This window comes from Cricetulus griseus, chromosome 7 (assembly GCF_003668045.3).
Source record: "Cricetulus griseus strain 17A/GY chromosome 7, alternate assembly CriGri-PICRH-1.0, whole genome shotgun sequence".
In the NCBI taxonomy this organism is placed as follows: domain Eukaryota; kingdom Metazoa; phylum Chordata; class Mammalia; order Rodentia; family Cricetidae; genus Cricetulus; species Cricetulus griseus.
In genome coordinates this window covers 113,081,118-113,153,206 of record NC_048600.1, presented here as the reverse complement: position 1 = coordinate 113,153,206, position 72,089 = coordinate 113,081,118, and the positions used below count along the sequence as shown (strand labels likewise).

Here is a 72,089-nt window from a genome sequence, read left to right as displayed (position 1 = left end):
TGCTGACCAAGTGGGACTGGGGTTCAGGAATCTGTTTCACCTTCAGGTCTACATTTTGATCTCCTTCTTTTTCATCTCCGTTAGCATCAACACCCTGTCCTTCTAAGCTGCGGTGCTATTAGTGTGGACACGCCCTACAGACTGGGGCTAGGGAGCCCCCCTACTGCTCAGCAGTTTGGAGGGAATGTGTCTAAGAAGGTGAACAGAATTAGAAGGGTATTAATCATAGGTTGGATCCAGGTCTTTGGGTGGCTGGATGAGATGGTAAAACACTAGCCCACTGGGAGGGACATGAGTCATCCATGGAATCTGGCTGTGATGTGGGAATCACATGTCTCCACGGGGTGATTCTGTGGAGGATTACCCAGTGGAGACATGTGACTCTCACATCACAGAGAGACATGTGTGCGGAAATGGAGTTCTGGGTTGCTTTGTTATTATACAGAATGATAGAATTAAGTTTAGTGGGTAAAGAGGCAGAAGCCAGGTTACCAAGAAAGAATATTTTAGTAACCAGAGCTGACTGAACAGAACAATAGGAATTACTGGGAGGTGTTTGGAAATAATAGTAGGTAAACAAATTTTAGCATCCTGGGAGTGATGTCTGTCCCCAAGTGCTAGGCAGGATTACATAGCTTTTAACAGCCTTTAAGCTCCAAGATTCTGATATATTGTATTGGAAGTTTCTTAGCTCCCAATAATATGAACATCCAAGTGTGATGAAAGGCTACTAAATGGAATTGGTTTTCAGGACCAGTGAGACGGTTCAGTAGGCAAAGGCACTTACTGTCCACCTGACATCTGGAATTTGATCCAGATGTGATTGAAAGAGAGACCTCCACGTGTGTACTGTGGCTTCCCCATTTCTCTGTCCCCCCTACCCCTTTCCTGCTCTCCCCGCGTCTCACATACACATATACATGCTAAATAAATGAGAATAAAACTACTAAAAAGATTTAGTTTTCAGAAAAATTTACCATGGTCCTGGGTGTGGTGGCAAACATCTGTAATTCTGAAAAAGGAGGATGCTGACTTTGGGGCCAGCTTGGACTACATAGCAAGACCCTTTCTCAAAAACAAAAAACAAGACAACCAACCAACCAACCAACCAACCAAAACACACACACATACACACACGCACGCACGCACGCACGCACGCACGCACGCACGCACGCACGCACACAACACACATACGCGCACACGCACACACACACACACACGCACACACACACACACACCACACACACACACGCACACACACACGCACACACACACATGCACGCACACACACACAGCACGCACGCACGCACGCACGCACGCACGCACGCACGCACGCACGCACGCACACACGCACACACACATACGCACACACACACACACACACACGCACGCACACTTGCACACACACACACCTATAGTCACTGTGATGTAGGGAACCTACTTCAATCTGAAGTCCTCTGCAGCCAGTTTAGCATTGTCAATTTGCAGGACGCACCGAGCATTTTGAATTTGAGCATCCTTAATCTGGAAAGCATAAGAGAGAGAAAGAATGACATTTTCATCAGGGCTGGAGATAAAAAAGATCTCATTTGTCCTCAGAGACAACTGTAATTACATCAAAAGCGATGTCCGTTTCAAAAGTGTGAGAGTAATTAGGTGCAATAGTGACACAGGTATTGAGGTAATAGTTAAAAACAGGACTCTTGGTCTGACCCACTTTCTTGTTTTTGTACAAAACAGAAGTTGGACTTCATCCATATCCCTGAACCTTATTGAGTGTCTTGTCTGTGGTGATGTTCATGCCTGGAATATTGCCGTTAGCCCTCCTCACCTGGGGAGCTCCTATGCCTTCAGCTCTCAGCTCAGACACCGTGGCTTCAAGGGGGCCTTCAATGATATCCCCCAGTTCTAGCAGGGCCGTGTCCCTGCTTCTGTGGCTCTGTACAGCCTTCCTGCGTTTACCTGAGTGACAGTTGCTTTGGTCCAGGCCTGTCTCCACCTTACACTTTATTTACCCACACATTCTTCTATGTGTGATGCTCAGTACCCAGCTAGTGTCTATGAAACAGTGAGTGAATGACAACTTGCCATCTGGTAGGCATTAGGCATTAGGATGGAAGGATGGACACACCCTGGTTTTCTCTCTCTCTCTCTCTCTCTCTCTCTCTCTCTCTCTCTCTCTGTGTTCATATGTACAGGTATATACATGTGTAGGTCAGAGGACAATCTTCCATGCTATTCCTTAGGTACTGTCCACATTTTTTGGGGGAGGGGCAGGGTCTCTCATTGTCCTGGAACTCATCAAGTAGGTCAGGCTGGCTGACCAGCAAACCCCAGGGATCTTGGGATTACAAGAACACACCATCATTCTCCAATTTTTTTTTTAACCTGGGTTCTGGGGATCGAACTCAGGTTCTTGTACTTGAAAGACAAGCACTGTATTCTTTAAGATGCATGTAGACGGGAAGTCTACTTCTAGAAGACATGAAAATGACACATCTCTTTCAGTAGCTATTCCTGGAGAGAGGTCCCTTGAGAGGCTTCCAGCTAGAAGGTACTAATGGCTGCTCTGAGGTATCATGGGTAATCCCCGAGTCAATTCAGAAGCATCAACCTTGAGAGCAGTGCTGGAGAACAATCATTTTGAATGTGTTTCAGCGAAAGCCTGAAGGAACTCCCTGTTGAGGGTGATGTAACCACCTTAGCTTCCTGAGCTGATTGTTTCTGTGAATCTGAATCAGGCTGCACTGGTACCTATAATACAGCTCCAGCAAAGAGGCCTTCGGGCCAAGTCAATGGCCTTTGCTCTAAAGGGGTAATCATTTTAAATATACGCAAACCAGAAAGGGACACTTTCCTTGATTAGATAAGAATGCTGAAGCAAAGCAAATGGTGTGCTGTGCTTGACCTTGTCAGCCCGGAGCAAAGTCTCCCACTTCTAGTCCACTGGGTTTATAAAGAGAGAGAGAGAGAGAGAGAGAGAGAACCCCACCTATCTTGGATGACACAGGAACAGATTGTGATATGATTGTAATAAATTTGAATTGGGGGCAATAGAACATTTTATTATTGCTGAAGTGCTTTATAAAATGCTTGATGATGGTCAGCAGAAACTTAAACAGGACATTAAAAAATCCACTTAGCGAAACTGAGCATGGTGGCTAATCCCAGTGCTGAGGAGGTAGAGGCAGGAGAGCGGTGAGGTGCAGACTAGCCTGGGATATACAGGGAGATCTTGTATTCAAAAGCTGTTCCTTCCATCCACCCTACCACCCATCATCTACCCATCTGTCAGTCAATACAGACACTATAATATCTGTAGTCTGTCTGCACTCTGAACCCTTGTAATATTTATACCCATAGCAGGATGACACTTGAATTGTAACATTTATATGGATGAAAAGAGAAAAATCTCTTTAAATTGATCTGAGTCTTCAAAGTTGGTGAAGACTAGTGGGAAACTCACATAGAAACCCTTGGAGTTCTTTTAAAAATAAGATTATTCTCCATGAAGACCTGACATTGGAAGCCACGACAAAGACACAGGCTGTAATTTTGGATGATAAGATCATCACATTTTATATGTAATTAGGTGGGTTAAACGCATCCTGTTTACACTAATGCCACATGATAAAATAGATTTTTCAGCTATAAAGTTCAACCTAATTTGCTTCACGTGTTTGAATTCGCCTAGCATACACTCACAACCCCCCCCCCCTTAATCTAGTATACTACTAAACAGTAATGTCGAAAACACAGGTCCATGACTTACCTGATTTTGCAGCTCTTTGATTTGTGCATAGTAGGGACTGTAGTCCCGGATGGTGCTAGGCGCATTGGTTTCATACCACTGCTTGATCTGGACTTCAAGTCTGGAGTTGGATTGCTCCAGGGACCGCACTTTTTCTAGGTAGCTTGCCAAGCGGTCATTGAGGTTCTGCATTGTTAGTTTCTCATTGCCAGCAAACAGGTCCCCTCCACTGGAGAGATCACTCGCATAGCTCACTACAGATTTGGAGACAGAGATGCGAGTGCCGTGGCCTCCAGCCCCACCATAGACACTGGGTGCAGCCACCAGGCGCTGGGCGCTCCCCTTCCTGTACATGGAGCTACTCATGCTAAGTGCTGGGCCTTGTGAGGAGGAACTCAGACTTCTGTGAAAACTTCGACGACTGAAATCCATCTGGGATCCTGGGAGGCAGCACCTGTAGCCTGGAGTTGGAGCACAGCCTGTCTGTCTCTGGTGCTGGAGAGCTGACCTTTTATAGAGTTCAGGAGAGACACTCCTCCTCTGCTGCCTTGTCACCTCAGGAATGACACAGTCCACTTTGCTACCTCCCCCTCTTTTGTACAGCAATATGTTTCATCCTATTCCAGAAATGACCACTAGAGACACTTTATTAAGGCTTTTCTAGTGTGTGTGTGTGTGTGTGTGTGTGTGTGTGTGTGTGTGTGCGCGCGCGCGCTGGGCGGGGGGAGGAGGGAGTGGTGATTTCTTTTTAATGAACACAAGTATCAAAAAGAATGAGGAAGGGGTGTTCTTTCAGATCTTGCACCTGCCCTGGCAGGTTTTTTTTTCATCCCCGTGTACAAATAAAGAATATTTACAATCTATATGAATAATTCAGGCTTTGAACAAGACAGCTGTGGGAACACAATGGTAAGTCATACTGGTGAGAACAGACAAAGGCTTGTTCCAATGACGAGCTGCTTTTCAGAACCTCTGTTTTATGCTCTTTTTTTTTTTAAATTTGCTTTTGAGTTTATCCTTGTTTAGAACTTATATTTTTAGTCTGTTGAAATATCTTGTATGAGGCTGGGTGTCCTGGTGCACACCTGTAATTCTAGCAATTGGGAAGCAGAGACAGGAGGATTACTGCAAGTTTGACACCAGCCTGCTACATGGGCACGTGAGTACACACACACACACACACACACACACACACACACACACACACACACACACACACACACGGAGTTTGAGAACTGAATGTGGTGAATAAGTAAATGAGTATAGGTGTTGATTTTGGAGTTGAAAATACTTTCAATAGTAGTTTTAGGAAATTTCATATATGTATATAATGTATCTTGATAACATCTACCCTGACTTCGCTCTCCAACTGCCCCAGAAGCCCCCAACACATTTCCCATCCAACTTATGCTCTCCCCTCTTTTTAAAAATAACTCATGAATCTAATTAGTGCTGCCTGTGTACTTATGGGTGTACTGGGGTGTGGGAGGTGGCCACACCTCCAAAGAAAATCCAACTCTCTTCTTGACTTCCAGCAACTCTCAGCTTCCAGGAACTCCTAGACTAGGGCAGGAGCCTTGAGAGCCCCTCAGTGTATTCTTTTTCCTTTCTTAAAACAAAAACAAACTCAGCCGGGCGTTGGTGGCTCACACCTTTAATCCCAGCACTCGGGAGGCAGAGGCAGGTGGATCTCTGTGAGTTCAAGACCAGCCTGGTCTACAAGAGCTTGTTCCAGGACAGCCTCCAAAGCCACAGAGAAACCTGTCTCAAAAAAACAAAACAAAACAAACAACAAAAAACCAAAAAACAAAACCAAAAAACAAAAACAAACTCTATTATGGAAACCTTGCAAATATCTTTTAAATACGTGTGTCTAATGGTTGAAAAAATGTTTTTAAAAATTTAAATCACCAAGAAACCAGTTTTTATACCTGCCTCCTGTTTGAGGCCAACTAGATACCACCTTGAGATGCTCTCTGCTTCTACCATCCTGACCCTGTCAGAGCTGCCTCCAGGATTCCTGATGGATTCCAACAGCAGAAGCTTGTTCCTCTTTGTGGATTCCTACATTCAGTGGTTCCCTGAGAAGGAAGGTTGCAGGTGGCCACAGGGACTCACACCTAACTTCCCAGAGGCTACTGATAAAAGAGGGAAATTGTTATGAACCTTGGCCACTCGATCTATTGATTTGTTTGAATAGAAACATTCCTTCCAGAGCCCAAACCTGTTTCTGTGCAGGAGGATTTGCAGCTTCCTCCATGCACACATGTGGGCACCGCCACATCAGCAGAGAACTGATGGTGAGCACCCGCTGGGTGATGAGGAATGAGTTCTCTCATAGAAGCCTTTTCATTCAGACTCCTGACTAAAAATATCTCCTCCTTGGAAACATTTATGTCACTTCTTTAACTCAAATTAATTAGAAGGAATTGGGAAAGTCACAGAAAACACACCCATTCCCATCTTAAAGCTTACTTGATTGGAGATTCTAGTATGATTAAAGCAAACACACACACACACACACACACACACACACACACACACACACACACACACACACACACACGGGGAAACACATTTGCAAACTGCTTATGTTACTTTCCCTAATAATATTCTTCTAAATTACAGTAAGATTGTATTGTTTCTGTCTTTTAGATAACATACCTTCAAGTTACAAATTGCTTATAGATTATCTCGGTTATGTGTTTTATAAAGTAAAAGCTATATAAAATTAAAAACTGACCAAGTTAGGCATGCTTTAGGGACTGTATGACATATGTACAGCATATGACATATGTACAGCATATGGTATATGGTAGCTGGTGTATTGTTCTCTTTTCATATGTCCGTCAGCTAGTCTTCACCAAGTATTCACTATTAATGGCTGAATATGCAGCAAGCAGCTCTTGGTGTTTGTTAGGGTCATAAATCAATTTATTAATAGATGTCATGCTGAAATTTGTAGTTATTAAACTTTTAGAGACAGAGACCGTGTGTGTGTGTGTGTGTGTGTGTGTGTGTGTGTGTGTGTGTGTAAATAAATGTAGTGCTTGGTGTTGATTGTTGATTAATGGGGTAGGAGAGAAAGTTGTTTGATTAAAGCCATTGGAATATTACATCATTAAAATTGTACAGAATTAGAGGTGAGTCTTCATTGAGTTTCATGCACTAGAACATACACGGAAGATGTTAAAAGCACGGCTTAACTCCATAGTTAGTGCTAAGTGTGAGTCTGAGGTGTCCTCCAAGGGCCCCTGAATTGAAGGCTTGGTCCCTGGTCTGAGGTGCTACTGGGAGGTGGTGGAGCCGTTAGAAGAGGAAGGAAGGCGTATCACCAGGGGTATGCTTTTGGAAGGGGTGTTTGGCTCCTGTCTCTCTTTACTTCCTGGCTGCCATGCTGAGAATGGTGACTCTACCAGGCACCTGCCATGATGCACCATGTTACAGCAAGTCCACACTACTGGTGCCAGCTGACTTTGGACGAAAACCTCTGAAATCATGAACTGAGATAAACATCTTCTCTCCATCATTTACCTCAGGCCTTTGTCACAGCAACAGAAGAGGCTGATGAACACAGCTTTGTAACAGGAAGGAATATAAATAGTTGTCAAACATTATAACTTGTATCCTCTTCTTCAGCATAATTATTACTTGTGGCTGGACTGAGTTATATTTAAGTCAGAGTTAAGAAGCTCATTTTTTTAGTTGTCTGAAGAAATAATTTCATGTATTATCCTACCCATTATTGCAAAAATATTTATAGATTTTTGATGTTTTAGATTTGAAGTAAAATCTGCTACTAGAAGGCAATGATGGTGACTTTCCACCATCTGATCCACAGAAACATTCCTATGGGAGCCTCTATCTGTTTCTAGCACTTTGTATAGAACAGGACCTTGATGTATCATTGAAATGTACCCTTTGGGGTCCAAACCACGCTGGTGAAAGCCACAGAAACAGTTGACCTGAACAAGAGGGAGCTCTTGGCCCCCAGACTGATCACTGGGAAACCAGCATGGAACTGATCCAGACCCATAAATGTGGGTGTCAATGAGGAGGCCTCGGAAATATATGGGGCCTCTTGCTTATCCCTAGTGTAGGAATGGACTTTGGGATCCCATTTCACACAGAGGGATACTTCCTCAGCCTAGACACATAGGGGAGGGCATAGGCCCTGTTCCAAAGGATGTGACAGACTCTGAAGACCCCATGGAAGGCCTCACTCTTCCTGGGGAGCAGAAATGGTATTGGATAGGTAGGGTGTTAGTGGCTGGGGGAGGGGGGGAGCAGGGGAGGAGGGGATGGAGAGAGAATGGGGATTGACATGTAAAACAATCTTGTTTCTAATTTAAATAAAAAATTAAAAAATAATAAAAACAAAAGAAAAGTCATAATGAAAAAAAAAGAAATGTACCCTTTGGCAGGTTATTCTAGCTTTTAAAGTGACTACGGAAAATCAAGCTACTGTTTTATAGGGATTCATTTTTTCAACAATATCAGAGACTGAATAAGACCGTATTGCCCCTTATTTATAAACATAGGCACAAATTTAAAGTTCTTGCTATTCCAGACTGTTTGGTGACTGCCTCTGCACATAGATACTGGATTACAACTTCCTGCATGTAATCGAGATGCATTTTGACCTTGAAGACAACTGGACTGAGTGTTAATGATTAACATAGAGTTTGGACAGTGCTTTGGATCACTATTACAGCTGCTCCCAGAGGACTTTCTACTTTCGTTTTCCCACAGCAAGGACAAGATATTGCTCAGAAATGTAGACATAGATTATGCAGGTTCTAAAGAGGTTGCCTTCTGGAGACCAGGACTTGGGGAGGGAGAAGAGATGAAGAGACTTTGATTGCAGATTCTTCCTTGAAGCTGGGAAATGAGTGGGGGTTTCAGTGGAGTGAAATAAACTTCTAGTGTTGTCTTTTACAGAGTTGATCCAGCACCTGCAGCCGTGGCTTCCCCTTATTTGGTGCTTCTGCTCAGTCATGACTTGAGGACTTGGTGGATCTGTTATCTCAGTGGCTATGGGATTATCAGAGTGAGAATATAATATACAGCCATGAGTCACCTAACAACAAGGGCTATGTTATGAGAAATATGCTGTTGGGTGATTTCCTTGTTGTTTGAATATTGGGGAGTGTAATTGTATAAACCTGGATGCTCTAGCCTGCTATGCACCAAGGCTTTAGGGCACATGGTGTAAATGGTACACACACACACACACACACACACACACACACACACACACACACACACACAGAGAGAGAGAGAGAGAGAGAGAGAGAGAGAGAGAGAGAGACTTTCTATGCTATTGTCTGAGTTTACTTTTTATTGCTGTGATAAATACCATGACTACAAGCAACTTGGGGGAGGTCGTTATCTGATGTATCAGTCCTGAGCACAGCCGACGAGGGAAGTCAGGGCAGGGACTCAAGCAGGAGCAGAGGCAGGGCACATGAAGGAGTGCTGTTTACTGGCTTGCTCCTTATGGCTAGCTCAGCTTGCTTTTTTTATACAATACACTTCCACCTATCTAGGGATAGCACTATCTCCAATAGACTGGGCCCTCCTACGTCAATCTTTATTCAAGAAATCGCCCCATAGACTTCCTTACAGGAAATCTGATGGAGGCATTTTCTCAGTTGAGGGTGTCTCTTCTCAGATGACTCTAGCTTGTGTTAAGTTGAAAAAAATTAACCAACACACACACACACACACACACACACACACACACACACACACACACAGAGAGAGAGAGAGAGAGAGAGAGAGAGAGAACCTACTGCTGTCTTAGAGCCATGATAAACAAAACATCACAAGATTAAAGCAAGCACAAGAGAAGATGCAATACTGAGATACAGTAGGGGCCGGGGAGATGCCTTAGTCTGGTAAAGTGCCTCCCTGGCAAAGATGAAGGTCTTAGTTTAGATTCCTAACCCTCATGCTCAAAAGCTGGCATTGTATCTATAACCCCAAAATGGTGGGTAGTGGGGAAAGGAAGATCGTTAGCATTCATTGGCAAGCTAGCCTAGCCAAACTGATGAGATCCAGTTTCAATGAGAGGCCCCGTTTCAAAAAATAAGGTGGAAACTGATTGAAGAAGACACTTGGCGTAACCTCTGGCCTACACTCACAATGATAACAAATAAAGTACAAACAACTAAAAATAAAATCCCCCTTTTTTTCACAGACTCACTTAGTATAGTTAGAAAACATTAAATGGAGAGTTTCCAGAAATAAGCAAATTGAAGTTTTACTGTGGGCCATGCTGAATAGAATGATAAAAATCTCACACTGTTTCCTTCCTAGCTCTTCCTTCTGGGAATCGGTTCTGTTCAGGGTGCCCGGGATGTGCGCTACTTCCTCCTAAACTACTCAGTAACTGCAGTATTAGTGCAGGCAATTCTAAGTTACTTAGTAACGGACCCAAAGTACAGAAGAAGTAAGGGTATAAGCAATGACCAAATACGGAAGGACAGGTGAACTCTGCTGCTGTGTGGCTTCCCCCTCAACTACAGGAAATAGTCCATATTCAGTATCTACAGTAGAGATACCATGGTGCCTGTATTTCCAGGCATCCATTGGAGACTATGGACAAAGGGGACTACTGCAATATAATAATAACGATAATAACAATAAACAAATTAAAAAACCCCAAGACAGTATTAAAGCAGATGAGAGCTGAAGAGGTAAAGGAAGTCAATTTTGTCCAAAGTCTTTGAATGTTCAGGAAAAGGATAAACAGAGTCTCTTTAGACAAGGTAAGAGTAGAAGTGTGATTTCATTGAGTTTGTAATTTTGTCCACATCTTCATGTCTTCTCAAGTGTCTTGCAAATAAACTACGAGATGAGCCCACAGAGCTCAGAAAGTCCTGAGTGTGGGAACTCCATATTTAAAAATTAACATTGTAGATTCAGTGAGTTATTAAAGAAGAAGAAGAAGAAGAAGAAGAAGAAGAAGAAGAAGAAGAAGAAGAAGAAGAAGAAGAAGAAGAAGAAGGAGGAGAAGAAGATACACCACAAATTGGGAGGTGAAACACACACAATCTGGAAACAGCTGAGAGGACCCCACTATTTTAGTTATTTTTGCTGTGGCCATTACGTCTGACAGACGTCACTTTAGGGAAGGAAGATTGTTTTGGGATCTTGATTTCAGAGAATCTCAGTCCACCATGTTCTTAAAGGCATGGAGGATCATCTCAGCTCTTGCTGGTAGGATGTGGTGAAGGTTGCCTTCATGGCAAACCAGGAAACGGGGTGAGGCAAATGAATCAAGCTTCAGAGGCCTACCCCTAGGGACCCACTTCTGTCAGTTCGGTTCGGCTTCCCGGAACCTTCCAAGTACCACCAGCTGCAGGTGTGTGCGTGTGCGTGCGTGCGTGCGTGTGTGTGTGTGTGTGTGTGTGTGTGTGTGTGTGTGTGTGCGCGCGTGTGTGCGTGCGTGCGTGCGTGTGTCTTAGGAGTGGGGGTGAAGGGTAAAGTATTCAAAGTCAAGAATACATGGGGAGCATTTCAGATGCAAACAATCGACTTCTACTCCCAGCCCCAAAGGCTCATGACTGACTATCTCATCGTGTGAAACACGGCTTGTCCAACTTCAGGAATCCCTGTGGCTATAACAATTTCAGCATCGTTCAGAGTTGAAGCCCAATATTTACAGTGAAGCTCAAGACCATCTCTTGTCCATGAGCCTCTGCAAAAAAAAAAAAAAAAGATAGTTATACTTCTAGTATACCATGACACAGATGAAACATTCCCATTCCAAAAGAGGGAAGGATGGTGGCACAGAAAGAGGGATGGGACCAGAGCAAGATCAGAATGCAACAAGGCAAACATTTAACACTGTAGCCCATGTCAAACATCTGCGATTCATGTTGCTTTGATGTGAGCTCCAATGGGCTCAGGTGGCCCTGTACACCTCTGGTGTGAGCCACAATGGGCTCAGGTAGCTCTGCATACCTATGGTGTGAGCTCCAGTGGGCTCAGGTAGCCCTGAACACCTATTGCTTGAGCTCCAGTGGGCTTGGGTAACCCTGCACACCTATGCTGTGAGCTCCAATGGGCTTGGGTAACCCTGCATCCCTATGGCTTTAGTTTGCCACCCATCAGCTTTTCTCCTGAGCTTGTTTTACTCGATGCTTTCAGCTTTCTTCCACGGATGCCCCACATTGCTGGCTTATCCAACATGCCCGGAGTCACCATTGCCACTTAGATTTCATCCTCCCAGCTTCACAAATAGCCAAGGCTCTCTTCAGGTAATCCAACACTGTAACACATTGCCTGGTATTGTGTGCTTCTCTCAAAATTCTTGCTGGATCAGGGATGGGGCTGGGGGAGGATTGGGGAGGAGCTGTGACAAAAGGGGACATGTTGTCTTTATTTCTAGGGTTAGAAAGTGTCAAGATCCTGTGCTGGCTCTACAATGGACATGTTCTATATGACGGCTGTGGTTGCATGCTCACCTCTGAAGACAAAGCTGGATATGCACAATAAGTCCCATGTAACATGTTTCCTCTAGCCTGATTGAATCTCATATTTCTCCTTCATATATTAATTACTGCCACAATTCTAGCCCATTCCATCTTCCCAAGCTCCTGCCAGATCTTTGCATAGACAGGCCACGAGTTACCTGGAGACATTGCCATTGGTGTCCACCTCACCATTGGCTTCAGTGTTTCTGTTCCTCTGCATTAAGCCAAAGCTGAGTATTTTGCTAATTATGGTACTCTAAATGTAATCGATGTGTTTCTTGAGTGCAACTTGTGAAGGCTGTCTAGGTATGGGTTTGAATACAGTTAGCCAAACATTATTTATTATTAAATAGTAATAATTAATCAGCATTAACCTTTATATCTATTGATCGTCTATCCACCATATCTTTATTGTGGCTATTGTAGGCACAGATGCAGGAAGGAGCTGCACTGAAGATTTTACACAAACAAGATGCTTTAAGAGGCAGCTGATGTCCGCCTTTCCGCCTGCTCACCCAACACGCAGTAACTTAGGGACTGGTCCTGTTGAAAACCTCCATGTACTGTCCTTCACTCAGCACACCACTCAGGACCACGCTCACACAGCCAGGCTACCTGTGGGGCCCTAGGGAATATTCACTTTCTTCCCACCATGAGCAGGAGCGGAGGAAAGGGTACCCTCACGTTTTAGGTGTGCCTGGCCAATCCTAAGACCCTTGATGGCATCAGCCCAAATCCAGGGCTTGGTTCTTGCCTGTGGCTGTAATTTGGAGTCAGCTTTACACAAACTGTCCAGATAGTTGAGACTTCCTAGGGTTAGAAGACAGCATGGGGTTTGTGTGGATGAGGGAAGAGCGTACTGGTGTGTCCATGCCCTGTATAGGTCTGAGGAGTGAGCACTGAACTGACTCTCTCACACTCATAGAGCAGGGATGCTATGCCAACCCGGTGATACATGAAGGGAGGATGGGCAGCAATTCAGTTTTAGAATGTACTTCTGTGATTGCTCAATAGTGCACAGTTACTGTTTTTTCTTTAAAGCAAGTAATCAAATGGAAGCTATTCATCACATCTTTTTGTCTTTCATGGTATTTCTTCTTAAGTGCAGTGAACTACCCTGGCTCTCACATCTGGAAGCAATCAGTCTCACAGCCCATCCTCCTCGTCTTACAAATGAGATGGCAGAGGCGTCTATGGGCTAATGACTTCCCCATAGCAACAATGCAAACATGGAAAGTGGAGATTAAGTAACACAATATTTGCTCTTGAAATTGATTTTTGCTTTTTATGTGAATTAGGGAAACTCTTTTGCAAACAACACCCTGCTGAGAAAAAACATTCTCAATTAAATAATTGCTTACCAGCCACCATAAAAGTTCAATATAAGCCCAGTGTCTTCTATTTTCCATACTGATGCTGGAGACCTAGTCTTTCCATGTGCATGATGGCACAAAATTGATTAGGATGCTCTAAGTCATCACTGGCCCCAGAATAGTCCCAAGGCAAAGCATAATGTATATGAAAACATTACATGAGATGAATAGATGTATTATGCATTAGCTTTTCACAATACAGTGGCAGATGTGTTTGTGTAACAGTGTAGAGGGGTGTTTGGCTGTTACTTTTTAATTCATTCTGTTGACAAAGAGAGCTCCTTCCACACTGCATGAAGTTGAGAGGGATGTAGAAGATGTATTGGCAAGGGGCCGGGGGAACATGAGGAAGGGAGTGGGTTATATATAGGACCAGTATACATTATGTGCATGAATGAAATTTTCAAATGAAGAGATACTCTACTGTTGTTAATAGCAACAATGATTTCATTCATCATGTTTCAAGTACAAGGAGAATCTGCGAGAGCAAGAATTGCAGCTGAGTTGTTAGTGTTCTGGGATGTTTAATGTGTCCATCCGCTATCCTAGCCCTTGTAGACATTGCTTTTTTTTTTTTTTTCAGTAGAGCAATGGCTTTGAAAAAGATGATCTTGTGTTAACCACCCGCAATCCTGTATCATATTTTGAGTATTCTGTTTAATAAAGAAAGGCATAAACTACATTTTACAAGATTTTTAATAGCATGACTAAGATAAAGTCCAAAGAAGTGAAGGGGAAATATGGTAATATTAGTTACCATTATTGCTTGATATTAGGAGGTAAACGTGGAATTACTTTGTACATTATAAATACTTAGCATTGTGAATGTCCGTACATTCAGAAAGATGAGCAGGAAAACCATTCACATTAGAACACCTTAGTTTCTGAAAAACAAAGTAAGTCGAAAGTGCTTTGTGGGTGGTCCACCTTTGGAAGAGATGGTGGTCAGTAGAGGAAATACTGCCATGGGCGTGCATCAGTGGAGGAAGCAAAGGGCTGAAGAAAGTGCCCTGGAAACTCAGAGAGGGAGCGAAGCCTTTAGGCTGAAGAGGTGGCATTGGGGCAAGGCATGAATATGTGTAAGGTTTGGAGACAGAGTGAAGGAGAAAAGGATCCTTGTTTACCCAGACCCTCAATGACCTGCGCCTTGTGCCTGGCAGGGAAGAAGGGCTAGTAGGAGCTTAAGGACTCTTCAGTGGGAAAGTGAGCAGAGGTGGGCTGGAAAGGAAACAGTCAAGGGAAGGCATACAACACGGCTAAAAAGTCACCTTTATTGGATCTCTTAACAACACTGGAGAGACAGGGTGTTCCAAATGGAGACCACTATCTTTTTGACGTGACCAGGAAGTGTCGGGTGTAGGAACAGAACAGCTGTCCTGATAATGAACCGAGGGAGGCAGGTGGATCTACAAGCCCCAGGGAGTCCAGGTAATAAGCTAATTTCACCCTCTACACTCCACTAAATGAGCAATTCTCAGATGATCCAGTTTGGGCATCAGAGGGCTGAAAGGAAGAACTCCACTAGGAGGGACCTCATTTGGTCTGATTTAGAAGAGAGAAGGTTAGGACCCTACAGGGAAGCAAGATTCATTGGCAACAATAACCCTTTGTGTGGTTTGTCTATTCCCGTGCCATGTTTCCTAGTTTTGAACCAGTGACTTTATACTTCCTGGGGACTCACTATATGCCAATGGAGGCTTGTTTTATTAGTATTTTTTCAACAATGAGTTGCTTCTGTTCAACTCCCACAATGTAACTAATATTTCTGATGCCTTGGACTCCACAAAAATTGCTTGTTGCTTTCTATGATTTTGAGCAATGAAAAGGCAGGAAAGCACATAACAATTTCTTTTTGTGTTTGACACAGATGTTGAGGGGTATCAAATAATTACTGCCTGGGGAGAAATATAAGAGGATTTTATGGCTGAGTCTTAGGTTGATGGAGCCACAGGCTGCCAGCTGGGTATACTTTTTCAAAGTAAATACATCTCTGTGAAATGAACTGTCTGGAAAACTCCAGGCTTGGGAAGGCTGCAGTAATTAAAGAGTGATATTGGTTTTGAGGTGTTGACATTAATGGTGACACACAATATTTCTGGGCAATTTGATCCAAACCCATCACTTATTTTGTTTCTTGCTGCGGAGTTCTTTTTGTTTCTAAATCATTTGAGGTTTTATTAAAGATTTGCCCAAATCTTTCAAAGTGCAGTAGCGACCGCAGTGTGTGTTTGTGACTTTGGAACAGAGTAAACATTACATCCTACCAGAATTCAGGCTTTAGACCTCTAATTCCTATCCTCATACTCCATTGAGTAGGCTGATATAGTGTTTAAAAAATATCAGGATTGAAAACTATACAGCGAATTTGACTCAAGAAGCAGTGATATTGAAAAGTAACTCTAAAAAACCAGTTGTTCTGGCCTGCCACATTCTTTTTTTTCTATTATTATTTATATTATTATTATTATTATTATTATTATTATTATTATTAATTCAAGTTAGGGAACAGGCTTGTTTCACATGTAATTCCCCTCTCCCTCTCCCTCCCCTCACCCCCATTCCTTCTCCCCCACCTCCAACCTACCCCCCACCCCATCCACCCACCACTCCCCAGGCAGGGTAGGGCCCCCAACCGGGGCTCCACCAAGTCCACCAAATCTTCCTGTGCTGGGCCAAGGCCCCTCCCCATGTGTTCAGAGACAGAGCGAATCCCTTCAAGTGGGATGGGCTCTCGAAGTCCCCCCCACACACCAGGGCAAAACGCCAGTCCACCTCCGGAGGCTCCCAGGAGTGCAGGGGCCTCCCCATTGGCATCCATGATCAGGGGGCTGGATCAGTCCCGTACTGGCCTCCCAAAGAGCGTCTGGGGTCGATATGCTTTCCCTTTTTCTGGCCTGCCACATTCTTATGTTAAAGATAGTTCTATGCCTGCTGTCCACTTCCAGGCTGGTTCTTCTCCCATCAGTGAGACAACCAAGACCTGCTCACAGGCCAGCACCATCCAGGCAGTTCCTCGCTGAGACTCATCCCAAACAATTCTAGGTGTGTCGGTTGACAATTAAAATGAATATCAAAACCTTTCAGTGTCACCTCTGCCAGCTTGCTAACAGACGATTCCGATCACTCTGTGGGATGCTAAGGACCCAGACACAGAGGCAGAGATCGGTTTGGGAGGCTGCCTCTACCGTTGCTTGCCATGTGAACCTGGCTGAGGTACTTTCTTTAGTCATGGAGTGGAGGGTGGTGTAAATGTCCAGTAGAGTGTTGGTGTGGGGATTTAGTGAGAGTTTATCTTTGAGTTGTACTGCATGTTGCCTGGTACTAGGAAGTACTCAATGGACTGTATATCAGATGTCAGAATAGGAGAAGGATAGGAAGTATAAACTTGATGATGGCTACAACCTGGTGAGGGTCAACAGCAATCACCATTAAATGTGCACTGGGCTAAATGGGTAAAGACAATGTGGGCACACACACAAAGGGTTCTACGTAGCTGTAAAGAAAAATGAAGCTGTGACAGTCACTGGAAAATAGATAGAGCTGGAAATCACCATGTTAAGTGAAATAAGCAAGATTCAGAAAGACAAATACTGAATGCTGTTTTTGCATACGCAGAGTCCAGAAATACTTTAAAAGGCATATATAAAAATCTATGCAGTCATATATATGTGTATATCATGAAACTAGAAAGAGGGTAGGAAGAAATATCAGGAGAGAGAAAGGAGGGACATGAAAGAAGAGAGAGAAGGCTGTCTGTGGTTGGGAGGAAGGCACCAGCCGGGGTGCGGGTGGAGATGGGACAGAGAGGCAGTGGGGAAGGGGGGAATGAAACCATAGCATAAAGACATGTATGAATGATAATGCCATAGCAAAACCCAGTACATTTTACCTAAATGACCTAAAAATGGAAAGAAAAAGTATTGTTAAAGTAGATAAATATTAGCAGGACATAGTGGCGCAGATCTTTAACCTCAACCCATGGGAGGCAGAGGCAGGCAGATCTCTTTGAGTTTAAGGCCAGCCTGGTTTACAGAGCGAGTTTCAGGACAGCCAGAAATGTCAAAAAATTGTATTGTCACTGATGTTGACTGGGCTCATAAAGGTAATTTTAGGTAAGTTGGAGACAGACTTCTGAAGGAGAATGTGAGAACATATATGATCACTTTGAAACTCATACACATAGTAACCAGGAAGTATAGCAAATGGGAGGGTCTAGGAGTGATTGGCATAGAACACCAGCTCTTCAGATATTCACGGATTACTTAGGTGATGGAACATGCTGTGTCTTGAAGATAAAGTTGCACATGACAACTATATCATAGTTATTTAGTTGTCCTAAAGTCTACTCAATTGAGGAGAGAGAGAGAGAGAGAGAGAGAGAGAGAGAGTGAGAGAGAGAGAGAGAGAGAGACTGAAAAATGAGTTGAAGTAGGGAGAACAGCTTGGCATAATAATTCCTTGCCAGATGAACTCAGTCATCGTGTGCCACTCCCTGGGTTCTGGGCTCCTGCCCTAGAGAGAGTAGAATCTACCGGAGAGGACGAACACATGAAGCTTTGCCAAACTTGTCAAACATGTCATCACCAATAATCTTCACAAGACAAAACCGATGGACTTTTAATAACATATTTTATTTTACCCAATAAACACACTGTTCTTATTGGGATATTTTCTCTTATTTTGGAGCATTTGAAATCTGGTATTTATTCTACTCCCACAGCCCACCTGTACCCAGAGAAGCCCCATCTCAGGTGGTTAGTCTGCCTCTGTTGTTACTGTGTTCCTCAAGGGACAGGGCAGACTGTCCTGGCTTTCCTCCTCAAAGAGTGGTTCTCACAGGTGGGTATGTCCTGGGCCTCATCTGGACCTCCAAGTGTTAAGGATGGAACCGGATCCATGGAGAGTCGCTGCCATTTAGGAAGCACTGTCAGACGACCCGAGAAGCTTGTAAATCCAGGAGACCACGCACTCTCCCCTCTAATAATGTTTGCATAGTACATATCCTTATCGTAGATTAGGTAAACCATCCTTATCACAGTCAGACCAAAGGTAGACTGCGTTTAGCCTTCTGCGGAATCAGTGGCCTCTAGTAAGACTTTTCTTGATCAGAAGGTCAAGCTGTTTAGAAAAAAAAAAGAAGAAGAAAGGTAGGGCAGAGACACACGGAAACAAGTTTTTATTCAACCATGTAATGGATGACACTGCCATTCTAGTCATAAAAGTAGGGAATGGAGGAGAGAGGGGGAGAAAGGGAGTGAGTTTCTAAACCCATGGACTGACTTCCTCTCTAGGGTTGGCTTTGTGGGTATATTTGACTTCAGACGGCTCTGACACCTGATTGACAGCTCTGCTGTAACACTGTTGAAATTTCTAACTATATTTGGACACAGGCTTTGCCTTCCTATTTTTGGCCCTGCAAAATAATGTAGGTGGCTGGCACTGACTTAATGCTTGCTTACTATTACCTGTTGGTACAAGGGAGCAATTGGTTAGGAGGTATTTAAGGGACTTACGATCTTTTCCACTTTCCCATCTCCATAGCATCTTTATAGCCAAGGTATGACAACATGAAAATGAGTCTGTGGGAGACTCAGAGTCAATAATGCATTAGAAGCCGGATGTCAATGGGAGGCAGAATGCAGCAACCGTGGAACAACACCATTCATCACAGGAACAGAAAGTCCTCAATCAATGTAGAGCAGCCCCACCCTCCCAGCCTCCCCTCCTGCTTCATTACTCCATGACCATGAGCCTGGGTACTTCTGGGCTATGCTGATGAGTCAGCTGGCCCATTCATAATGGAGTTTCATGTGGATGAAAGTTTACATGCCAATTGCTTTCTCTTTTTGTCAGAAGTCTAAACACACTAGAAGTAGATTAGCTATACAGTTCAGATTAGAAATAAAATATCTGGAATCTACTCAAAGGTGGACCCAAGAAATCATTTCATTCTAGAATGAATCTACTTGGTAAATTGTGCAGTGTCTTCAACTTTGAGTTTGGTCTGCAGATCAGCAAACTTGGTCTCACCAGGAAGCTCCATGCTGACTTTGGGGTTTTCCATCTGCTGAGAAAGCATCCGCCCTTAACCTGATTGCCAGTTGATCTGAGCCCATGTTGAGTTTAAGAAGGGCTGCAATCCTGTTTAATAGCCGGGTTATGCTGGTGGAGGGGAGGGCATCTAAAAGTTTATGGCCGAATCAACTTAGTTCTTGGAAGTGTTGTGGGAAAGCAAGGGATCTCTGAGTGTGGTCCACAGCCTGGCAGCACCAGCCTCCCATGGAAACTTATTGGAAGTGTAGATTCTTAGACCCCTCCTCTGACCCTCTGGATGGGAAAACTGGGAACAATGGACCAGCCACCCAAATGTGCCTCAATAAGCCCTCCTGCATTATTTAGATGTTAGACAGAGTCTGGGAATCATTGCTGTGGAGTGCCAGTTACAGGGAACTTTGTAACTGGTTGTATGTTTTCCATTTTGAATGCATTGTTGTTGTTGTTGCTGCTGTCAACTGAGGCCACTAGAGATCAGATTTCATAAAGCCTTTAGCCTAACTTGGAAGAAGCCACGTTGCTCTGACTGCAGGTATATCTGTGTGCCACAGGTGTGCCTGGTGCCTGAGGAAGCTAGAATAGGGCATTGGATCCCCTGAAATTTGAGTTAGCAGATGCTTGCGAGACACCACGTAGGTGCTGGGAACTGAACCCAGGTCCTCTGGAAGAGCAACAGCCAGTGCTCTTAACTGCTGAATCATCTCTCCAACCACACACACTATTTATTTGAGAGAGGGTTAAATGTGGAAGGGGACAGAAAAAGTATTGAAAAAAAAGTACATGAAATGACTTGCGATTGCTGAAGCCGAGGAAGAGCATAGTGAAGGGAGAGACAATGGAATCACACTTTGTCACTGTGATGGTGGCTGGCCATGGGGCTTGCCTGCTATAGGAAGGGCATCTCTCTCACAGCAGTAGGAAGGGCTCTGTGCTCTTTACTCAAAGATGTCGGGGAACCTATTGTAACCAGTCTGATGTTGTGAGAGACATTGGTGTCCCCAAATCTCTCAGATAGTTTGTGTTATAAGGAGGCTGCTGACTCATGGGAGAAATTAGCTAATAAAGAAATCAATAACTAGAAATCAATATGTGCTGATGAAAAGATGTGACAACCCAGAGGAGAGATGCCCAAATGAAGCTGGATGGGTCAATATTCCCATTCAGTGTTCAATAGAGAGTGAGTAGCCAGGTGGTCAGGTGGACATGGGAAAGAGGAGCGGGCAATGTAGCCTTGGGGATAAATATCACACCACAGATCTCATTCATTTCTTATTATTTACATGCACACACACACACACACACACACACACACACACACACACACACACACATTCATGCATATATAACATATACAGGTACATGGGTGAACTCACACATGCTACATACTGTATGGAGAGATCTTACTAGGTACCTGGAGCGCCGACCACACCCATTTGGGCATGGTCACAGGTGTATATGGGGAGTGCGGGATATAGGACTGGGGAGGCGAGAGCACCCCAAACTCTCTCTTGGGGTTCTGGTTGGGCCTTGGAGAGCTGCTGAGACTGGATGCTCAGAGCGCTGACTTGGGTTATCGGTTTCTCATGTAAGTGATTTCCCCTCAATAAAAGTAACCAATGACATTCCTATCCCTTGTATGCCTATCTTCTTCTTACATCATGCACTACTACACACATACATACACAAATTCATGAACCTATACCCAGGCATACATTCACACACACAGGAACTCTCACACATTCTGCTGTGATCATACCTTAGGTAGAGAAGTGGCGGCTGGAGGTGTTGGGTGGTTTAAGAATCCTATATTGTCATCTTCCAGGATAGGAATTTAGGTCTTTCATGTCAAGAAATAGCAGTGCAAACATCTGTTTGCTTAAATACAGTGTTAAATCTTATCCTTTGACAAATTTTACACATGTATTCAATGTATTTTGACCATATCTATACCCTGCTTATTTTCACTCCTCCAACACACTCTACTCCCCTTCCTAACTTTATCTCCCCCCACTTTGGTGATCTGCCGAGTCCCATCCGGGTACCCATATGTGTGTGGTTGTGCATTGGAGCAAGGGTGATTTACAAGTGGCCACACCCCTAAGGAAGACTGACTTTTCTTTCCCCAGTAGCCATCAACTGCCAATAGCGTCTCAGCTAGAAATGGGGACTTGTGAACCCCTCCTACAATTGTAGTGGTTTGAATGAGACTGGCCCCATTAAGGTTATATACTCGAATGCTTGTTTTCCAGTTGGTGGAACTCTTTGGGCAGGATTAGGAGGTATGCCCTTGTTGGAGGAGGTGTGTCATTTGGGTGGGATTTAAGGTTTCAAAAGTCCGGATTATCCCCAGTTATCCCTTTCTTTGCCTCATTATTGTGGATTAGATGTAAGCTTTCATCTACCATGCTCCCCACCATATCAGTCAATGACTCTCCCTCTGAAATTGTAAGCTCCAATAAACTCTTCCTTTTATTAGTTGTCTTGGATATGGTACTTGGTCACAGCTACAGAAAAGTAACTAAGACATCCATCCATAATGGAATTTTGACTGGTTTGATCTTGTACCAGGAACCCTAGCAGCTGTGAATTCCTGAGTGTAACATTTGCATCATGTCCAGAATACAGAAATTCCCTCCACCCCATCCTCCAGCTCATACATTCTTTCCTCCCCCTCAGCTGCAATGTTCCCTGAGCCTTGGGGGTAGTGGTGGTTGAGTGTCAATATAGATGTTCCATTTAGGGTGAACACTCAAGGGCTTATGACCTTCCCAGCCATGAGATTTTGAGAAGTTTTATAGTAACAGGCACAAATTCCTTCCCGTGGAGCAGGCCTCAAATCCAATCCAAAAGCAGTTGGTTACCTACATAGCAGTCATGAAACTGTTTCACTTGTGAGGTTGATATTCTAACATGGGGGGGCGGGTTTCCAGCACTGTGTAAGACTGCTAATTTCTTTTCTCTTCCAGTGTCCTGCATGGCACCCTCTCCCAATGAAACCTAGGGTTCAGGGAGGAAATTTTCTTGACCAGTTGAGGTTGATTTCTCTATGGCCTGCAGCTGACATATATGGTGTCTTCAGCAGTAGGGTCTTACCATGTAACTAGCATGCATTTTATTTAGAAATATGTAGGTTACCCCATGGAGGGCCTTTCCCTCCCTGGGGAGCAGAGGGGGGTGAGGTGGAGGGGTTGGGGGGTTGGGAGGAGGGGAGAGTGAGGGAGAAGGGATTGACTTGTGAAGCAAGCTTGTTTCTAATTTGAACTAATAAAAAATAAAAAAAAGAAATATGTGGGTTAGCACCAGAATAGACAAAAGACTTTGGAGAAGATGATTCAGGAGTAAGAGACAAGGACTACTGCTTTTTTAGGAGCAACCTGCGGGAAATTTGATGTTCATTCACTCACAATTGGCAAATAAGAATAAATAAATAAATAAATAAATAAATAAATAAATGTAAATGTGCATCTTGCTTTGCTGTAGACACTGGGAATACAGTAGTGAAAAAACAGGTGTGTGCCCCATGGAGCCTAGCTTGGGGGCAGGAGGCTAGAAGGGAAGAGAGTGACTCAGAGGACACACATGAAAGGGCTGGTGAGGACACCCTTTTACGAGCAATGAGGCCAGGGCTAACTCAGACAGTAAAGGGCATTTGGATGAAAGCTGCCAAGGAAGAGCCATGAAGTCTGGGGTCAGAGAAGTTCCTGGTGCAAAGTCTGGAGTATGAGTGTGTGGGTGCAGCACCCTGGCCCATTGCTGGTGCTAAGGGGAAGTAGGTGGGGTGGGAGGGGAGGAAGGCAGAAGCAGGAGCTACAGCCAGGTGTGTCCTGTAACAACTGTGGAGTTTATTCTGTGTGACCTTAGAACCTGATGATGTTTGTCCATGCAGGAATTCACCAGCCATAGAGACCACACATGATAGGTGCAGGTTTAAAATCCACAGACACCCCCTTTAAAAATATATCATTAAAAAATTTTCAGCCACGGCAAGGAGTACAGTGGTATCAGTGGCAAAATACACACAGATTTGAAAGAAAACTAAAGGGTGTACTAGCAATGACTTAGGGTGAGAACCCCAACACCTCCCAAGTCAAGGCAGGGTTTTAGATCTGCTTCATAGACAGGAATTCCTGCCTGGTGCTGGTTCTTGGTACAGCAGGAGACTCTGGGAACCTAGCTGCTTTTCCTTCTTGCCCCTGCTCTGCACATCTCCCTTCCATCCAGCCCCTGATCATTAGAGTTTTTTGGCAACACTGGGCACTGGCTCACACCTACTAATTCTAATACCTGGGAGGCTGAGGCAGGAAGACAGGAAGTTTGAGGTCAATTTGGGCTATATAGAGAGGCTTTGTCTAAAAGAAAGTCTTAGTTCTTCATAAAGGCATCAATCGGAATTTATTATGCTTTTTATTGATTAATTTTATCGTTTGATAATTCCATAATGTACTTGGATTACTCTCTCTCTCTCTAGCCTTTCTTATTCCCCTTTCATTCCTACCAACAATACTTCCTATCTCTACTAGTCCTTTTCAAGCTTCATGGTTTTGGGTTTTATTTTGTGAACCATTTAGTTCAGCCAGGGTCATCTTTGTAACCCTTGGATGGGAAGTAGCCCCTGGGCCCACTGATAGTTACACAACCAAAGGCAGTGATTTCTCTCCTCCCCAAACTATTAGGAGCAAGTAGTTCAGCGGTGAGGGGAAGGCCTCCCCACACCCAGTCCTTCCTCCATCCATGCCTGACTGTGGCCGGGTCTAGTGCAAGCATCCACAGCTGCTACGAGCCCATGACTGCAGCAGCTGAGTTGTACCCAGAAGCTAACATTCTGCAGCTCTTCTCTCTGTCTTCCGGCTCTTAGGTTCTTTCTACCCCCTCTCCTGAGCCTTGGAGTGGGTGGTGGAAATGTCTTGATTAGGGCTGAGCACTCGTCTGCCACTTATTCTCAGCATCTTGCGCATCTATGAGTTTCTGCATTTCCCATTGTTTACTAGGAAGAAAGGCTTCCCCCATTAAGACTGAGAGTAGTGTTTGTCTATGGGCACAAACATAGATATTTAGGTGTCAACTCAATACCATCAGTTTAGCTAAGTGACAGCATTCAGTTCCTTCCTAGGACCTACATTCTCCCCTGCCATGGGTTTTTGGCCAGATTTACAGAACCAGGCAGGAGTTCCTGTCTATGTAGCGGCTCTAAAATCCAATGAAAGAACAGAGGGTTATCCTCTTAACAGCAATGTGCTAGTGAACATGTCTACACTTCTGCTTGGCAGATTAGTCTCCTGAATTGTAGGACTCACAGTTGGGTCAGAGCACCGATTTCTCTCCTCGTAGCAAAGTATCCCCAGGGGCTAGGAAACTATCAGGTGGGGAGGAAGCTTGCAGCTTAGTTTTAGATGATTTCTCTGCATCATGCATCCTGTATGTGTGGTGTATTCTGCAATAAGGCAACCATATACTGTTTTGGTGGTCTCTGAGATCTCCTTGATCAACAACTTATAAAGAAATATTCAACCATTGGCATTGGGGCTTTTGTTGAGTTTCCCAGAGAAATTAAAAAAAGAATTCAAGGAGATATAAATGGTAAATACTCTAACTTGGTCATTATGTACTAAGTACACATTCTGTACCCAAGAAATGTATACAATTAAAATCATAAGACTCTATAAGAAAAACGGTTTATGTCAGTAACATAACTTTTACTTCAATTAAAAAAAATCAGTCTTTCCAGGTGTCACAATACATATTAGTAATCCTAGAATTTGGGAGGTGGAAGCAAGAGGGTTTAGAACTAAAGGGCATCCTGGGCCACACCGAGAGACATTGTCTCAACAAGCCCTACTCCCAAATCAGTAACACTGGGCTAAAGGAAGGATGAGCAGAGACAAAGGCAGGCGGTGGAGGATAATGGCACAGGCCACGTCTGCCAGATGTCACAAGAGATTGTTATTTAATATTGGTGTAGCTTTCACAGTCCTTACAAGAATGCCTTGTCAAGTCTTCCCTCCCATTGAAGGTCTGATCTCGTGTGCCCTGAGTCATTCTATGGCAGACTGATCTTGGGGTGAGGGTGTGCTGGACAACAGCATAATGATAATGCTTCCCTTGTGAATGGACTGGAGCCTTTTATGAACAGCTGTACCTGGCTCTGTGCTTCTTAGATCCTACTACAGGAAGTTGGAGGATGGACCTTTGTCCACACAGGTGTTGACTGAGTAAGAGTATAAAGTGTAGTAACTGGCCAAGGCACATTGGTGATACCCTTTCCATCTTACAAATGGAACAAATGGAACACTAACAGCTTCTAAAGGAACACAGCTCGGCACTTTCAGAGTGTGCCCCATAATTACAGGCTAGCTAAAGATTGGGTTAATATTTTACATTTCAATAAAGGGGCTATAGGGGGTCTTGCAGAACTATGGAGCCTGTGAACACAGAGCCAAAGGGGTGTGTGTGTGTGTGTGTGTGTGTGTGTGTGTGTGAGAGAGAGAGAGAGAGAGAGGGAGAGAGAGAGAGAGAGAGAGAGAGAGTGTGAGAGAGACAGAGAGAGACAGACAGACAGACACACACACACACACACACACACACACACACACACACACACACACACACACACACACACAGACAGAGGGACAGACAGAGAAGGAAGGAGGGAGGGAGGGAGTGGGGAGCTTTATTGATTTGTCTTAAAGAAGAAGCCTCCCTCTCCCCAATAAAAGTCTTTTCTCTGGGGCTGGGAAGATGGCTCAGTGGTAGTGTTTGCTTCGCAAGCATGAGGACCCAAGTTCGATCCCCAGCACCTATCTTTAAAAATCATGCTATGGTGTTACATGCATGTAATCCCAGTGCTGTGGATGTGGAGACAGGCCCATCCCTTTGGCTTGCTGGCCAACCAGCCTGGCCTAATGGCAGCTCTAGGCCAGTGAGAGATGCCAACTCAAACAAAAAGAAGCCCGAGGAATGACACTCTCCACATGCATACACATACACATGCAACTGTATTCTTCAATATCCTGGTATCTGTGCGCGCACACACATCCACGCACACGCACGAAAGAAAAGAAAACATTTTCTGTTTTTGTGATATCTATTACCAATTTAAATCTATTCTGCCAGCCGGACAGTGGTGGCACACGCCTTTAATCCCAGCACTCGGGAGGTAGAGGCAGGCGGATCTCTGTGAGTTCGAGACCACCCTGGTCTACAAGAGGTAGTTTCAGGACAGGCTCCAAAGCCACAGAGAAACTCTGTCTCTAAAAACCAAAAAACAAACAAACAAACAAACAAAAAACCAAAAAACCAAAAACCAAAAACCAAAAAACCCAAAAATCTATCCTGCCAGTCCCAGCAGGGAGAAGGGGAAGCGAGGACAAGTTCTAACCAAGAAGCTATTTGCAACTGATATCTGTAGGGAGAGGGACAAGTCAGTTTTCTCCAGTGGAGTGACACTGGGTATACCAAGCACACTCCTGCACAGGGCTCATGCTCAGGAGTAGCTGGCCAACATGAAGTCAGTGCCATGTTACTTTTGTCTTTATTTTATCTATATACTTACCATACTTATTTATTTATCTATTTTAAGAGAGAAAGGACATAAAGTTGGTTGAGTAGTGAGGTAGAAAGGTCCAGGAAAATTTGGGAGAGCAGTAAAAAAATATGGTCAAAATACATTGTATGAAAAAGCCAAACATCTGCACACACACAAATAAAATGTGTCTTGTTATGCTCCTTCCTCTAGATAAGACATTTGATTGCTTGTTTCTGTGGACAAAGCACAAAACAATTATCCACATCAGATTTGTTTTGGGAAAGAATAGATCTTGGAACAAGAGACTTAGGGCCACGCTGTTACTGGGAATCCTTTGGGCTCTCAAGTCTTAAGTCCTGGCTTTTGTAAGTGCTTAGCTCTGGCTCCCTCTGCTGGCTCCATGCTTCTCTGCTTTGCTTTGGTAGCTGGTAGGTGTCAGCCCCAGGATTCTCTCCTTTCCATCTGCAGCCTCACGAGGAAACCCTCACCCATTGATTCTCAGCTGTCAACCACACCGGATTCTCTGGGGTAGTTCAGAGAGATGCTTCAGGCTGAAGTCATGTCAGTCATGGACTGTGTGCTGCTTCTGCACAGGACGATGGATTTAGTCAGTTTTCAAATTCAAGGAAGGAGAAACCATGCTACTTTGTGCCCCTGAACCCAGGAACTGTGGTCTTAAGTCACTTTAGACATTTCAAGCAAACACATCAAAGTATTGGATACATTCAAGGCATGGACTCCATTTCTCCTCCCCATCTGTCCTCAGATTGGTCTAGGCTAGCCTCCAATCTCCGGCCAAGCTTATTAAGAGTGTTGAGTGATTGCTGTCCTTTATTCATTATCTTAGTATTGCACTTTAAATGTTTCCTGGGATTGACAGTCCTCTGAAAATGGGCCAGTGGGAACGAGTTTGATGTAGGCCACCAGGGTCACGAAAGCCAGAGTCACATGGATTTTGTTGCAGAACTCAGACACACGGATGAGCCCAAGTCTTACTTCACCTTTTCAGCAATATTGGTTTTTGGGTTCTCCCACTTTGGAATCAGAAGTCCCTGTCCCTGTAGTGCTGTCTAAGGACTGTGCCTATTTTTGCCAGGCCTCAGTGGCCACTGACCTGTGTAGCATAGTCACCATAGAGTCCTTATGGTTCCAGTCACCTGTGTTTTCATCTCTGCCTGTTAGCAAACATCATCGTTCTGTTTGCTCTCAGAGAGTGAAGGAACCGTAAGAGCACAGCTTTAAATGTCCTTTTCCAGGTCTGGGTGGTGGTGGCATGTGCCTTTAATCCCAGCACCCAGCACTTGGGAGGCAGAGGCAGGCGGATCTCAGTGAGTTCAAGGTCAGTCAACTCCCCCAAAAGATTTCTTTTCCACGAGTTACTAGTGCTAAAAGAAAATAAGCCCATGGAGCCGAGTGGCCCTAAGTGTGTGTGTGTGTGTGTGTGTGTGTGTGTGTGTGTGTAAGTGACTGCAAGTTGCTGTCTTATTCTCCAGTCAGATGGGTTCAGAGGATACCCTTTACACATTGTGAGTCCAGAGATTCTGTGTCTTATACCCCTTGCTTTCAGTCACTGTGTCCACCAGGGAATAAAGGATGCCTGCCCCTGACTTCATGCCTTCTCATTGTCCTGGCTAGCTCTGTGATTTGTTGATGGGCTAACTATGCTGAGTGGAGCCTTTTGAAATCGCCCTCATTATGACTCAAAGGGATGAAACACTTGCCATTTCATAAGGTTCCATTCATTTTGGCAAAGACCTTTGGCCAGAATTCCAGTTCAAATAGGTGATAATGTGTTTGCTCATTGTCATAGGACTTTATGTTCCATGAGGTGGTGTCATGCTGGCTTGATAGACATAACAGGAGGCCCGGTGATGTCCTGGTGGCCATTGTTCGCCATCATGCACATGGTACAAGACGCTTAAATTTCTTTTTTTATAAAATATTTATTTAATTTAGAAACGATCTTATTTTACATATGAATCCCAGTTCCATCTCCCTCCCATCCTCCCAGGCCCTCCACCGACCCACCCATCCTACTCCCCCATCCACTCCCCAGGGAGGGTGAGGTCTTCCATGGGGTGTCATCAAAGTCTGTCACATCATTTGGGACAGGGCCTAGGCCCTCCTCTGTGTATCTGGGCTGAGAGAGTATACCTTCATGGGGAGTTGTCTCCCAAAGTCCATTTGTGCACTAGGGATAAATACTGGTTTCACTGTCAGAGGTCCCATAGGCTGCCCAGGCCTCCTAACTGGCATCCACATTCAGAGGGCTTGGTTCAGTCCACTGCTGGTTCTCCAGCTTTATCACTGATTTTTGTTTGGCCTCACTTGGTCACATCAGCTGTTTCTGTGGGTTTCTCCAGCACGGTCTTGACCCCTTTGTTCATTCCTCCTCCCTCTGTAAAACTGGGTTCCAGTTAAGCTCAGTGCTTAACTGTGGTGTCTGCTTCTGCTTCCATCAGTTTACTGGATGAAGGCTCTAGGATGGTATTTAAGGTAGTCACCAGTCTCATTATAGGGAAAGGGCATTTAAGATAACCTCTCCACTATTGCTTAGATTCTTAGTTGGGGTCATCCTTGTAGATCTTGGGACATTTCCCTAATGCCAGATTTCTTTTTAAACCTATAATGGCTCCCTCTATTAAGGAATCTCTTTTCTTGCTCTCCTCTATTCTTCCCCCGACTCAGTCTCCCCCCCATCCTCCTTTTCCCACCCCCTCCCCGTTCTCCCAATTTGCTCAGGAGATCTTGTCCCTTTCCTCTTCTCCAGGGGACTATGTATGTCTCTCTTAGGGTCCTCCTTGTTTCCTAGCTTCTCTGGAAGTGTGTATTGTAGGCTGGTAGTTCTTTGCTCTATGTCTAATACAAGATGCTTAAATTTCAATTCTGTGTAATCCCTTGGGTAGAGAATGTGTTTGATGGTCTTTCATGTGATCTTCAAATTTGCACCTCGTTGAAGGAAAAGGTGTGCACTGCCTCTGTGACCAGCAGGGGTCGCTCTTGCTCTTTCTCTCCAACAGAAGCTAACCTGAATCAACCCCCTGAAGGCTCCTGGGTGAAAAACAAATCCAGTTTCTGACTCACCTCTTAACCTTTTTACTCTGCTCAAATTAGCGTCTTGCGAAAAACACCATGACGAGCAACAGTTGACCACGAATCTGGAAAAGAATTGGAGGAACTGCATAGTTTGAAAACTGTAAACGATCTCTTTGAGTAATTTAATTTTTTTTTTTTTTTTTTTTTTTTTTTTTTGTCGTCACTGGTCAGCAGCAGGGCTAGGAAGTGGTGGAGTGAGGAGACTGGATCAGACATTTTTCAATCTTTTAAGTGATTATACCAATTCTAAACCCTTCAGGTTGCTTCCATTTAGTAGGCTGTGAAGGATCGAAGCCCTCCCTGCTTTACTAAGGGATGGTCCACTTTTCCCAAGGCCTAATTATTCCTGATGTAATTTTAATCCAGTTTGTCCTGCTCTTCCATCCACAGCAGAGGTCAGGAATCTTTTTCTGCAAAAGTTAAAGGCCTGGTGGTAATTTTTCTTTTCCGTGTGTGTGTGTGTGTGTGTGTGTGTGTGTGTGTGTGTGTGTGTGTGTATACCTACCTACCTACCTACCTACCTACCTACCTACATACATACATACATATTTGAAACAGGGTTTAACTCTGTAGCCCAATCTGGCCTGGAACTCATGATGTCACTTTGTAGCCCAGCCTCAGGTTTGGAGTGATTCTTAAGTCTCAGACTCCTGAAGACAGAGATGGTAGGCATGAGCCACCACACCTGGTCCCTGGTGGTAAATACTATTTAAAAATCTCTGTGGTCAAAGAAACAGTGCTGTAACTAGGCCCTTGCAGGACCTGTCATAGATGATTCGTAGATAAATGGGTGTCAAAGTTGTGTCTTAACAAACTTTATGCCTACTTTGGCCACTCTCTGACCTACAGACATCGAAGGATGTTCAAATCAGTTAGTACCTCCTATCTAGCTATTAATTTACTCTATTTGTAATGGAAACTCTGGGTGCTGGAGAGATGGCTTAGAGGTCAAGAGCAGTGGCTACTCTTCTAGAGGACCTGAGTTCAATGCCCAGAAACCACATGGTGACTCCCAACCCTCTGTAATGAAAGTGGGAACTCTTCTAATTGGGAAGACAGTGATCAGATCCCTCTAGTTCAGCTCCGTCCTGGTGCCAAGCCCCCCTTATAACATCCCCATCAAGTGTCACTCCTCTGCTTAGCAGTCTCTTGAGCTCTGTCTGCCTTACATGAAGGCACAAAAGACAAAGGTCCCCAAGCACAGGAAGCCTTAAAAGCCAGTGCTGCTGGAACTGTGAACTTGTAATCTTTCCATTCATCACATCATTTAATCCACGCTTGAAAAGAACGATGCTGCAGCATAAAATAGCAGGCACTGACTGGCCTGAAATATCCCAGGAAAATCTGGTGTGAGATTTCTCTAGGAGTCGATCCAAGAACATTTTTCTTTTGCCTTTTGATCTGTTGAAAGATGCATATGAACCCTGGATGCCTCCGGGACACAAATGCCAGGTTGAAATGCTCTCCGACAAGGGGTCTTACAGGGAGCCAGGACTTAGAGAAGGGGTGGCTGTTGGGGTCCTGGGGAACCTTTCTGTGTACTGCTTGACTTCTGAAAACCTGTCTTTCTTTTGTACCCTGCCTCCGAGCAGCATGTTTCTTTCCCAGTGGGAAACTAGCCACAGCAATGGCTGCCTGCACTTTAGATCTCTCTTCTCCCCTTTGGGAACTTCTCTGTCCATTTCTGATGCTGGCAGCAAAAGGTTATGCATTCCTTCCCTTCTAGGGAGAAGGACACTGTCTTGGGGCTGACTATCGAGGGAAGAAAATGAGAAGTGACCAAGAGAAAGAAAAATCCTGAAGGCAGCAGATGAGATTTTCGTCTCCTTAGGTGATTTCATGCAAATATCAGATGACTGAAGGTACCAGGGCCAGGAAGAGAGTATCCCAGGGATTCTTGATCCTCTGTTATAGGACCCCAGAAACATGTCCCTGGACCACTGACAGTTAGTGAGTTTATTTTGTATAAATGAGAGATAGCATTCGATTTAGGTTTAAGCATCGGTATTTAGAAAGAGAGACTCCCCCCCCCCCCCCGAAAAAAAGGACAGAACATATCTAAGTGTGGTGTAACCCTTCTCGGGAGTCAGCCTTAGGTGTCTTTACAATGGCTGTATAATGTGACAACAGGGAATAACAATGACGCCAATTTTTAGAGTTATGAACAGAGATAGGAGCTGGTTTGTTTATGTCCTTTATCTCAAGGGATTTTGTTTTATAAATGAAATTATAATGCAGTTTTATGCCACATTGTTGCTGGATTTTCTTGTCCTGCCAGGTCCCACTGCTTCAGCCCCAAGTGAACACACAGAGATGCTATATTAATTTTAAAATTGTTGGCCAATGGCTAGAGCTTCTTATTGGCTAGCTCTGTCTTAATTATTAACCAATTTCTATTAATCTAAGTATTTCCACAAGGTCTTGGCTTACCAGAAAATGCCAGGACCTGTTACTCCTTTGGCGGCTACAAGGTGATGCTCCTGGTTTCTCTCTGTCTACTTTTCCCAGAATTCTCCTCATCTCCTAGTCCCATCTACCTTCTCTCCTCTACTGGCTATTGGCCAAACAGTGTTTTATTCATCAACCACTAAGAGAAACATATGTATAGAAGGATATCCCTCATCACCACATGTTGGGACAGGAGCAATGCTAACACGGTTAAAGCCAAGGTTTTAAACAATTTGGCTTTTCACATCCTTGTTTGACATTTGTTTTTTAAATCCCTGTTTGATGTATCTTTAGGAAAACTAGAATTATCTCTGCGTAAATCTGGCTTTATCAGTTCTGTTCAAGTTTTTGTTTTTGTTTTGTTTTGGTGTGTGTTTGACTTTCAGCCAATGGGGAACAGGACTACATTTCAAGCGGAGGGGCTTCTTTTCCTTCTCATGTACCCTTAATTCATCCTGCCTTTCTATCCTGTCTCTGACCATATCCGATTTTTTTATTTTTTTACTAATTAACTAGGTTTTAAAACTGCAGTTCTCCAAGTGCAGTCTTGGAGCAATAGCATCTTAAGGTTCAGACAGCTTTAGACAACTCAAAGGAGTTCCGACCTTTACAGACTTCCAAAGGAGTCCTTCAGTCCCCTAACAGGAAGACACGAAGGTGGACAAAGCTTTAGGCTTCCAGCCCCACACTCGAACTCTGTGAGTCCCTTCACTTCCGGTGTCTGTGGGTCCTTTTCTCCGAGGCTTTGGACACTGGACAGGGTTCTGTCTTGTTGGGAGGCACAGGTTCGCCGCTCTGCTTGGCCATTGGGTGATGGCTGAGAAGGAGCTGCTTGAAGATGTGGTTTTAGCCCTTTGCTGTCGTGGAGATGGATAGCAGGCAGTGACTTGTTAACCGGGGAACTTATTCCCCCTTCTGCTCTATGTGGCGGGCGTGGACCGACTCCGTACACCTGCTGAAAAAGTTTCCTTGGGTTGGATTAGAGTTAGGTCTTGGGTCTCTCTTGGCTTCTGGCTGACTGAAGTCCTGTGGGTAGGACGGGAGCGCAAAGACTAGAATGTTGTCATATACTCCCCATTCCTGGCCTATTGAGAACGTTCTAACCACAGGGAGAAGGATAGGAGAGTGAATGAGACGCTCAGCCAAAAACGTGGTCACAGTAAGACTGCCTGCTATTGGCTCAGCCTCCCGCATCTGCAATAAAAGCTAGAGGCCCACATTCCCACACAGCTGCCAGCCTTAAAGTGTCCTACGTTCCCCAACTTTTAGCCCTGTAGCTAAGTGTATTCATCAGATTTTGGGTAAGTGTCATTCTCGTGCATTAGATACAAACTAGCCCATTCTTTGAGTAAATGAAAAAAGAAAAAGAAATAAAAGCGCACGCATTTTGCAACAGTGCGTTTTCTCGGAATGTCCTTCTTTGGTCTGTCAGCTGATTATTATTTTCCGAGGACACTAATAACAACCCAGAAGTGGTGTCTGCAAAGCCCACATTAAGGCAGTTTGCGTGGCAAACCTGCTCTTCCGGTGATGAGTGAAGCTTGCTGGAAAAACAAGCTGAGGCTCGCTAGGGGTTGGTGCTGCCCGGATGCCTGAATGTTTGGGGAGGGTGTGAGGTGGGATGTGTAGAACTGGGCGCACAGTCACAGGTCACAGGTGGTCTCCTGCAGTTTTTGCTGAGTGTGGGAGAAAATTCAAAAGGGTGGAAAGAGCTTTATTGAACAGACATGCTGTGTTTCCCCCAGCTTAAATCATGTCCTCATCATGATATCCGTGAAGGTAGTGATTATTAGGATTACGTCATGATGCTGGGTGACAGGAATCAGGGACCAGTCTGTATTTTAATTTCCTTCTCTGAACTTGAGGAATCCCTTATTTTGTCTTCCTTGTAGTAACTGGCTTTGTAGGAGGCATGAGGTGGGTGCATAGTAACTGTTTCTCTCAGGCTCATTATTGCAAATGTACCTGTTCCAATTGTAAACGTGTGTGTGTGTGTGTGTGTGTGTGTGTGTGTGTGTGTGTGTGTGTGTGATGTACATGCACCAGTGTATACATCTGTGTGAAAGCCACAGGTCAACCTTGTGTGTCATTTCTCAAGCACTATATACTCCGTGTGTGTGTGTGTGTGTGTGTGTGTGTGTGTGTGTGTGTGCCTTCATGTTCTGAGGTGTGTAGGTACATGCACGTATGAGAGTGTATGTGGAAGCCAGTGATCAATGTTAGATGTCTCCCTAAGTTGCTGTCTACATTGTATACTTAAGCAGGCTGTCCTACAGAACCTGGAACTTGCTGATTCTAACCAACTTGTCCCAGAGGTTTCCTGTCTGGCTTCTGAACTCTGGGGTTACAGGCAGGTCACATCATCTGCTATTTGTTTTTATTATGTGAGTGTCGGCGATCCAAACTCTGGTCCTCATGCTTGCTTGGCAAGTGTTCATCCATTGAGCCATCTCTTCGGTGCCCACCTTGTTTTTTGGAGGCAGTGTCTCTGACTGGAACCTGGGGCTCACCACTAATCCCTGGAGATCTAGTCTCTGCCTCCCCAGTACTGCAGGTAATAAGCATGCTGTTTACACAGCAGTGTTATGTTGGATACGAGGATTGAACTCTGGTCTTTATGATTGTATGACAAGCCTGAGTCATTTACCCAGTCCCCAGTATAAAACTCCTGAAAACAGAAAAACGACACCAGTAACAACTGTGAATGCAGTCAGTCAAGAAGATTTAGTTTAATGTGGATTAGGACATGATCTCATAGTTTTTTAAAATTTGATTTTAGGGCTGGGGAGCTGGCTCAGTGGCTAAGAGCACTAGTTGTTTTTTTCAGAGGAGCTGAGTTTGATTCTCAGCACCCACATGGTGGCTCACACGTGTCTGTAACTCCAGTGTCAAGGTATCTGACTCTCTCTTCTGATTTCCATGGGTGCCAGGCATACGTGTGGTGCACAGACATGCATATAGACAAAATATCCCCACACAATAAAATAATACAAAGAAAAACTTTTTATTTATTAATATTAGTTATCATTATCATGAGTATGAGGCGGCTATGCTGTGTGTATGAGCATGGGCACATGCCTGCTGTGGCCAATGCATACATGTTAGAGAACATCTTTGTAGTACCTGGGGTCAAATTCAGGTCATCAGGCTTTGCATGGCAAGGGTTTATACTGAATGAACCCAACAGATTTAAGAGGTTTTTTTTTTTTTCCTTTAGAACTTCAGCCAATTTGGCTTCCTGAATAAAGATACAATTCTGAAAATAGGGCAGGGAAATTCTTGTGAGCCAACAGCCTGCTGGATGTACATCTTTTAGTACTCACTGTGCTGCCTGACCCAATATACAACCCAGGACAAAGGTTTTCCATCCTTTCCACTAGAAGTAAACTGTAGTGTGCTGTCATCACACCCAGGGATGACTGGGACAAAGTGTTCAATCTCCTCAAGTGCCAGACCTGTCTGCCCTCAGTGAGAACCTGGTAAACAACCTCCTTCCAGGCCTGCCTTAACCAGGGCTCTGCAAGGTTTAGCTTGGCTTGACCCAGACCATGTTAATGGGATTCGAATGATGCCATCAATCCAGCTCAGTCTAAACTGCCGCTTTTGAAACTGGCTCATAGATGTGACATGCAGTGGCGGAGACCTGCCAAACGGCTAATGGATTGAAACCATCCATAACCATCACTCAAAGTGTGGTGCTTGGACCATTACCCTCAGCATCATCCCGGGCTTTGTTAGAAATGCATACTCTCAGGCCCCACTCAGGGCTAATAGGGCACAATCTGCATCTTAATAAGCTCTCCAGGTTATAGGTATGTGCGTTAGGACTTGAGAAGTGATTGGTTTCCAAGGCTGGTAGCTGGGTGGTGACTCGAAACCAGTGCTTCTTAAGCTGCTGGAGATGATGGATGCTAATCCTTGTAATATGTCTTTGTGATAAGACTCTGAGTAACATATTTCTGCCTAATGGCTGCTGAAAATATTTGGCACAGCAGTGGTCTATCATTATTGGTTCTTTCTCTTCATCTTTCTTGTCTCTATGTATCCTCTAAGGGCATGGCAGAGAGGCTTCCACAAACTAGGAGTGGTGGTGTATGGTCTAACCTGGTAGACCTCTGGGTTTGACATTTGCCAACTTGCAGGGAGTAAATCTCTTGTGCAAATCAATTTTAGGGGTGGTTTCAAGTGAAGAAACCTGTCTGTAGACAGGGAATTGAATAGATGCTTCAAGTCTTGGGTAATGAGAAGGTCGCTCTCTGGTACTGATTGTCTGACTCACAAATACTGTGATGGCACATGTAAATGAGGTCAGGTCTAATTGTCCCTGAAAAAAATGTGAGTTCTGCTTTCAAAACTGAAAACTCAGGCTTCTCACTTCTGGTTTTACACTTTTGATAAAAAACATTTAGCACGAGTCCATTAACTGTACTGTGCATGTTTAGAGTTTTCATAACTCTTTGACAACCATTTTTAACTCTCATGGGGTGAAGCAGAAACACATTGGCTACAAATTCTGGATCCATCATTTTATATCTATATGATCACAGGCAGGACAGTGTACTTCATTCGAGCCTCAGTTTCACAAATTGCAAAATGAGGATAATGAAATCGTGCATGGCTATGACCATGTTGAATGAAGTCATAGATGAAGGGTTCATAGGGTTTTAAAGGCGTGTGTGTGTGTGTGTGTGTGTGTGCCTGTGTGCTCGACTGCACACACCCACATTCATCTGTGTTTGGGCACATATATGCATGCAGGTGTGTCCATCTGTTTTAAGTATGTAGATGTGTGTAGAAGCTGGAAGACAACAGGGAGTTGTGTCCTCTGGAACACCATCCGCATCTTTTAAGACAGGGTCTCTCATTGGCCTCTCTAATGAGGCTTAGATGAGCTACACGCAGAGGCCCTGGGATCCCGACGTTTCTTCTTCCCCAGTATTGCGTTTACAAGCATGTGCCACCACACTTGGCATTTTTATATGGGTTCTGGACTCAGGCCCCTGTGCTTGCATGGCAAGTACTTTGCCAGATGAGTCATCCTCCCACATCGTAGGTAGTTATTTAAAAGTATTTTTCTAGTATGTGTATTTTTTATGTCAGGTGTATGAGTGTTTTGTTGTGTACCTGTATCTTGAATCAGCATAGACTTGTAGTTTTCATCCAATGACTCATGATTCCATTAGATGAATTCTCATATGAAATTCTAAGAGAGATTTGGGTGAGCACTGGTTTGAGTAGACAGACATAGACACATGGACACACGGATGCAGGCACAGGGATTTTAGAGCAAACTAAGTGGAGCTAGCCAGCTCCTTCCATTATGTCAGGGACATGTTCTTTTCCTTTTTGTGTGATCTCACAGAAAGTTCTGGAAACTTAAATCCTCCTTAGGAAGATGTGGCAGGTAGTGGTTACGAGAGCATAAATGAGATGGGATGAGTCACACCCAGGGATGAATTCAGACATGCAGTCAAGTCAGAAAATCAACATGGGAAGGAAACATAAACACTCCAGGGCATATGTCCACACCAAAATCTTAAGAACATTTATTGTTCAAAGACCATAAGAGTCTAGCATTTGAGGCAGGCCATTGTGAAAAGTCATGCCTAGAATGCAGGAGTTTTTAATCCCAAGGTCTTAACAACCGATTAACATTGTAACTGGGAGCCATTGATGGCCATGATCATCTTAACCTGGAGCGGTATTACCATCCAGGTGAAGGAGGGCCTTGGCTGCCTGTGTTGAAATGGGTCACCTTGCAAGGAAACCCCATCTGTGTGATACTGTGAGCATGCATATTCATAGGGAAGTTGTTAATGACTGTGGAACGAGGAAGGCAAGCACAGGCAGAAGGAATTGAAACTCGAAGATAAGAATCCACTTGGACATCCCAACATGCTCTGGGAGGAGCAGGGGTTCTCTCTCCTGTTCAGGCTGGAGTCTACACTGCTTGTCCCCTCATGTGACAAGGCAGAGAGGGTGTCTGTGAACACACAGAGGAAGTGGCTTTATTCATAGCTTGGATACTTCACCTATGGCTGTTGAACCAAGACTTCTGGAAAGGGCCATTCAAGGGTTAAAGTGACATCATCCTCAGCCTATCATCCTCAGCCTGAATGGGATGCAAGCATGGGGTCAGGGGGGGGGGGCTGCCTAGGGTTCTTGTATCTCTGGCTTTCATAATTCTACTTCTTCCCCCTTGACTTGAGGGCAATGTCCTTCAGAATATGGTTGCTGCGTTCCTGACCAATGAATTTTTATGAAGTACTTTTTAAAGATTTGGAATGGAGTCTCACGATGAAGCCCAGCTGGCCTCCCGGTTGTGGTCCTCCTGCCTCAGCCTTCTAAGTGCTGGGACTACTGTCCTATCATGTACCACCACACCCTGCTGACATTTTGTGAAATTTAGTTGCCAGTTTCACACATCCTTATTGGATTGAACAATATCAAATGGACCTATGTATTCAACCATTTTATGATACCACAGGTTAACATAATATTAAATTCCAAAATAATCCTTTCCACATCTCTGGATTCAGCAACTGTTTTTTCAGCTGGGTTGTGGTAGCAGCATAATAACTGCTATTTATTCCAAGAGTTTCTGGAATGAAAACAGGAGAATTTATAACCTCCTCCTTCATGTGGGTCAGGTGTGTGTTTGTCCAAACCAAATGTAAACAGAAACTTCTCTAGTTGACAGCTTACCTCAATACATAAGAATTAATTGATTTGTAATGGGTATTTTGCAAGAGCTTTGGGCTGATTTGAATTCAGGATAAAGTCTAACTATGTGGCTTTAGAGCTCAAACTCATGCAACTGTCTCTCTATTTAGATGTCCAGTTTTTCTCTACTTGCCTCTAAGTGAAACAGTCAATTCTTCACTGATGTAGGACTATCCTTCCAGTTTGCTTGGGATTGGGGAATTTTCCTGGGAAAACTGGGGTACCTGGGCTACTTTAACTGATAGTGTTAAAATGAGTAAGATTGTAGGTCACTACATGAAGATTATTTACAGTTTCCAAATCACATATAAATTATGATTGTAAGGTTAGTGATTGTTTTCTGAGTTTGGCTTTTGTAAGTTTTACTCTGCCTTGGCATGTCCCTTTCTCTCAGGAGCTCATTTTTCTGTTGGTGATGGGTATTGAACCTGTAGCCTTGTGTGTGGGATGCAGGCCCTCTAGTACCAAGTTACACCCTCTACCTCTCCCAGGAACTTTTTGAGGAACATTCCAAATTCATCTTGAGAAGATCTTGTGCAATGGGCCCTTGGCGCTTGAAGAGGAGTAGATTGGTCTGATCATTAAAATCCATGGATGTTCAAGTTTATCATACATAATGCATTTTAATATAAACTATACTCCTTAAGCCAGCTCTACATGGCTTATAATACCCACGGCAAAGCAAATTGTTATAAACTATTGTTCAAGGAATTGTGACAAAGAAAAAAGTCTGTACACATTCAGTACAAATCCAATTAGTTTTCCAAATAATTTTGACATGTGCTTGGCCGAATCTATGGAGGCAGGTTCCAATGGCATGGAAATTTTGTGGAAATTTTTTATATTTTAAGGAAGAATGTCCAGAGTAGTAGAATGAGTGGGTGCTAAAGTATTTTTAGGTCTGCTTGGAGATCTGTGTCCTGTTAACATCAATAGATTCTTTGAGTAGAACGAAACAGTAAAAGATAACTAATTATCTCTAATGTGGGCTTGTTCTTACCCAGAATCACATCACTATGAATAAATACAGAAGACAGAGGTCATTGGAGAGGTTTGCTATCTTTCAGCCTCTCTGAAAACAGTCAAACTATAAACACAAACTTAAACTTTTACAGCTGGTTTCATGGAATTTAAATTGGTAATTTTTTTATTCCTAGTGCTGCAGCTAGCCTCCTTTCTTTCTTCCTTCCTTCCTTCCTTTCTTCCTTCCTTTCTTTCTTTCTTTCCTTTACCCCATATAGATTATTAGATTTTTTGGGGGGAATTAAAGATGAGAAACACTAATTGTTGCATTAAAGGGAAAATGAAATCAGGTTTAACAGATTCTCAGTTTAGAAATCATCAATCAACCCTTTCAAAGAGGCATTAAGGATTTGAAAGATGGCAAGTAGCTAAGATCACTGGCTGCTCTTCCAGTGGACCTGGGTCCAGTTCCTAGCACCCACATGGTGGCTCACAAACGTGTAACTCCAGTAACTCCAGAGCTATGATACTCTCTGGCCTCCTCAGTCACCGTATACACGTGATGTCCAGATACACATGCAGATATAACAGTCACACACATCTAAAAAATTCAAGAAGAATATGAAGACAGTAATAACATGAGATGCTGCAAATTCGCAGGCAACAAATCAATCACATCCACTTTTACCTTAACTAGTGACTGTTGGAGGAACCGTGAGATGTAGACCTCCATCCAGAAGTACCAGCGTTCAGGTCAACACCTTCACCTCTCTGAGCCTCAGCTATTTGTTTGTAAAACGAATGCCTTTACCCTTCCCGTGCTTGCCATCTCTTAAGTTGCTGGTATCTTATTTCGTGTTCCCACCTTCTGACGATGTCTTCATAGATAAGTGGCCTTCTGGCTCCGCCCACCCCCAGCCCCTTGGAACCAGTCATACAACAATGGCTTATACTCTTAGAACATGAGAATAGGGCCAGAAGTCATCATCCTAGTAGGTTAGACACCAGCCATGGACTCCCAGAGGTCTCTGGATCTTAACATTTGCAATTTGGGTCTTAGCGTTCTGTGTTATGACATATTCACTGCAAAAAACTTAATTTTTGCTTTCATTTTCACTCGCAGCTACTTTCTTACATACATTTGGCTACCTCAGGGGAACTTTCAGAGATTCCTTCCTCTGTGTCCCTACTCCCTTTTCTGCTAGCAGGGTCTAGAGGGCCTCAAGAACCACACCTCATCCCTGGGTTGCATAACTTTCAGGTGACCATTCTGCCAAGTGCCTGGCTACTGGGGACACATCTGACATTTGGATCTTTCATGGAAGTGCTCCACATCTCAGTAGAAAGACATTGAGGCCCTGTCTTGCCTGATGATGTAAGAAAAGACGGGATGCCACCTGCATGGAGGTTTATTGGCTACAAACCAGATGCACATTGATGGGCCCCTGGGAGAACAGGAGAGTAGAGCTTTAATTCATAGACTTCTTCTTTGACTCAAATATTTCAGCAATGTATTAAGAGCATGATGGGAAGTCTGGTGAGACCATTACAGAGAAAAGTTTCTGAATCCAAAAACTCCAGGGATTGCCAGGGAGACTCACCCATTATTGTCTAGGCAAGGGCTTTCCATTGGGGAACATGTTTTTAACAATGGCCAGAGACTTAGTGGCCTCACACATGCTTTTGAATTTCATTCACTTGAGAAAGAACTATTCTTCCATTGACGCTCTCTTGAGTGATGGCCTTGATCGTTGACGTTGCAGATCCTGAGAGAAAGAGTACCGAAGAGGTCACTGCCAGGCTTCCCCCACCATGTGAACTATGCTCCTGTTCAATTCCATGCTCCCAGTCCCTGTAGGTTTTCCGTGTTTTGTAAAATGCTCACCAAGCTGTATGGTGGGTTTAGCTGCAGGGGGAAAGGGTCTTAGCATGGAGGAAATCCCCACTTCCTCCAGAAAGCCAAGGCCTCTCAATGTGGCCAGTTTCTGGAGCTCTGGAGCCTGGTGCAGAAGCTGATGTCTGGCCACCAGCCCTTGAGGAGTGCTTTCTACTCATGAAGACTCTGTGGCCCTTTGTCACAGACTGTGAGTTTACAGAGTGCTACATGCCATCCAAGACATCTTGTTTTGTTCTAGATGCATGGCATGCATGGGTGAGAATCCAGGGATGCTTACTGTTTTAAAGATATCATCCCTTATTTGAATAAATGTTTTGCTGACACATCAGTAAGCTGGTTCTAGGCCACAGAGAAGAATGGAAATCATTATTATAGGTATAAGGGGAAATGTAAAAGTCAAGCTGTTTGCACAGTACTTAATAGATAGTACAATAAATATTGGGCTACCCTAAGGGGAGTTTTGTGCTATCTGTCCAGTTTTGCAGAAACAGGGAAGTTAGGCCAGATGCTCTGGAATGGTTAGCTCAATTCAGATTCTCTGGATCTCTAATGCCTTAGAATAATTTTACAAAAAATGAATCAGAAAGTGATGCATAATCTCTGCTGTGGTAATCTGAGAAAATATGGTTGCTGGGTCAAAGGTGTGAGAATATTGAGTTGGACAAGTAAAAACTCTGGTTGTTTCTTTCTCTTTCCTGTTCCCTTTCTCCCTTCCTTCCTTCCTTCCTTCCTTCCTTCCTTCCTTCCTTCCTTCCTTCCTTTCTTTCTTTCTTTCTTTCTTTCTTTCTTTCTTTCTTTTATTCTTTCCTTTTTTCTTGCAAAAGTGCTTGCTCTGTCTTTAGCATACTGCACGACAGCATGTCTGCCCGACCCAGGGATATATGGTGTCGAATTTCCAACCTCACCTGGCCTCAGAACACATCAGTCATGATTCTCGACTCAAATCTCCTGGAAACCCCTCCTGTTCAACAACGTCAGGTTTGGGAATTGATGTGATGTACTTTCCTAGGAGTCTTAGTAACAGACTTCATTATTCAAGAGAGACAGAATACTATCAATCACCTCTTTGATCTATGTTCTTTTGCAAAGAGACTGCATGTGTAAGTTGAGCCTCTCTTATTCAAAACCTCTAAGTCCCAAATGCTCCAAATTCTCAAGCTTTTAGAGTATTGACATGATGCTGTGAGGGGGACATTATACACTTCAAGACTTTACTTTATGAAAAGTTATTTAAGATATAGCTATATATATTATATACATAGAATATATTATATATGTCAATGTGGTCTGTATATAGGCTACATACATATGAAACATAACTGAATTTCATGTTTAACATTGGGTTCCATCCTTAAGATATCTCATCATGTACATGAAAATATATAATAAAAAACCCACCTTCAAACCCCTAATTCATTTATCCCTAAGTTCTTTGAATAAGAACTACCCAGTTAATGCTCTACGTTAAATTAACCAGGGTCCACTTTTGCTCTGTGGTACCAAATTTGTTAATTTAATTGAAAATTTCTTTCTGGTCATCTCGGAGGAAAACAAAAATTGAGTTCAGGACATCTGGGAGCAGGGTAAGGGTTATGGCTAATACGGGATGGGTAGACAGGCTGATTAACTAAAACAATAGTTAGTGTCAGACAATGAAACAGGTTCTCTTTTACCTTTCATTCTCGACTCAGATTCATCCATTGTCCTATGAAGACAAGAAAGAAACACGGAAAGTCACTTTAGCAGCCATCAGCTCTTCCTCTGCTCCTTTGCTTTCGTGTTACTTTTCAGTTATTTAGGGAGGATATTTGAGCCTGGCAGATGCAAGATCATGAGTTTGTGAAAGCTAACTGGATCCCTCAGAAGAGAGGACCACCACTGTTTTGGAGCCAGAGAATTCTCCCGAGTCTTTCTATCCCTGCTTCCAGCACCCTGTAGGCTTTCCCTTTTATCAACATCCCTTCCAGAGTCCGGGTCTCAAGTTTGGACCCCTGAGATACTCAGATTGGTCATACTTTGACCCAACCACATTTTATTTATATACTTCGATTAAAAAAAAACCAAACTTCATGGCTAACTATTATTCCCTGGGATGGTCAGAAATACCAGTTTGAAAATCTTGACGGTCTTACAGATCTTTCTCGACTCGTTAGTTTAAAACATTTCCCCTGACTTTTGTTTTCGTTTTTGAACTCAAATTGAGTGAGTCCCCTATATTGGAGAAGCACAATAGTCAAACCTTTTCATCACCCCCCCCCAATCTCTGTTTTGAACCAATACTTTATTTAGCTGTTCTGAGTGCAAACCTTCACACACAGGGAGACCAACCTTTTAGCTCAGACTTAATGAGAGACCTGATTGAGGAATATTCGGGAGAAAATTAGCCTTCTTCTCTCTCTCTCTCTCTCTCTCTCTCTCTCTCTCTCTCTCTCTCTCTCTCTCTCTCTCTCTCTCTCGCCACTGTGGTTGAGATTCTGGGGACACGTGCACTCCCATGCATGGGGGTATCATGTCTAGAATGTTCCAGCCACTACGGCCTCACCCTTCAATGTTGCCCTCCAGGAGTTGGCGGTAGGTGGCAATTTCCTTTTCTAGGTGGGTTTTGATGCCCAGTAGTACTTTGTGTTCATTGTTCTGACGCTCCAGGTCTTGGCGAAGCTGCATCAGCTCCTCCTCATAGTGGGAGATGATTTGCTGCATGTCCTGGAGTCGGCAGGAGTAGCGAGTCTGGGTCTCTGTCAGCATGTTTTCCAAAGCAGATTTCTGAAAGAAGGAATGGGAGCCCATTCACTGGTCCACTGGAGGCTGAGGCAGCACGGGCTAGTTCAGTGTTAACTTCCCCTGCCACTCTGCTAGGTGTCTGAAGGAGAAACAGGCTGACTTACAGAGTTGGGACTCAGGGTTGCTGCTGGGTCTTCTGATGCCATGTTTCGGGCATAAAGCCATTGTGCCAGGGAGCTCTTGACAACTCCACTGCTCTCTCCTAGCACTGCTGGTTTACTCTACACACTGGGATCGAACACAAGCTGCCTGGCTCTGAACCATTCCTAATGTTTCCATTTTATCTCTGGTTTGATGAAAAACTCCAGAAAGGAGAGGGGCTTCATCATCAGAAAATGACTTATATAAGGATGCCGTGTGCAATAGGAAATGCATGATTACACTTGGATTAAAGGTGAGCAATCGATAACTTTTTCTGATAACTGTGCCCATAACCATTATCCTACTATAACAGAGGACATTCCCATATACTTAAAAATGACTTAGATGTTGGTTTTAAATTCAAATGATAGCTGAGTGTCCAGCAGTTCAGTGGATTTAGTCTTGGTCTTTAAACAACACTGACAGGTCGCCATTTTTTGAGGAAATTCTGAAACTTCAAAATAAAGCATCTCAGCTAGGGTTGAGATCAAGTCCTCACATTGTACGGACTTGCCACCTGCTTTTTCATGCCATATAACTTTAATTTGAAGGGGAAAAATGCTGATTGTATTAGCTATACACACTCAAATGGTGTCTTAGTTTTCAGGGCCCTCTTATTAATGCTTCCTGCTTGTCAAATTACATTCTTCTGGTGCAGGCATACTCTCATTGTCCCAGAGACCCATTTCATTTCTTCTCTTTGCCTCATCTTCCTATGCCTCCTCTCAGCCCTTTGTCTCACTGTGGAATGGGAGTAATCCGGAAAGAAATCCAGCAACACCCCCCATGCCTATTTCCTTCATGGACTTGATGTATGTCCAGGTCCCCAGTGCCTCCAATGACATGAGCTGTCTGTTGCCATCACCTCCACTGACTCCTGTCTTGTCCTTTCTACTTGTCCTACCTTGGCTTTTGGTCTTAAACCTGTACCCACCCTCAGCAGCTATCCAGCTTCTCTGTTTCATTCACAGTTCCTCAAAGAGCAGGCTACACAGGTTGCTCCAAATCTCCTCTCCAAGACAGCCTACAGAACCCCACACAGGCTCCATTGTGACCTGACCCCATCATCCCCTTCCCTTCCTCCTCCCTCCCTGCCCTTATCTGCCCTCCCCTTCCCTCGTGTGTTTTTTTCCTTTGTTCCTGGATGCTGCACAGGACACCCTTATGCCTCCTGGCTTTGGCATTTGCTGTTGCCTCTACCTGGAGCTCCCCATTCCTCTCCAACCCGCAGCCACCTTAAAGTCTCTCATCTCTCTCAGACAGTTGCTCAGCTGCCTTGTGCTTACTGTGCTTCAGATGGCAGCTCTTCCCTCTGCCATGTCTTCCTTTCTCCCATGCAGCCTTTCCCACCTGGCATACATCTGTTTTGATGATTTGCACAATTGTGGTTTGTCATCCTCACTCTCTCATCATTAAATTCTCAGTGCTAAGCACAGTGCCGGACAGGGGAACACATGAATACAGGTATCAGAGTCTTATTGACTCTTGGACTATTGTGAAATATAGAGTAGTTGAAATACATTGAACACTGCAGAGCATCACACTGTGATCATTTCAGTGGCCACTGTTGTCACCTTGACAATGCATATTTTTATGGGAGGAAGGGTCCTCACTACACAGCCCGGGATGGTGTGCAATTAGTGATCTTCATTCTGTAACCTCCCGAGTGCTGGGGTGATAGACATGCATCCCCATGCCTGGCTGACAGTGCACAATTTTAATGTCTGATCACTATCAATGATTCATAAAACAAGGTTATTTGCCATATGTTCTTGCAGCACAAATGAATTGACTATGCCTTCTTAAAATGCACGGAATAGCAGTGCCCAGGATCTGCACTGATGGATGAGTAGGTATGAAGGGAGTCACATGATAGATTATACTCCCCAAGCTCTGGGAGCAGCATTTATACACAGCATCTTATCAAACCACAATGAAGATAGAAATGGCTTAGACTCAAGAACATATGCAGGATAGTGGGTGATATGTCACATGCATAATGATCAGAGCAGTACATTGGAGTCAGCCAGGGCTAAATTTGCCACCTATCATGCTAGTGCCAGAATTTCTTTCTATTGGAGTTTGGGGAACATACTGGTTATAAGTGGAAAGAGGACTGATAGACAACATGGGAGGGGTGTGTCTAGCGTCTGTCATCCCTGAAATCACACAGCTTCACCACCAGTAACTCACTGGTTGTGTGACCTTTGCCAAATTCATGCCCTGTCTGGAGCGTCGGTTTCCTTATCTTTAGAATGAGAGGGCTAAGACCTACCTGGGAAGGTCAGTGTGATGATCCCCAGCATTGGACATAACAAGCCACTCACTCAAAGTCCGGCTGTGTTCTTACACTGTACACACATTTCTTCTGCTCATCGTGTACAATTGGCGTGGTAAGTGGAGAATGAGAGTAGTCCCAAGGGGACTGGGGCGCTGGGGCCAGGGGACAAGTTCAAAAGAATGCTTTGAGGAGACTGTGAAGGGCCCAGGATGTCTCTCGCTTAACTTACCCGGCTGTGCTGTGCCTGCAGGTCAATCTCTAGGGCCTGGAATGTTCGCCTCAGTTCATGGATATCACTGTGGTTGCCCTGTACAGGTGCTGGGCTGGCCAACTCCTGAGACATAGCTGCTGACTGTGAAGCAAGCATAAGCAGAGGCATTGGTGTTGTGATATGTGACAATAGAAAAGTTGGGACGTCTGGTGCCTTTTCTTTTACCTGCTCTCTATACCAGGTGTCCAGCTCTTGATGTTTCTTCTTTATTATTAGCTCATATTCCTGTCTCATGTCTTCCAAGACCTTAATCAGATCTTCCCCTGGAGTCGTGTCCACCTTCACACTGACCTTGAAGTCACTTGGCATATGATTCTCCTCCATTTCCTGTTTAATAACAGAGAAAGACAGTGAAGTAGCCTGTGACAATCAGGCTGGCTTGTTGTGTTGGTTGGCACTGGCGCATGGTTCTATTTGTGTGGTTGCTACTCTCACTGGTGTGGCAGTTTCACACTTACTGTGAGTTTACTAACCTTCGTGCACATATTCTCTAAAACTTTATAACATAAAGACTAACATAACACATGCACTATGGTTTGGATATAAAGTGTCTCCTCCCAAACGGCCATGTGCTTGGTTCTCAGCCAATAGCATTTTCTTGGCTGGTTGGGAAGTTTAAGGAGGTGAGACTTTGCTGGCAGGTCCTTGTGAGTAGGTTTGTGGAGATATCTTGTTCCTGGTCTCTTCCTGTCTGTCTATTTCCTGTTAGCCATGGACTGAAGAAACTCTTTTGTCCTATACTTCCGTTGTTATGACACACTGCCCAAGTGCATTGGCCAAGTAGCCCTGGATTGGGCCTCTGAAACTGAGCAAAAATTAATTCTCCCCTTAAGGTATCCCCATCAGAGTCATAGCAACGAGAAATAGCACATTCAGAAAACACCTGGGAACTTGTAAAGGGGCTTCCTCATCTCATGAAGGAAGAAAGGAGCAAGACAGAGAATCAGAGAGAGAGAGGAGAAATAGAGGGAGAAAGAGGGAGGGGAGACAGAGAAGGAAAGAGGAGGAGAGGAAGAAGGGGTAAGAGGGAGATAAGGGGTATCAGAGAGAGAGAGAGAGAGAGAGAGAGAGAGAGAGAGAGAGAGAGAGAGAGAGAGAGAGAGAGAGAGAGAGAGAGAGAGAGAGAGAGCTCATCTGTGCAGGAACAAAATACCCACAAGGACTCACCCCTTGTATTCTGCTTTTTAGATATATTCCACCTCCCAAAGTCCCATGAGTGGGGACAGAACCCAAGCTAGTGGAGGGCATTTCATGTTCAAACTATAACAACACACAGTCAGATAGTTTCTTTGACTTAATTCCTTGGTTGATACTATTCCAGAAACAATGACATGTTCGGAGCAAATAGACTCCTTTCTAACAAGTGCTCTTTGGTGGTGTGTCTACGCAGTTAAATGGTCAACATTTCTAGTTCTAGGCCAAAGCTTTGGGGAAGCAGTTAGTTTAGGAACCAAAAGTCGGGCATCAGAGAGGCTTTAAAAATGCCATGCCTTATGCTTCTCTAGGGTTTCATGGAAACCAAGTGGCCACGGGAAAGGTGTAACGAGCAATCACTGTCTAGACAGCTATTCAGAAACCCAGCTCTGATGTTTAGAAGCAACTGGGTTTGCCTAAAATGTTTTTCTGCCCTTTTGTCAGTCTCAGGGTCTGGAAATGAATGGCAGGGAATTCTGCAAGCCAGTTACAGGCTCTGTAGCTTAGGATTCTTGAGTGTTGAGTTTTAGCAGCCTCTTTATACCATTGTCCTTGTTTTCCACACATCAGGCCAATGAGGGAAGCTTGGTCTTGCATGTTTTCTCTCTATCTTTGTCTCTGTTTACTTCTCTGTATGTGTTCATGTATGTGCGAAGTATATGTACCTGTGTGCACCTGCATGTGGAGGCCAGAGGTTTCCCTCCACCTTAGTTTTGAGTCTCTCACTGAACATAAAACTCTCCAATCTGGAAATATGGGCTGGCCAGTGACCCCAAGGCATTCTCCTCTTTGCTTTTTCTTGTGTTGGGGTTACAGGCACATGCCGCTACATCAGGGTTTCTATGTGTGTGCTGAGTTAATGTCCTTAGTGTCTGCAGCATGCACCGTAATGACTGAGCTTTCTTCCAGTCCCATTTACTATTATCTTTTTGTATTTTTTCTTTGGTTTTTGGAGACAGGGTTTCCTCTGTGGCTTTTGGAGGCTGTCCTGGAACTAGCTCTTGTAGACCAGGCTAGTCTCGAACTCACAGAGATCCACCTGCCTCTGCCTCCCGAGTGCTGGGATTAAAGGCGTGCACCACCAATGCCTGGCTATCTTTTTGTATTTTTATGTGAATACTGTGTACGCATGCGTGTAAGCGTGTTTGCATGTATGCATGCACATTCATGTTCATGGGTATGGTGGCTCAAGGTTGATGTATCTGTCTTCCTTCATTGTTATCCACTTATTTTATTTTATGCTATTTTATTGAGGCAGGGTCTCTTTCTGAACCCAGAGCTCACTCATTTAGTTAGTGTTAGCCAGACGGCTTTTCCTGTGGATACAATCTGTGCCTCCCAAGTACTGAGATTACAGAAAGCACCACATCTGCTCAGTGGGCTCTGGAGATCCAAACTGTGATCCTTTTGATTAAATAGCAAGCACTATACCCACTGAAGCATCTTCCCAGGCCTGATTCTCAAGGTATTATACTAACAAGTTGGGGAAACCAGTGTGTGATAACAAGTCATTATTATTATTGTTGTTGCCAGTCACATTTGATTATTATTGTATTTGGTTATGTTTAACATCTAAGAAGATAACCTTAAAATTAGAAAAAAAGGTGTTCCCGTGGTTTCTTATGAGGGACACTGGGACTGGCATTCAAGTGGTGGCCCCTTCTGTTGCTATGGGGTCCCCTTGGACTGTGAAGTGAGGGGCAGAGCTGGTTCCCAGGGGCCCAGGGCGGTCACACCTGCTCATGGCGCTTCTTCATGAGGATGAGCTCTTTCCTCATTCCCTCCACCTCCTGTTCCAGGTCTGTCGTGACGATGGTCAGATCATCCAAGGTCTTCCGGAGGCTCTCAACTTCAACTTCCAAGTCTTGCTTGAAAGAGTGTTCATTTTCATACCTTTGGCGAGAGGGGGTTAAGCACCTCTGTTATGGAAGGCCACGGGCTTTGCTGGAGTCCACTGGGACTTAGGGCTCTCTTACTTTTCAGGTGTGAGCGAGAGGCTGACTGGTCCATGCGGGACATCATTAGCACAACGATACGTTGATTGATACAGGACGTATACAGGGACACAGAACATTTGTTTCATGCTATGCTTGTCTGTGTTGGTGACTCAATGCTGACTTTTAAATACGGTACCAAAGAGAATACACACAGACCTAACCTATCACCTAGCTCCAAATGAGAATACGCACAGACCTGTATCTATCATCTAGCTCCATTACCATGAGTAAATATCAAAAATTGCATGTTTGAGCATCTGGATTCCTTGCTGAAAATGTTTTTTTTTTTAATGGTAGCTGGTTGTTGATTTATTTTTGACATAAGGTCTTTCTATGTAGCCCAGGATGCTCTCAAACTCAATATATAACCCAGGCTGCTCTTAAACATACCATCCTACTGCCTCCGCCTCCCAAGAGCTGAATTTATAAGTGTGCATTAATATACATGGCTCATTTCTGAAAATGTCCAAAGCAAATTACAGACATTGTGGCATTTTAACCCGAAATAACCACAGAGTGCATCTAATAAAAATAGGTATTTTTTCTAAATTAGTACAACAAAATTACCATTCCTAAATGAAAAGTTTTTAATAACACCTAATTCTTAATTCATATTCAAATCTTCACATGCTACCACATGCACTTTGTGCCTGGTTTATTTAAATTGCACATGACTCTTGTAGTGCCCTTTAATTATAATCCAGTAAGATTTTGGCAGCCAGTTCCGGCTGGCCGAGCTTTCCTTCTGTGGAACTCTGAAGAAGGGACTTACTTGAGGTTGAAGTCATCCACTGCCATCCTGGCATTGTCAATGAGCACAACAATTTGGGCATTGGTCATCTTACTGTCCACTATCTGTAAAATAGGCACAGAGAATTATTGCAGCTGGACAGATCCACCCATGACTGCTGCATGTCTGAGCTCCAGTTTCCTCTGCCTGCAACTTTTTTTCTTCTTAGAAAAAAAATTGTGTGTGTGTGTGTGTGTGTGTGTGTGTGTGTGTGTGTGTGTGTGCGCGCGCACGCGGGGGCGGAAGAGAGAGAGTGTGCACATAACTTTAGAGCACTGTGTGTGTGTGTGCAGGAGCCTTTGGAAGTCAGAGGGTCACCTGATGTGGGTGCTGCGAACCAAACCCAGGTCCTCTGAAAGAGCATCCAGTGCTCTAACTGCTGAACCATCCCTTCAGCTCCCAATCAACTTGCTTTTCTGCAGCAGAATGGTGAGAATCAAGTCCCATGTGCTAGGCGAAGAATGGAAGAATGCACCTGCTGTTGGTTTCACTGTTTTTATATGTTAAACTCTCTCCCTTCTTCCCTTCTTTTCTTTATTATTACTGCTACTACTATCATTATTTAACCCACTAAGCCCAATTAGTGCTGTCTGCCCCTCCCATAACTTTCTTCAAGTGGGGCCTCATGATCCCCTGCTCCATCCATGCTGGAATTTCTAACTGGCTTCATCTTGCCCAGGTCCCGTGAAGGTACCATAGCTGCTGTGAGTTGCTCTGTGCTAAAGCTGTGTTCGTGCCCAGAAGACAGCACTCCACAGTACTACTCTCCATCCTCAGGCTTCTCCATTCTCTCTGTCTACTCTTCTTCCATGTTCCCTATGCCTCGGGGAGCAGGGCAGGTAGGATATAAATGAACTGTCTATAGCTGGACATTCACAGTTGTTTATTCTCAGCAATTTCCACAGTTAGGAGTCTCTGCTAACTGGTCCCCACTGAAATAAGAAGCTTCTCTTACCAAGGCCGAGACCAGCACAAGTTTATGTAGATCTTTGACAGGCTGGGGTTGACATGACTGCTGGAAGAGGGAGCTAGGGTAAGGATGGGCTGTGCCCCTTGATAATGCCTTGTCTGCCTGTCCATTGTTGTGAACATGACTTCATGAACATGCTTACATTTCTGAGTCTGAAAATGTTAGAGTTGGGGTTATGAAACTTTTTAAAACAAAGTGGTGTGTGTGTGTGTGTGTGTGTGTGTGTGTGTGTGTGTGTGTGTGTGCATGTGTGGGTGCGCGCGTGGACATGCGTGTGCTTCAAAAGGGCAGAAGAGGACCTGCTCTGTCACTTTCTTCCTTATTCTTTTGAGACAGGGTTTCTTACTGAACCTGGACTTGGGATGATGGCCAGCACCTCCGAGCAGTCCTCCTGTCTCCCTCTTCTCCCCACTAGTCCTGGGGTTACAGGTACGCATGGTTATTCTGGCTTTTGATATGAATGTTGAGGATCCAAACTCAGGTCTTCATGCTTGCACAGAAAATGCTCTCACCCACTGAGCCATCCCTCTAGCTTTTCAGTTTTTTTCCTGATTGTGGCTTTAGGGTAAGCTTTCCTAAAGTGCAGGTGTGTGTAATTCTTAGTAGTGACACATTCACACTCCAGGTATGAGGAGAGCTAATTTGAAGTATGCTTCAAATAGTCTTCATATAAAGCAATTATTATTATTATTTTGCCCAATGTGACTAGAACCACATATGTAAACTTCGGGAAACATATGCATTTATAATAAATTTGTGATGAGATTGCCTCTGATGCAGCTATTAAAACAAGAACTGAGTGAATTCTTCACCATCGAATGGGGTTGCTTAAGAAGCTTCCACAGAAAAAAAAAAAAAGAAGCTTCCACAGTGTTAAAAACTCTAGCTAAAGACGTTCACTATATATTTACATAAGTTTTATTTATATTAAAAAAAGATTATATTAAAAAAACTGAGAAGCTAGGGGGATGGCTCAGTGGGTGAGGGCATTTTCTGTGCAAGCGTGAAGACCTGAGTTTGGATCCTCAATATTCATATCAAAAGCCAGTGGAGCTGTTTGTCTGAGCAATTGGGTGTACAGGATACCACGATCAGAGAAAAGGGCCCACATTTGATGTGGGGACACGGAGTCACTTTCTCATCGTCTAAAGGTAGAATGACACTTTTGAATGGAGTACTTCGGCAGAGTAGAAACGTAGCATTTCTTTAGCCTGGCTTCCTTCTCTATCAGGCCGCATGGTTGGGCAGTCACTCCACCCCTGTGCTTCAGTCTCATCATTTGTTCAACGAGGGGTTTATATTAGAAACAGGGGACCTCAGAGATCCTTGCTTTCAGCTTTTGCAATGCAGCTGGAGCCATAGAACCTTGTGGCATTCCCATTGTATTTGTACAGCTAATTCCTTTATTTAGAGAGGATTTTTCTTAGGGCAAATCTCTTCCTTAATACAAAGGTGTCTTTTAAAATGCCAGTCCTATTTAAAGCTTCACCAAGGACTTGGAATTTGGTCCTGTGAATACACAATAGCAGCCTTCACACATAGTGGGAGAGCTGGGCTGGAACTCAAAAGCAGGCCTGGGGTTTTACCTTCACCTATTAGCTGGCCAAGCACAGCTGAGTCTGTTTCTGTGTCCATAAAATAGTGATAACAATACTAATGGCCACTCACCAGTGCACTGTGAGGGTTAGAAGACAGTAAATGAGATAATACTGCACACATACTTGTCACACTATAGGGACGCTGGAAGGTGAGGCCTTAGAGTGTACTTGGCATAAAGCACACATAGGGTGGAGGATGCAGCTCAGTTTGCAGAGTGCTTGCCTAGCATGGGTTCAATACCCAGCACTGCATAAATGGAGCATGACGGCACATTCTTGCTATCCCAGTACAGGAGAGGTGAAGGCAGAAAGATCAGAAGTTCAAGGTCACCCTAGGGTACATAGTGAGTTCAAGGTCAGTCTGGGGCTATGTGAGACCAACTCTCTCTCCTATCTACATATGAATATGTATATATACATATTTATACATTCATGTCTGAGTGTATGTATGTGCGACATGTGCACCCAGAAGCCTGAAGAGAACAGAGAGGCCATTCCATCCCCTGGGACTGAGGTTACAGGTGGTTGTGAGCCATCTTGTGGGATCTGGGAACTAAACTTAGGTTCTCTGCAAGAGCAGTAAATCCTCTTCACTGTGGAGCATCTCTCCTGCACCCACACCTCATATTTGAAACTTCTCACTGTTTGGGTTTACTTAATATGGTATTATAATGCAGCCACTATTTCTGAGACATCCTTCAGAGTCATAAATGGATGGGGATGGATTGAGAAACAGTATATGAGGCATAGATTTTTAAACTGTATGTTGTAATAATCACCTAGATTCTCCCAAGGCCCTGAGTTCATTCTTTGAAAAAAAAATCTAGCTAGTGTATTAGCACAGTATCATTGCCCCAAGGTATGTTATCTCCTGGAACTCAGGCAAATGGACATTTGACCATGCTTGCAAATGCCACATGCTGAGATTCATCAGGGAGCTTTATGAGTGATATTCCTATTGCTATGTCCAAGTCTGTGTTTCAAGAGGTTTGGAATCACTTTTGAACTACATTGTTCACAGACTCTTTGACATTACCGAATGAGGGTAAAATGGTGTATTTATTCAGAGTATTTCATCAGGACCCAGGGAGAGGCCAGCCCTAGATCACTGTGGTACCTTTTAGGACCTCGTCTGCAAATAGGGGCAGTCAGGAATGACAGACTGCCTCAACTTCTAAGAGTGATACTCTTCCAGAGAAGGTCAAACATCCAAAGTACAAGTTTAGAAAAGCATGAACCTTGAGCTATTTGGCCTCAGAATCCAGAGTTCTGGTCCTGAAGAGAGTAGGCTAGCTGCCTGTCCACCTAGTTGAAGCCACTCTGTCTTTTTTCCCCATCTGTTCTAAGGAATTTAGAAAAACAAGTAGAAAAACTATCCAATTTCAGTCTTGTGGTCTGGAAGTTGGGGCTAGAAATATTTGAATCCCCAGAGTTATGAGAATTAAATGATACAGGCTGAACTATTTGTGGCATGAATAGTCCTGCCAACCTACTGCCTTATTCTTGTAAACACACAGACATTTCATCTTTGTATGAGGCTGCTGAGTTGGCACCATGCTGAAGTGGAAGCCGGATCATTTGAAAGAGACCCAAGTGGAAGCCCCACCCCACCTCTGCTTTTTGTTGGTGCCTTCGGGGATTATTTTGCATTTTTGGGCTTCAATTTCCTAAGAGTTCATGAGACTTAAGTCAAATAATATAGATCAGTCCCACCATTGCAGAGAGCCCTTCTCACAGATTCGCACATTTGACGCTCCTCCCCACAATGCTTGGCATACAGGAAGTGCCCAGTAATGGTTTCCTTCCCTTTCCTCCCTCTCCCTACTTCTCTCTCCTATTATTATATATGCTCTTGGGTCAGGCGTAGTCTGGGGTTTCTTTTGGGATGCATGCTCCTACTCTCTATTTGCAGACATCATCTTTCCCCTCCATTTTAAGACCAAAGCAACTTCATTAAACGAAAAACACGGTGTGGATGTTGAGTCACCTTGTTTTCTTCACAAAGACAACTGTGCACTCTGTAGTTAAGGCAATTACACACTCAGTTATTAGGCCGATTATTCAATAATTAGGGGTCATTACAAGGACAGATTTATATTATCTTGATTGGTCCTTCCTACATTCAAACAAAGATGGTTGAGTGTTGTGAAATAATATGGTACTAATATTTGAAGCCTGTGATGGCCTTTCCAAGGTAAGCTAAATCATGTGTTCACAGGGATTTTCCTGGAACTCCTTCATACAAAAGGGTGGTTTATAGCTTTAGGAACATAACTGTGAGATGGCTGTCCTCTCTCTACATGTATCCAGGCATGTAGGTGGGGCCGTAGCTTTTTAGATGGTTGGTTGAGAAGTGTGTGTGTGTGTGTGTGTGTGTGTGTGTGTGTGTGTGTGTGTGCATGTCTCCATAGTCTATTCCAACTTTCCAAGTTTTAAATCTATCCTCATTTTATCACTCCCCCCCCCCAGCAATATGCCATTCTCAGAAGTGTGAGCAACTTTACCTTCTGGCAACTTCTGGAAACATAGCTAGGATGCCATAATGGTATATCTACGGGTGGAATGTGATGGCTTTTTAGGCATGATCTGAACAATAGTATAACCCAGTCTTGTGTGGATAGAGACTCATGCTGTCGCTAGGACTCTGAGGTGGAGTCGAACTGATTTAATGAGAGAGTAAATTATCTCCTGTGCCTTGTGCACTGAGAGTGCACCCTGCATACCAGCCCTTATCATGTCCCTGACTGTTGTTGGATCTAAAGTGATACTGCACAGCACCTGGCTGCCTGACATTTCTAAGGCTTGTATACTTTTTTATGTTTTAAAGTGTGCAGAACACTAGGCAGTTTTGCTTTTGAAAAGATAGTCTATAACGATTCTGAAATGTTTGCTGCCTTCACTTTCCACATCATTTGTAGGGAGAAAATTAATTTTACAAACAAGTTTCCCCGAGTTCATACTTAAGGTATGACAGTAAGATTTACATGAACAATACTTGAGACTTAGGTTCTTTTGCTGTTTTCCCCAGGAACTGTCATGCCCCCCCCCAACCAATATGGCAGTGCCATGGCCAGCCTCAGGGTCTCTCAGCGTCTTACCTGCTCCTGCAGGCGGCTGATGTTTTCCTCATATTGGGAATAATCTTTTTTGTTGCCAGGTTCTCTCTCCTGGTGCCATTGCAGGATTCGGCTTTCAAGCTTTGAATTGGCCTCCTCCAGGGCCCGTACCTTCTCCAGGTAGGTGGCCAGGCGATCATTGAGGTTCTGCATGGTGGCCTTGCCATTTCCACCTAGTAGGGGACTGCCTCTCCCAGACCTCCATGATCCTCCAGGAGGCAGACAGCCTGGTGTGGTGAAGGAAAGGGAGATGCGGACACCCCCTGCGCCTCCATGGACGCTAGGGGTCCTGTGAAAGTTCCCAGGGGGACCCCGGCTGTCCCCGAGGCTGTGGACAGAGGCTGAGTAGGTCTGGCTAAAGCTGTGGCTGGAGTTCATGGTTCCATCTGTGTATGGAGCAGGGCTAGACGCTCTGACACCACAGGACTGAGCTGCCCCAGACTGCCTGGGATGGTTTTATGCCCTTTGCTGTGGGAGTTTCCTTCTCTGACAACTGTACCGACAAGATCCTATCATTGTGCAATGTGTGTTTCCTCTTGGACAACCCTGAGGTGCCCCTGGGCCAAGACACTTTGCTGTTGTTGTTTAGAACCACATGAACATGCCAGTTACCTCCTCCCTCCCAGTGGTAACGTGGAGGCGTGGCCCACGACATCAGGTGGCTAGCATGCCATCTCAGATGTCTTTCTAATCTTGCAGTGGAATTTTTCCAATGTACACTGACCCAAAAAAGGTCAGATTGAAGTCCACAGTAAGACTATTTTGTGTGGTACAGATTTTCTTTTTAAAAACTAAACACAGACACAGACACAGACACAGACATAGACACACACACACACACACACACACACACACACACACACACACACACACATACATACCAACCACTCCAGATAAACCCTCTACTGCCAGGGTAAAACATACTTACAAGGTGAGAGCCAGAACAAACCAGAATCTCAGGTCCTAGAAGAAAACTCCTCCTGTGCAGAAGGAAATAGAGAGGGCACTGAATATCTGATTCCTTTGTGGCTTTTGCTGTTTGATGGAAAGTAATTTCAAAGGAATCGCTCTTCAGAACAAACCCTCAATTACAGTCGTAATTAATTAATGAATGACTGGCCTTCCGCTTCCAGGATGCCTTTCATCCTAGCACACCTCAAAACCAAACAATCCAGCCTGTCCCTAGGATGTTCCTGGGCTCCAGAGAGGAATACAGCTTTGCTAATTGCGGGGGCAGTCCTGTCTCTGTTTTTGGTTGAGTCCGCAGACCATTGGCTTGAGTGTGACCTACAGCAGGCACTATGGAAACAGGAAGCCTGCTGTGGATGTTTGACATGCTGGATGTATCTCCTGCCAAGGTAAAGGTTGGGAATGAATAGGATACAGTCTTGGGCAATACCCATGTGCTGGTTATTGGTGACTCTATTTAAAGAGGACTTAGAAACAAAATGTCAGGGTCTGTGGAGATGGTTCAGTGGGTAAGGGCCCTTGCTATGTCAACATGAGGACCAGAGTTCAAATCCTCAACACCTATGTGAAAAGCCAGGTGTGGTGTTGCCGTTGTAACCTTGTCATTGTTAGAGTGGGTACAGAGACGGGAGGATCACTGTGGGGGATGGCCACCAGTCTATCTCTAGGCTCAGTGAGAGACTCTGTCTCAATGGAATAAGGTGGAAAGTGACAGAATAGGACACCCAGTGTCCTTCACTGTCTTTTGGTGTGCTCATTTGCCCACTATGCACACAAACATGTTACCATGTGTGACACATACACAGAAAACAAAAAAATAAAATATTAGTTATCAGAAGAGAACTTAGTGTTACTATGCAACGCCACTAATTGCACAGATAAGGGAAAATGAGGCCCGAAGGGGACATGGGGAGGATGAATTGCGAGTTACTGAAGCCACAGTAGGAGTCTCTCGGCCACATAGCACTGTTATTGGTCATGAAGATGTCCTGTACAGCTCTTCTTCCACAATGGTAATGGGCCTTCTCAGCCTTGTAGACATTGTTAATCCTTACAGCAACATTTGATTGTTTCTAGGGAAAGGTTATAATTTGTTATCATCGTCTGTGTGCATATGTGTGTGTGTGTGTGGGGGGGACTGTGTGGAGCCCAGAACCAGTGGTAGGCAAGCACTTTACTACTGACCTCTACCCCCAGTCCAATACCCAGGTGTAACACCCTTTGTAGATAAAGGGCCAGGGGTTCATAGAGGTGAGCTATTCAGAGTTATTTGCACGTACAGTGTAACTGAGTGCATGGCTTTGGCTCTTCCTTGGAAAGGTGGGTTCAAAGGTTACTTCCTTCAATAATCACTTTTCTGAGTTCTCTGGAATGGATTTGATGCCCAACTTGGAGGGAGTGACCTCATCTAGATGTCAGTTCTTCCAGTAGAATGGGTCACTCAGTATCCCGCCTCTTCTGTGGAATCTGGAAGCACCCACAGGAAGCTGGAGCTTACTCTTTTCATACTTGAGGCAGGGTCTCATGTAGCTAAAGCAGCCCTTAAACTTCCTATGTAGCTAAGGAAAGCCTTGAACTTCTGATTCTTCTGTTCTCACTTCTTGAGTGCTGGCATTGCAGGCATGGACTTTGCTACTGTCTTCATATGGTGCTAGGAACTGATATCAAGTCTCAGAAACAAACACTCTACCAGCCAAGCCAGGTCCTCAGCCCTCTCACTACTTACTATACTGCCTAACACATTTTCTGTATGTCTCTGGGACTGCAGCCTTCTGGGACTACAGCCTTAAGGGTTAGGTCTTCCACTTTCTAAGTATCACAGCCACGTTGGAGCATTGCAACACTGAGGAGTTTCATAAGTGGTGTTGTTTCCTAAACTCAGTATTTAAGTCTTCTAGACTTGGAGTTTTAGCTCAGGCCTCCCATGCCATTATCTTCTATTCCTGTGAGGGGTACAAGGCACGGAACTTGGGTAGAAAAGGCCAGTCCCATCCAATTATAAATAAAACCATCGAAATACACCAGCTCTGCTCTTTCTGCCCATGCATGAAAATCTGAGCAAAGAATGCTCCCTGGATGTCCCTTATTTCACCATAAAAATGCTGGAAAGCTGTAATCGTGATGGAAGTAAGCCCAAAGGTCCTTAGAAGGAGAGCTCGTGACCACTTATGTCTCCAAAGAACAAAGAACAAAGGCAGTGCTTTGCTTCTGATGTCCCCGCCAAAACTCACACTGGCATTTAATCTGTACTGTAAAGTATGGAGAGGTGGGACCAGGCGAGACATTTAAGAGATGATTAGATAGCGGCGGCTCTGCCTTCATGGATGGATTAATCTCTATGTATTAATGGGTTGGTTGGTTAGTAGGTTATCTTGAGAGTGAATCTGTTGTAAAATGTCATCTGGCTCCATCTCTGGTATGGGCTCCCCCTCACCACATGATTGCCTGTCCTGCATTAGGACTCTGCTGACAGTCCCACAGATAAGAAGACCCTCGCCAAACATGGCCTTGAACTTCATGGCCTCTTCATGCTTGGCTATACCAACAGAAAAAAGACTAAGACATACAGAGAGGCAACTGAAATAGTGGAAGTGCTTTTGTTTGAACCTGAAATGTCCATGAAGGGGTCAAAGTTTGAATATTCCCAACTGGTAATGCTGTTCTGGAAGGCTGGGAGACCTTCAGGTGGTAGGCAATAGCTAATGGAAGGAGATTACTGTGAGAAAATATTTGAAAGTTACTCCTTGCCCCATTTTGGTCTTGCTCTCTCTCCACTTCTTGATCTACCGTTGAGTCTCTGCTGTAAGCTGCCTACACGGTGAATCCCATTACCCCTTTCTCATCTTGATGGATTTGACTGTCTGAAACCAAGAACCAAAGAAATTTTTTCCTTCATGTGTTGGTTTTCTGAGGTACTCGGTCACATGATACTGCCATCAATGATACAAGTGAGTCAACTCCAGAGATTGTATGGCAGTAGGTCATATTCCGATGGACACAGAGAATTCTTGGTCCTGTTTTTGACTCAGGCTTGTGGTTGTCTATGGGTTCTGTCAATGTGGGCCCAGCTTCTGGAAGGAGAAAAAACAGCCCCACCTCCAGTAGGTACAAGGTGCAGGCTGCACCCTGAAATTCTTTCACAAGAATCTGCGTGGAATTGATCCCATCCCCAAACATTCCAGGCATGTCTGAGAAGCCGTGACTTACTAGCCCCTACGTCTGGCTCCTGTCTCGTTTCACATTAGAATGTGTGGCTTTGATTGATAAGAATTAACCTTGAACAAAATTATTTTTGTATTGCGTAGTCAGAACAGGGTGGGGAAACTTGATGGTGTAATTTGAGAGGCCCGAGGAGAGGCAGTCTTTTGTAGTCTACCATACAGCAAATTTCCTTGTAATTTCCATGGAAAAGCTATTGGATTTTAAAAGAAATGATGCCTTTGGTTTTGGGCCTGTAAAAATGGTATGTGGTCATTACAAAAATCCAGCTAGCATGTGAAAGTACAAGATAGAAGATTGGAAAACACACTAATTGCATTACACAGAGGCAACCCTTGGTCAAGCCTGACCAACCCCTTTCAGAGACTCTCTAGCTATATCATTTGGAAGACACAGATGACTAGAATAATTCTGGTAAAATGACATATAATCTTAAATTATTTTTAAATAACCCAGGATGAACTTCATCCTGCTTTTCCAGCAGATGTCCAGTATTTGTCATTTTGTTTAGGGGACAAACCTGTACCTGCAACATGGTTTCAAGATTTTATGGTAGTTTCAGTTGCTAATGATTTTCTAGATAAAATTATTTGTAATTTTCACATTTGTTTCATCTGATAGACTAAGACACTGTCATGAAAAGGAACAGAGTGCTTTGTTGCAGAGGCTGTGTGGTGAAGGAATGGATGAGCTTGTATGTGGGCATGTCAGAAGCCAGCAAGGAACTTCCATACCCCAGCACACATTCTCTTTGTGCCTTTTAAAGACAATTATTCCAGCTGGGCTGTGGTGGCACGAACCTTTAATTCCAGCACTTGGGAAGCAGAGGCAGGGAGATCTCAGTGAGTTCAGGGACAGCCTGGTGTACAAATTGAGTTCCAGGACAGCCAGGACTATCCCACAGAGAAACCCCTCTCTAAAAACCAAAAAGAAAAAAAATCATTCCATGAATGAAGCATTTCAGGACACACTTCTCTTTATAGTGGCAGAGTGGGTACAATGATTATCTAACATATTTTTATTATGTATGAAATTTCAGGACAGAGAACAGTAGAACTTCAGACAAAATTCCTTTGCCATTATCCTATGCTTGAAAAGGCTACAAAAAATAGAGAAGTAAAGCATAGTAACCATGGAGATGGTGATAACATTGTGATTATTAAATTAGGGGCAAATGAAACCGATTTCCTTCTATTTCTGTTTGTCTAGGTAAAAGGAGACAATAGGTAGAAGTGAAGCATTCAGTATGGTATTTTAGACTTGGGTGGGTAGAGTTGGCCCAGAGTTGCTTCCGAATGGCTTAGCTTTATAGTGGTGAGTAGACAAGGAAAAACAAAACAAAAAACCAACCATGCACGAACAAAAGTGTTTTAAGATCACAGAAGGACGTTTTATGAAGTGGTAAGAATGATATAACCATGCTGGGAACTTGTTTTAATTTAATTTTTATGTATGCATGTGTGTGGCATGTGTTTGTGTTTACATGTGTGTGCATGTGAAGACCAGAGGTTGACATCAGATATCTTCCTTGACTACTTTCCCCCTTATATATTGAGGCAGAGTCTTCAGTTAATCTCCAAATCCCTGATGTGGCTAGTCTACCTAGCCGGCTTGCCATCTTTGCCTTTCAAGTGCTGAGATCACCGACAGGCTTGCCATGCCCTCTTGCCATTTACATGGGTGCTGGGTATTGAACTTAGGTCCTCATGCTTGTGTAGAAAGGCCTTCACCCTCTGAACCATTTCCCTAGCCCCTTAATTGTGTCTTCAGAAACAAGAAATAATTTGATGCTTATTTATAGGATATTGATACTCATAGGGTACAGAGTGGAAAGGGCCTTACAAGTAACCACCAGCAAATAGCATCTGGAATCCTAAGAGGAGAGACGAGAATCTGGGAGAGGTAAAGATAACAGAATCGAGGAAGAGAACGTAAATGTTAATGCAGTGGGATCGAATGAATGCGCCGTCTCCAGATTATCGAGCACTGAGGCCGGAGAATGTGTTCTGGGCAATTTGGACACATGAAAACCTGACTGAAAGGCATGCTTGCTGTACATGCCACATGGAAAACCACTGCCTAGTTACCCCACCACTTAGCAAGGCACTGCCTGACTCATTGGTAATTCCCCAATTATCCGAAGCATGTGGCAGGAATGACTGCAGAGGCTGGCCCTGAGAGGGATCTAAAGCGGTGGTTAGACCCTGTGGAGATGTCTTTGTGAGACAAGACAATCAGCAAAGAAAGCTGATTGTGGACAAGTGAGGTTACCGTGGTACACACTGTCTGATGGCCTGGTGACAGAAGGTCCCGATCTCCCCAAATTTTGGTATAGTTTTAAAACCATGATCACCACCAGAACCTTGTAGTTCTTGTAAGCTAGAAAATAGATCTGGTTGATTTAGTAGTTTTAGGTTTGGTTTTTCTGGAGAGAATACCTCACTGAGTGTGTCGTGTATTTCCTATTGTTCACAGGGGAACAAAACGCCTATGCCACTTTCATGTGATCACTAATTCTTCAGTTCTTATAGTTCCTCATTCATTTAGGAAAAAAATATTCCCAAATGACAAATTAATTCACTATGTTAAGCTGATTTTAAACTTGGAATTCAGCATCTTGACTATCAAAAGTTAGTAGAAACCTTGGAAATTGCATGTAATTTTTTTCTTCCCTTGTTCTTATTCTTTTATTTTTCCTTAGGAGGTGGAGTGTTCACTGACATCTGCTTTTTTTTTTTTTTTTAATTAAATGGGATCTCACTGTGTAACCCAGGCTGTCCTTGAACCTAGAGGTCCTCCTTTCTCAGTCTCTCAGGGGCTGGCATCACAGTGTGACTCTGACTCTCTGAAGGAAAAAGATGCTATGGAGAAGTTAGAATCCATTGATGTACAGTTTTTAGTGTTTTCTCCCTGACGTTGTCCTTTAGTTACCAACTAAATCCTGAGGATTTTAGGAGTCTCATGTTTTATAGGAATGCACTACCGGGTTACATGCTCATGTTTCATGTGCTCACTTTTTATTTTTTTATTCTTTTATTAGTTCAAATTAGGAACAAGCTTGCTTCACATGTCAATCCCTTCTCCCTCTCCCTCCCCTCCCCTCCCCCCAACATCCCACCTGCCCCTAGCCATGGCCCCTCCACTACCCAGGCAGGGTAAGGCCCTCAAAAGGGGCTCCCCAAAGTCTACCACATCATCCTGGGCCAGGCCTAGGCCCTTCCCCATGTGTCCAGATGTGCTCACTTTTTTGGTCAAATGAACAGTAACGGAAGGAGAGGAAGGACCATTGTGAGACAAGTTGCAGAAGGGCGAGGGAGCTTGCTTTGAAGTTGCAATTGAATTCCTCATTCCCATTGCATTTTTTTCCCTTCTAGTTTAGTTTTCCTCAATTACGTGACCTGCCATCTAAGGGTCTGGTCCTGGGTACTCAGTTCCACCTTATCATTTTATACTTCTAGTTTAGAATCGCCAGTTTTCATGAAGATGCAGAAACTTAGTGTCATCACCAACATAAAAAACCACCCTTTCCTGGTTGCCAAGGTCTTATCTCCTGATGGTGACTTTGTCACTGTCTTCTGGGCAACATATCTGTCGTTTCATATATGGGTCTACACCAAGGAAGAGTAGTCTGGCCTATCAGAATTGTATGTCCTTTGTCATTTTCACCCCATGAAAGAAGGCCTGTGTCATCCTGCTCCTTCCCAGCTGACACCAAACCTTTCAGAGAAATTGCAACTGTGTAGGTTTTTTGAGAGGAGTGTGGAGACGCCATGCCATAAGCCTGGCTTTAGAAACATAGAGTCCTTTTGCTCTACTTTGACATGGCGCCAGGCCTGTTGAGGTGATTGTGTTCATTGGAGGTGACATAAGAACAACAGATGCCCACCAGTGGGTGGGGCGTGCTATTGCAAGACCAAAGTGATTTCACTCTTCTCCCTTCTCTTTTTTTCTCCTTAATCCAGCTAGTATGGCAGCCAAGCACACAAATCTCTTCTACAAAGGCTGCTGTCACGAATAATCCCTGAGCTGGCCAGCGTGTTAGCTTCAACCCTCGTTGGGTATTACTTTCTTTTTCTATTGCCACATGAGGAGACATTCTGAGTGTCCCCAGTGTTGGTTGGCTGCTGCATTACCTCATGCAATTTGCCTAAAATCTTGTTCTCACAGGTTTTACCTTTAGCCCAGAGGTTCTTGTTGTGATAGAGCTGATGGGACCTGGGAGAATCCCTTCTTGTCTCCTCATACCAGAGTCCATCCCTGGTTGACATTTTGGGGACCTGAAATGCAGCCATTTGTTTGGTTGACTCCATAAAACTTTGCTTTTTTTTTAAATAAAAGGTTCCATTACTTTGTTCTCCCATTCATTCATTCACTCACTCATTCATCCCACAGATGTTACCTGTGCTGAGTTACTAGAACAGAGAGAACAGAGAAGAAAACAAATCTGGATGAAACCAGGGATACCTCCAGATGCTGTTTTGGCATACTGCCTACTTTGGCTCCTGTGTTCATGGGAATTAGCAAAAGAACAACAGACACCTACAGTGGCTGATTCCAGGCTCTTGCATCTCTTTGGTGTGTTTTGCTCTTCAGCATCAGAGTCATGGAAAATCACAGAAAGCTCCCAGGAAGGGATGGTGAGCTATGGTCATATCGATAGCTCCTGTGCCTTGTGGAAAGTGAACAAGAGCAGGAGTAAGCATGTGGGGACAGTAAGGAGGGTACTTGGTGATTGACTTGTGACCTTTGGCAGCAGAATGACTTAGTGAAATCTGCAGAGATGGTAGGGTGGCATCCTTAACCTTCATCAATTTCCTGATATGACAAAGAAAATATAATAATAAAATCCAATTTATGGTTTTTATGTCACCATAGTGTGTGCATATTGAACTCTAAAGAGAATCATGCAATAAATATATTTGTTAGATTGGCTTGACTGCACAGCTAGATACATGTGCTAATCAGTACACCTTTCAATGGGAACATCCAGATATTCCACTAAAGCATTCTTTTGCTGGAGGTTCTGGGCTTGTTTTATGGATAAGTAACTATATAACCAGCTATTTTAAATAACTCATTTAAAATGTTTTTAGTAGATGGCTTAAAACAGTGAGAAGAGAGAGCCTTGCTTCAGATTGTATTTTGAGACAGTGGTGAAGGGTCCAGTGCCTGCCTGACCACATGACCTCAGGCTTTGTACATCATCCCTGTGTTTGTGGAGTCCTGTTATGTGTTCTCATTGTCTTTGCAGATTTGCTTCCAGGTGCCAGCCTTCTCCTCTGAGCAGCTGTGGTCCCTGTGCTTTGCTGATTATAAACTGTCAACCATAGCTTGGCCTTTAGGCTTACCTTTCCCCTCCTTGTTCTTTCTTTAGTTTAGGAATGTTTGCTTTTCTGTTTTTTCACTTTCATTTTTTCCCTTAAAAAAGTTACCATAACATTCTGTATGTTATACCATGTTACAACAACTAGGGCTTAGGGTGGGTGGTGCACAATAAACCTGTCTTACAGCTCTTCCTTAGGAACTTGGATTTTCCATTCATCTTTTGAGCAAGTGACAACCATTTCTACATGCCTCTGTTATGTCAACGCTTTCCCTATAATTTCTCATCTTTGTCATTCCTAAATGGTTATGACCTAAATGGTTCTGACCTTTCTCTCCCGGGATTATAAGAGAGGTCAGGGGATAAAAGCCACAAGTGACCGTGAGATAGACTCATATAAGCAAGTTGTGCCTTGTCTTTTGCCCCAAGATTGCAAACATTAGAGAATCAACTATTTCGATGTATATATTGTGACCTAAAAGGAAGAGGCAGGTTTTGCACAATGCTTGGAAGTGCAAAGCCTGGAGTCCCATAGTCCTGGAATTGGATCTTACTTCTGCTGCTGTCCCAACGACGCGGATGAGTTACACCTCATGTTCTTTGTCTGTGAAATGAGTAGCTGTTAGAAAAAGCACACTGAGAACACTTAACCTTTTGGCACACTGTAAATGCTCAATAAATGTTAATTGTTGTTGTTGTTGTTGCCATAAAACAGATGACCTCGGAAGGTTGTGGAATATGTTTACACCTGCAAACTATTAGTTATGTTATGGCCTTAAACATGTTTTACCCTTGTATTGGCTGAGTTCCCCGAGGCTTGAAGGACTGCATGGAAATTTGATTGGTCACAGGATTTAAACACACACGTCTTCATCACTGTACATATAATATCCAGTTTAGGTGCTGGTGTTTTAGAGAGATAAAAAATGGGGTCCCAGCTTTCCTCCCTTCCCCTCCCCTCCAGGTTCTTTCCCCCTTCTTTCTTCTACTCTCTTCCTCTTCCCCTTCCCCTCATTTGGTTTATTATAAGCAAACATAAGTGCAGTAGGCAGAATAGTACCCACTCCCAGATGTCCACATCATAGTACCCAGAACCTATGAACAGGCTTTATTATGCAGCAAAGAGGAGTCAGAGTTGTAGATAGAATTAAAGTTCGTAACCAACCGGCCTTAGAATCGGGAGATTATCTTCAATCATCTAAGTGGGTCCCATGTCATCTCTAATGCTGAGGGGGAAAGAAGAGCCACTCAGTGTTGGAAAAATAGGTGAGAGGAAGGTCGTGTCCAGAGTGATGTGCTCTCTCACTTTGACAGTGGAAGGAGATGACAGACCAAGGATGGTTCCCAGCGCCCAGAAGGTGGGAAAGGTAAGGAGCTGATTCTCACTTGGGTCCTTCAAGAAGGAACATAACTCTGCTGATATCTTGGTATTGGCGCCTGGAGGCCCATGCTGGGCTCAAAACAGACAGCTGTAAAGTAATAAGTCAGTGTGGGTTTGAAAACTAAATCCATGGTAATGTAAAGCGTGTGTGTGTATGTGTATGTGTGTGTGTGTGTGTGTGTGTGTGTGTGTGTGTGTGTGTGTGTGTGTGCGCGCGCGCGCGCGCGTGCGCGCACTCGTGTATACATATATAAAAGGAACTCCAGTGATTGTTTTTTTTTTTTCTGAGGACTAATTTAAAATGATTAGAATATTTTCTGGTTTTTAAAATAAAAATTTCAACACACATGTTTAGTATGAATCTTCATTGATGTAGCAGCACAGATGGCCATAGTGGCTTTACCTCCCGAATCCTAAGTTATTCAAATAACAGGCATTTAAAAATCAGAACATGCATTTCTATAAGACATCACACAGTGGTGGAATTTCAAATCACCTTTAATTCATTCTTATAGGAAAGGGTGAAATTTCATAGAATCATGGTTGTTTCTGAGCATCTTGGACACCCCAGGCACCAAAATTAGGACTTAGATGAATATGTTATCTTTTCATTATGACTAAAGCTCATCTCCTCCCAGTCTCATCCTTTATTCACAGCTCTCAAAAATCCTTTATGGACCTTCCTCTCAGACAGGGCCACCCGGGACCTGGGTTTCTTCATCACTAATTGCTGTTTACTACACAGGCTTAACATTAATATGAAGAGATGGTACTATAATTGGGACAATGGACTTAGTCTCTGTGACCTAGAGCTACTGGACATTCTGTCTTGATTGGGTGAGCCCCGGATGACTTCTCCCTGGCTCTTCCTACTCAGTGGCCACAAGGCACACAATTTTGCTTTTCCTCATTGTTATACTCCACTTGTCCCTGCCATCCAATTTGTACCTTTCTTAAAGAGATTCCGGGACTATCCCATTCTATTACTCTGTGTCCTGTTAATTGTGAGATAAGACTGAATCAGCAAGTCCTCTACAGCTCTGAAAAACCACAATTGTTGATGAAACAACAAGTTGTGTATTGGAAACATGGATGTCTGGAAGCTACTGTTTTAACCCTGCACTCGTCATGAAGGAGCTTGGAGATGAGTCCTCCCTTTTTGTATTTCCAACAAAGAGCTCTCAGCTTTGAAGTTAGTGGGGCAGAGCCAGTATTCAAGCAGTAAGCTACATGAGCCCAACAACTGGGCTTCTACATTGAGAATGAGGAGGGATGGATGCTGTCTAGTGCAGGCTTCTGGTCTCCAGGGAACAGCCCTTTGTTTGGTTTACAGTAGCCTGTATCTGCTCTCAGGCTGGTGAGTTCAGAGTACTATTTGTTCAAGAGCCAAAGGGATCCTCAGGAGCCAGCTCACAGCAACACCTTTCAAATGCCACACGAGGCAGAAAGCAGTTCAGTAACATCCAGAGGCAAAGCATCTGCAACTAATAATTTCCATCCAGAGCTTGGACCACCTTTTTCGTTACAACTGAAAATAGATTCATTAATTAATTGACAAAGATGGAACCATAAGAGAGATCCCCAGATCTTAGGGGACAAGGCCTGAAGTACTGCCCCACTCTTTGTTACCATGTTCTTTGTTCTGTCTTATTTTTTCCTGGATTGAACCACATGCCAACACTGCTGAGCTGTGTGTGGAAGACTCACTTTCTTAGAATTTCATGGAAAACATTTCTGGGACCTTCATGTCTTTGACTAATCTACAAGTATTACAGTAGCGAGCTTGAATAATCATGGAACCCATTTGATGCAGTGACCTACACAGTTTTGGGATTGACCTGACTAGGGTGATGGGAGAATGTACAAAGACAGATACACATACAGAACAGCTGGGAGCAGTTGGGTTGTGTACTCTGATGGAGGTGCACACTGAACACATTTAGTATATACAGCTCAATTAGGAGGAGGGCCAGCTAACCTAGGTAGGGTAAGGAGTCTTTGTAGGTGAGCATCCTCAGGCTTCAGTCATCCAGGAGGAGGAAGTTGATACTTTTTGTACAAACCGGCAACATTCTTCCCTGGACCAAAGCCTTGTCATTCCCATGGGTCTGAGACACTGGGGTCCTTGACATGGCTATGTGCATGTCAACAACACACATTCACTCAGGACTTCATCACAACTGGACATTTGGAGTACAGAAGACATGAATTTGTTTAAATCTTGGCTTTCCAATGTAATAGTCCCAAGATATTGAGAAGTTTAGTTGACTTTTCTAAGCCTTGGTTCAGCTGTTAGTAGAGCAAATAATGATAACATTACAGGGTAGTCATGAGAATTAAGGGAGATAATTCATGGGAAGTTCTTGGCACAACATGTGAGGTGTAATTTTCAATCAAGTTATAATTGATAAGAGTATTTGCCATGCTCTTTCTATGTTTGGCCTTAAGAGGCACACAGTAATGATTTTGGCTATATGTTAGCTGTCCTCTGTTAACTCTGAAGGTTTTGCAGTGTTTGTCCTACCGATTTCCCTCTTCCCATATAGCCCGATTTCGGGGAACACTGAGACCATGAAGAACAAGGACACCTGATACTACGGGAAGAGCAGGGTGGCAGACTCATGAACTGCCCTGCTATTTCTCATTTCCACAACACTGATCTTGTATGCACAGGGTTAACTTCACACTTGTCTCTCCCCTCCCCTTTTCCCGAAGAAAGGGCCATCTTCTTACAGTTAATTGACAGGAAATATGAGGGCTAGTTATTATGGAGGTAGTCCTTTCCAACTGAGTTCCATAACATTCTCAGCTCCATAACATTCTGCAAGAGCTGGGCCTGTGCTCCATTTGTCTTTGGACCATTACACAGTTCCACTTTCTATTAGAAGGAGGTGCTTGGGATAGGTTTGGATGACTGTTCTATTGTTAACTTGCTTAAGTGAAATAACTTGTTAGTGCTAGTGTGATTGTTATACCAATGGAATGTAAGTTCCTCAAAATATCATAAGGACAGATTCCCAACAGTGTTATGGGGTGTCTGACATGCTCTAAGTGTTTTGCATACACTAATTAATGTCATCATCTCAACACTATGAAGTGCATGCTATTACTAGCCCCATTATACAGACAAGGAAATAGAGTGAGAGAAGTTAAGTAACTCCTATGGAATCTCCGAGCTGGGGATCAGATCCAGCTTGTCTAGATTCAAGCATTTAGTCTCTGTTTCTTCGTTGTTTGGTTTTTGAGACAGGGTCTCCCTGTGTAGACCAGGCTAGCGTTGAACTTAGAGATCCTTCTGCCTCTGCCTTTTGAGCTCTAGGACCAAAAGTGTGTTGACACCATGACTGGCTAATATTTCTTCTTAATCAGCCTGTGATTTTACTTCTTGACCAGACGTGATCAAGTGGTCTTCTAGCTTTTGCTAATGCCTCACTTCTGGATTTTTCTAGAACACTTGCTCTGTCTTAGTCTCCTTTGCTTCTCCAGGTTTCAGATTCCTCTTGGATAGGCTGTAAGTTTTATTTGCCATCCACCATGAGACCTCTTTTCAACCAAGGTTACACTAGAATGTTGGGCCATGACAGGGAAGGGGTAGGGCATAGTTATCATTTTTTCTAGTGGGTCAGTGGAAATCTAAGCCAATCAACAATCCTCATTGATGTGCAGCTAGGACTCTTATATACTTACAACTACAGTTGGGGAATACATAGTTCTTTATGACCAAGGACAAAGTTTCAGAGAAATGCCG

General features: G+C 43.9%; 2 protein-coding genes across 2 annotated transcripts in view; both read right to left on the bottom strand.

Moving 5' to 3' along the window:
• The window catches only part of Krt20 (keratin 20), a 7,909-nt gene extending 3,726 nt beyond the window's left edge, over positions 1-4,183 (bottom strand). Inside the window, exons 1-2 of the mRNA XM_027427739.2 lie at positions 3,773-4,183; positions 1,442-1,524 (exon numbers count right to left, since the gene is read on the bottom strand). Of these exons, the coding sequence (XP_027283540.1) occupies positions 1,442-1,524; positions 3,773-4,183 (494 nt within the window). The remainder of the gene's footprint in view (positions 1-1,441; positions 1,525-3,772) is intronic.
• A 37,901-nt stretch (positions 4,184-42,084) lies between these two features.
• LOC113832030 (keratin, type I cytoskeletal 23) lies at positions 42,085-57,827 on the bottom strand. Its single transcript, XM_027428203.2, has 8 exons — positions 57,432-57,827; positions 51,748-51,830; positions 50,715-50,871; positions 47,950-48,111; positions 47,743-47,865; positions 44,853-45,073; positions 43,984-44,015; positions 42,085-42,179 (listed from the first exon to the last, which is right to left on the bottom strand). Exons 1-8 carry the CDS (start codon positions 57,825-57,827, stop codon positions 42,085-42,087), a joined length of 1,269 nt encoding a protein of 422 aa, XP_027284004.1.
• Between the last annotated feature and the right edge of the window lie 14,262 nt (positions 57,828-72,089).

What these genes read in the sequence shown, in the direction of transcription:
- LOC113832030 (XM_027428203.2), bottom strand. Translation starts at nt 57,827, where the DNA reads ATGAACTCCAGCCACAGCTTTAGCCAGACCTACTCAGCCTCTGTCCAC. An exon ending in TGAAGAAGCGCCATGAGCAG is followed by an intron (nt 48,112 to 50,714) that starts GTGTGACCGCCC and finishes GTTATTAAACAG; the next exon opens with GAAATGGAGGAGAATCATAT. An exon ending in ACACCTGGTATAGAGAGCAG is followed by an intron (nt 47,866 to 47,949) that starts GTAAAAGAAAAG and finishes CTTGCTTCACAG; the next exon opens with TCAGCAGCTATGTCTCAGGA.